General features: G+C 41.6%; 1 protein-coding gene across 2 annotated transcripts; it reads right to left on the reverse strand.

Annotated features, from left to right (window-relative positions):
• Positions 1-14,921: 14,921 nt before the first annotated feature.
• Positions 14,922-43,241, reverse strand: VLDLR (very low density lipoprotein receptor). 2 transcript variants are annotated; one of them, XM_063295091.1, is made up of 19 exons: positions 42,726-43,241; positions 35,565-35,684; positions 33,819-33,941; positions 32,556-32,678; positions 27,252-27,632; positions 25,392-25,514; positions 24,825-24,947; positions 24,452-24,571; positions 24,246-24,371; positions 23,567-23,738; positions 22,144-22,368; positions 21,360-21,478; positions 20,811-20,950; positions 20,146-20,287; positions 19,155-19,304; positions 18,281-18,358; positions 17,052-17,132; positions 16,474-16,643; positions 14,922-15,549 (listed from the first exon to the last, which is right to left on the reverse strand). In XM_063295091.1, the coding sequence occupies exons 1-19, from the start codon at positions 42,829-42,831 to the stop codon at positions 15,514-15,516; spliced, it is 2,658 nt and encodes an 885-aa protein (XP_063151161.1). In that variant the 5' UTR covers positions 42,832-43,241; the 3' UTR covers positions 14,922-15,513. The 2 variants fall into 2 exon arrangements, with proteins under 2 accessions (XP_063151161.1, XP_063151162.1); XM_063295092.1 differs by lacking the exon at positions 18,281-18,358 and having other exon boundaries at positions 42,726-43,238.
• Positions 43,242-72,089: the final 28,848 nt, after the last annotated feature.

Here is a 72,089-nt window from a genome sequence, read left to right on the forward strand (position 1 = left end):
AAGGGTTATCATGTGCCAGAGTCTATAATGCTGAGTCAAGCCTGAGCGATCTCCACTGACCCCGTGTGGCTTCTGCTGCGAGCAAATGCACCAAAGGGGTACAGGACACCCCAGAGTCAAATGGCTACACCGAAAGGCGCCATCGCGAGTGTCTGCAGAAAAACCACCCAACCAGCTTTGGCTGCAGGATTTCCTTTTGCACCTGCAGAGCCGCTGGAGGGAAGAACTCCAGTTGTGAAAAGCGATCGATGCTTTGCTGAGAATTTGGCGAGAATAGTCGTTCAGAGTTAATGGTTGATGGTTTGGGTTTAGTATGGAAAAAGGGGTGTTTATATTGACCTCAAGAACACGGGTGGAATTCTATCTGGATATAAACTTTCCCCTCCAGTGGAGCCCGTTCACCTGTCAGTGGAAAGAACAGGGCCAGAAATTTCTCTCTGCAATCAGCACCCAGAAGAATGCAAGCAGGCGGGGTTGAAGGGAAGAGACCCATGTAGTATCTCCAAGACAATGGGAAGATTGTTGTACTTGCTCAGTAAATCGTTCCATAACATGGCTAGCAAGTAGGTGGAAATTTACAATTAGGAGAAAACATTTTGCTATTGTTAGGTTATGGAACAAGCCCTACAGATGTCAATGGAGTAGAAAATCATACTGTGTTTGTGAACCTTAATCCCCGATAAATGGATATAGAACTGCAGTGAGCTGAGTGGGCATGAGAAAATGATGGAGAACAGGGAAACACATTCAAAAATAGCAAACAGGAAACTACGGATGCTTCCTATCCTCCACCTGATATAAATGATTACAATTCCTATAGTTATCTACCAGCCAGCATTAATTGAAATATTCTAGGAGTTACATTCTAGTCCAGTAATATCCATTCTTAACCTTTTCATTATTTTCCAGTCAAATTTATTCATTTATTACTCCCTAAATTATGGTTTTACTTTCTACCTTTCATTATATTGCTGACTAGATGTTTAGTAGGCCAGTACTGCTCTGTCAGCAGTGAAGATTTGCCCCAGAAATCTCCCAACTTGCTCAAAAAAACCCAAGATGTGCTAGGGCTTAGCAAAGAGGGACTGATGGAACAATTTCTGTATTTCACTCCCCTGGCCACAGATAAACCTCAGAACAGTGGGAGTTTCATTAACACATTTTGTTCTCTGCTGGAAGTGTAATGCCAGGACAAACTGCTGAACCACTCACTCTGCAAAATGTTGTGTGTGTGTGTGTGTATGTATATGTATGTATATGTATGTATGTGTGTGTGTGTATGTATGTATGTATATGTATGTATGTATATATATGTATGCATGTGTATATATATATATATATAAATAAATAAATAAATAAATAAAGCTGGCATTGTCGTAGGTCAACTGATCAATCTGTTAATGAAAAGCTATCACTCCATTTCCTGAAATGGTGTAAAAATGTGTTGATTTACAGGAAAGAAGAATGCTGCCCATATTGCATTTTACCAATAACTTTACACTGGTTTATGGTTTTACAGTACTGGCAGCTAATCATTCTCTGATTCCGCAAGAAAAAAGATAAACGCAATTACTGGCTGTGCGGGGGGGATCCATGGGGGGGGATGTTCAGAAAGTCAAGAGGGCAGCTGTCACTGGGTGATCAAGGCTCCACCCCTTTTTGACTTGCTTCAACTTTGGTCTTTTATCGCAGCAGCTGTGACAGCACCTCATCTTCACCAAATTGCTGAAATGGTTCCTGTCAAACGACATGGTGTAGTTGTCATTTCAGGCCCTGGTGGTCACTCGCCTGGACTACTACAGTCTGTGGCTGGGTCTCCCTTGGTCCTTTCTCCAGCCAATGACCTTAATCCAGAACTTTGCATCACTTGTTTTTCCCACTTTCCTCCCACTGCAGGGCCTTATACTGGCTCCCTGTGATGCCAGAGCCCAATTTGAGCTCTTGGGGCTCAGCTGGTTTTTTAAACAATTTTTATTAGTGATGTATAATAAACAAATAAAAATACATCCATAACTGTAGAGCAAAGAAACTACACTTTGCAGTGATGAAACAGAATATAAAGGGAGGGGGAAAAAGGAAGTAGGAAAGAAAGATAAAAATAAGATCTATGTAATATCAATATTAATTCAATCCTAAAATGTATTATTAAATCTGCACCATACAGAAAACGATTGAGGTTCTGAAGTGTGTTTTTAGAATATATATTGTGCCTGTAAATATATCATGATGTATATTGATTTTATTGCTTTTATGCAGCTTTAACTGCTGTTTGGTATCTGTTAATTTTTTTATTGGGACTGGACTGCTTCCTGAGAGGGGGGCACATTATCAACAAATCATTTTTGTTTGTTGTGCAAAGAGCCCATGCTCCAGGCATCCATCATCCAAGGTTGCACTGAGTCCCATGCAAGATGGTCAGAAGGATTCTTTATAATTAAACAAGACGGAAAGCTTGTGCCGTAAAATTGAACTGACATTTTAACAAGTGACTTTATAATACAAGGGGATGTGCTGTCATTCCATGGACCATGAGGATCTCATCTGCATACTATCACCCTTGTAGAAATTACAGTATTACATGGCCTTTCTATACCCACAAGGTTTTAGGCCATGTGGGGTACCATTATTCCAGAAAGCACACAGTTACAGAAAGGAACTTGGCAAGATTGATTGGAGCTGAGTTGTTTAAATGTCACTATTCGGGAGATCACAACCAACGTTGCTGGAAAAAAGCAAGAGATACATACACAGCATAGACATGCAGTGTATGTCTATAAGAGCAGCAAATAGATGAATGACATGCTAATAGCCATGATGTTAAACAGTGCAGGCTTGCAAGAGGTAAAGATAGTGACTCATCTCCAGAAGCACAAGGGAGTGTCCTTGATCAAGGAGATTGACATAAGATCTAAAACGAAAAAAGAACATGAGTAAAGCATCCAGGCGAGAAGGGAAATATGCAGGGAGGTTAACATTACATAGCACGCTTCCTCCTAGTAAATACATTGTGAAATCCAAAGTCTACAGATAAAGCTGAGCAACCTGTGCCATTCCAGATATTGCTAGTTCCAAGTGCTGTCTAGTCTGACCAATGGCCACGCTGTTTTGCAGTCATGGAGGTGGAATTCAAGCCTGTCTCAAGGCCCACATATACTCGCCTCCCATATTGACAGTTTTAGCAGCTATCTATATCTATCTATCTATCTATCTATCTATCTATCATATCTCTATCTCTTTCTCTATCATCTCTATTTCTATCTGTCATCTATCATTTATAACTGTATTATCCTGCCCCCATCTAGGGACTCCAAGCAGCTCACAATTCATAAAATCATATTAAAACACAACTATAAATCATATTTAAATATATAATATTATATAATAATTAACAGCTACCTAGTGAGAGAGCATTTTAGGCTTCTGGTGGTCAGCAAAAAGGCAATGATGTAGTAGTTTGGCCATTCTATAGATGCAATAGAAGTTAGTAGAAGGGCAAGGAGGCAACTTTTGCCAAATCTTCCTTCCCCTGCAATCCCAACAGTTTCACTCCTTCAATCTTCCAGCTCTCCAGAACAGATTTCAAGAAGAAGAACACAGAATCATATAGATTGCCAGGGACTCTGGTAAGTACCAACTCATCTGAAACCCAGAGTATCAACCAGGTATTTTCTGAAGACCAGTAGAATCACAGAACATGGCTGGTTTGAGAAGCATCCTTAACATTTAGTGAAACTTGTAATAGAAGTCAAAGCAAGAGCAGCCCCTCTATTTCCAGTCCCATTCCCAATCATCTTTAATGCCATGATTGCCATGTCTTTTCAGATTCTGAACTATGGTAACAGATTGCTAGCAAAGATTGTGCCTTCTGTTCTGTGTGTATGAATAATCTTATCCTCTGGCATATAAATTTAAAAATTATATGTAAACTACAGCCTTTAAAATATAGTTCAACTTACAATACCCCTCTTACCAGAAAAATTATCCTTGGTACCAAGCCATTATTCTCTCTCTTCCCATTCAGTGACAGTCAACTAAATTCACTTTTATGTTCTCATAGAATTATAATTGCTTTAATCCCACTCATTCATCTTGCCCTCTTTAAATTTCCAAACCCTCAAACACCATAAAACCCAACCAAGTAACCAACCAATAAAAAAACAAACAAAACTCAGAAGAGTTAATTCTATTAGTTGTCTACTTGGAAATCCTTTTCCCCTGCAAACACAGGACTATTAACTACAACCCACATATTGGGACATCAGGCTTCAAGGAGAAGCGTTCACGGTAAGGCTTATGGGTGATGTGGAAAATCTTGTAACAATGTGAGGATCTCCTCTCCTCTCCCAGATCCCACTTATGCTCTTGAATCAATCTAGGAATAATTTAAACACTCAGAGTGCAGCCAAAGCATGGAATGCAATTAATCTGCATTCAACAGTTCCAGCCTGCTCAGTGCCAGAATGAGTGACAAACTCAGGCCCCACTATTGTGGCTCTGGGAGAGGACTCCTGATGGATGTAACTCTCCCATTGATTTGGGGAATTCTTAAGCTTGGTTGCTTGTGCCATTCCTGTTTAAATGAAGTTTGTACTATATGCAGCCATAGTTTGTTTAAGCATCATTTATTGAATAAACTACAATGGTGGAGGTCACACATCATGATAAGGCAAAACCAAGCAAGACACGCTGTGGCTTAGAGAAACAGGTGAGTCACCTTAAGTCAGGGTTTCTCAACCAGGGTTCCATGGAACCCTCAAGTTCTGTGAGAGGTCACTAGGCATTCCCTGGGAGATCACAATTTATTTTAAAAATTATTTCAAATTTGGGCAACTTCACATTAAAGAGGTAAGTTTCATTCTTTATTTTTAATTTAAGAATACTGTTAATGCATATACTGTATAGAGTTTATTTTAAGAACACTGTTAATGCATATACACAGGCCTATACATGAAACGAATATAATTTTGTAACTTGTGGCATGTATTTGAGCCTGAATATGCTGGGGTTTCCCGGGGCCTGAAAAATATTTCAAGGGTTCCTCCAGGGTCAAAAGGATCCTGAGAAAGGCTACCCTAAGTTAATGGTAGAATATATTCTCTTGCTTGAAATACTTGAAAGGTTCCTCCTTTCCTTAACTAGGGGAGATAGATGGAAAAATAAGCAGAGCTTCAAGGACCTGATAAAAAATGGAGCAGATTCATATCATATCACAGGGCTGCACATTGATCATGCCCTAGATAAAAATGAGAATGCAGATGTGCTACACATATAGAAGGAATGTAAACTATTATTGCACCCGAAGGTTAAAATTTTAGCCCATCTAGCCTTGGATCTTTTTAATTGGAAATGCTGTTCTCTTACCCACACTATTCAATTGCTGGATGTAATTTCCTGCATTAGGCTCCAGACAACGACCCTTTAATATTTCAGCTGTGCCAGTCAACTGGATATCCCACCCTTCCTAAGCCTCTAAGTAATATACCATCTAGGAAATACACTGAAACATTTTATACTAAAAATGTGACATAATTTAATTGAAATAATGGTCAGTGCATTATCTTGATTTGCATAACATACTCCTGCTGAAGTCAGGTCTCAATTTAGTCCTAAATATACTACTGCAATTATGATGTAATCTATAGCTATACAGCAGTCATGCCTAATATGTTAAGTTCCAAACTGAGTGAATGATAAATTGCACTCTAATTACACTGTCAAGAGCATGTCTATTCACTATTAAAACAGTGACTTCAAACAACACTTAACATAATGCAGTATTATCCTGTAATGCATTCCCAAGCCAAGATTTCTTTATAATGGTTATTTACAAATACCATTTATCAAAGGTCCCTTACATTTCTAATTAGTAGCTTCCTGCTTAAAGATTCTGCCTCTTTATTGTTTCCTGTTAAGCACAACTGAGGCATTAATGATTTGTTGTTTATTCGTTTAGTCGCTTCCGACTCTTCGTGACTTCATGGACCAGCCCACGCCAGAGCTTCCTGTCGGTCGTTGACACCCCCAGCTCCCCCAGGGACAAGTCCGTCACCTCTAGAATATCATCCATCCATCTTGCCCTTGGTCGGCCCCTCTTCCTTTTGCCTTCCACTCTCCCTAGCATCAGCATCTTCTCCAGGGTGTCCTGTCTTCTCATTATGTGGCCAAAGTATTTCAGTTTTGCCTTTAATATCATTCCCTCAAGTGAGCAGTCTGGCTTGATTTCCTGGAGGATGGACTGGTTTGATCTTCTTGCAGTCCAAGGCACTCTCAGAATTTTCCTCCAACACCACAGTTCAAAAGCATCGATCTTCCTTCTCTCAGCCTTCCTTATGGTCCAGCTCTCGCAGCCATATGTTACTACGGGGAACACCATTGCTTTAACTATGCGGGCCTTTGTTGTCAGTGTGATGTCTCTGCTCTTAACTATTTTATCAAGATTTGTCATTGCTCTTCTCCCAAGGATTAAGCGTCTTCTGATTTCCTGACTGCAGTCAGCATCTGCAGTAATCTTTGCACCTAGGAATACAAAGTCTTTCACTGCTTCTACATTTTCTCCCTCTATTTGCCAGTTATCAATCAAGCTGGTTGCCATAATCTTGGTTTTTTTTAGCTTTAGCTGCAAGCCAGCTTTTGCACTTTCTTCTTTCACCTTCATCATAAGGCTCCTCAGTTCCTCTTCACTTTCAGCCATCAAAGTGGTATCATCTGCATATCTGAGATTGTTAATGTTTCTTCCAGTGATTTTAACTCCAGCCTTGGATTCCTCAAGCCCAGCTTGTCGCATGATGTGTTCTGCATACAAGTTGAATAGGTAGGGTGAGAGTATACAGCCCTGCCGTACTCCTTTTCCAATCTTAAACCAGTCCGTTGTTCCATGGTCTGTTCTTACTGTTGCTACTTGGTCGTTATACAGATTCTTCAGGAGGCAGACAAGATGACTTGGTATCCCCATACCACTAAGAACTTGCCACAATTTGTTATGGTCCACACAGTCAAAGGCTTTAGAATAGTCAATAAAACAGAAATAGATGGTTTTCTGAAACTCCCTGGCTTTTTCCATTATCCAGCAGATATTGGCAATTTGGTATCTAGTTCCTCTGCCTTTTCTAAAGCCAGCTTGTACATCTGGCAATTCTCGCTCCATGAACTGCTGAAGTCTACCTTGCAGGATCTTGAGCATTACCTTACTGGCATGTGAAATGAGTGCCACTGTTCGATAGTTTGAACATTCTTTAGTGTTCCCCTTTTTTGGTATGGGGATATAAGTTGATTTTTTCCAATCTGATGGCCATTCTTGTGTTTTCCAAATTTGCTGGCATATAGCATGCATTACCTTGACAGCATCATCTTGTAAGATTTTGAACAGTTCAGCTGGGATGCCATCATCTCCTGCTGCCTTATTAGCAATGCTTCTTAAGGCCCACTCAACCTCACTCTTCAGGATCTCTGGCTCTAGCTCACTGACCACACCGTCAAAGCTATCCCCGATATTGTTATCCTTCCTATACAGGTCTTCCATATATTCTTGCCACCTTTTCTTGATCTCTTCTTCTTCTGTTAGGTCCTTGCCATCTTTGTTTTTGATCATACCCATTTTGGCCTGGAATTTATCTCCGATGTTTCTAAGTTTCTGGAAGAGGTCTCTTGTCCTTCCTATTCTATTGTCTTCTTCCACTTCCGCGCATTGCTTGTTTAAAAATAATTCCTTATCTCTTCTGGCTAACCTCTGGAATTTTGCATTTAATTGTGCATATCTCCCCCTATCACTGTTGCCTTTTGCTTTCCTTCTTTCTTGGGCTACTTCTAGAGTCTCAGCAGACAGCCATTTTGCCTTCTTGGTTTTCTCTTTCTTTGGGATGTATTTTGTTGCCGCCTCCTGAACAATGCTGCGAACTTCTGTCCATAGTTCTTCCAGGACCCTATCTACTAAGTCCAGTCCCTTAAATCGATTCTTCACCTCCACTGCATATTCCTTAGGAATATTAGTGAGCTCATATCTAGCTGATCTGTGGGTCTTCCCTAATCTCTTTAGTCTGATCCTAAATTGTGCAAGAAGAAGTTCGTGATCTGAACTACAGTCAGCTCCAGGTCTTGTTTTTACTGACTGCACAGATGTCCGCCACCTTTGGCTGCAAAGGATGTAGTCAATCTGATTTTGGTGTTGTCCATCTGGTGAAGTCCATGTATAAAGCCGTCTCTTAGGTTGTTGGAAGAGAGTGTTTGTTATGCAGAGTGAATTGTCTTGGCAAAATTCTATCAGCCTATGTCCTGCTTCGTTTTGTTCTCCCAGGCCATACTTACCTGTAATTCCAGGTGTCATTTGACTGCCCACCTTAGCATTCCAGTCTCCTGTGATGAAAATAACATCTCTTTTAGGTGTGTTGTCCACTAGGTGCTGCAGATCCTCATAGAACTGCTCTACTTCAGCTTCTTCAGCATTTGTGGTTGGGGCGTATATTTGGATCACTATGATGTTAGATGGCTTGCCCTGAATTCGAATTGAGATCATTCTATCGTTTTTTGGATTGTATCCAAGCACTGCTTTAGCCACTTTACTATTAATTATGAAGGCTACTCCATTTCTTCTGTGGTCCTCTTGTCCACAGTAGTAGATCTGGTGGTCATTTGATGTGAAGTGGCCCATTCCAGTCCATTTCAGTTCACTGACGCCAAAAATGTCTATCTTTAATCTTGACATCTCACCAATAACCACATCCAATTTGCCCTGGCTCATAGATCTAACATTCCAGGTTCCAATGGTGTGTTGATCCTTAGAACATCGGATTTGCCATTCACCACCAGCACCGTCGGCTGCTAGCCGTCCTTTCGGCTTTGAGCTAGCTGCGTCATCACGTCTGGGGCTAGTTGAACTCATCCTCTGTTCCTCCCCAGTAGCATTTTGACCATCTTCCGACCTGGGAGTCTCATCTTCCGATGGTATACCGACATATCTCTGGTTGTACTGATCCATTTAGTTTTCATGGCAAGAATACTGGGGTGGGTTGCCATTACCTTCCCCAGGGATCGCATTTAGTCTGACCTCTCTGTCATGACCTTCCCGTCTTGGGTGGCCCTTCACGGTTTAGCTCATGGCATCACTGAGGTGCTCAAGCTCCAGCACCACAACAAGGTAACGATCCTTTGCTGAAGAGGCATTAATGATAAGTCATCCTTAAGCAGCTTTCATTGCCATAGAGGGGTTAATTACATTTTATGTTCCCCCTCTTTCTGTGTTATAACAAAATAGTGCCTTTTTGCTGTAAAGAGAAAATAAAGAAAGCAGTAACTAATGCATTCAATACTTTCATTATTGATTTTCTTTTGCAAAGAGAATAGACTCCAAGTAAGGGGCAATGAAAAAATAAGTAAAGGGGCTATACTGATGAAAAAGCAATGAATATGGCAAAAGGAAGCTTTTAACTAATTAAATAAAAATACTCCTTTAATTGGCCTTTAAAAACATCAACAAGTACTGATGCTGAAATTAATTTTTCAGTAGGGAAAATAGACACAAATCAGGACTGAAACCAGTATCAAAGGAGGGCTTTAAAAAACCTGTAATACAATAAACAACCACATTCAAAAGTCTCCATCAGTAATACCGAAGCATACTTTTTTTTCATACAGGTGTGTCTAGAATTGCACCTTTAAAACAATAGTTTGTTTATTTTTCAAATTTCTATCACTGCCCATCTCTCCCGAAAAGGGGACTCTCTAACTCTGTATCATTAATAGTTATGAGTTATGGGTTGCAGAAATCAAGAACTCTTTGCTATCCTCTAAAGGTGATTTAGATTTTTGTAGCCTAGTTCTGATTGCCCCAGGTTCAAAATGCAGTTGAAATGTCCACAGATAAAAAATGCAAATATCTAATATTGCATTCTCTCAAAACACTGAAATGACCATCCTTAACCATTTTACTTGATTTGGAGCCTGAGAACAAACAGAAGAGACATTATAGGAGCAGATTTTTATTATTTATTTATTTATTAATCAAATTTATCACCGCCCATCTCCCAAAAGCAGATAATAGCAAAATGTGAATTTATAAACCACAGAGCTATAAAAATAGTAAGATGCAGCAATGAAAAATCGTTTTTCTATCAGCATTAACCACAGGCAAAGGGAGTTTCTATTTCTGCATTTAGCTCCCTATAAACGGTGGTGTTATAGAAACTGAGTGTGCGTGAATAGAAGTGAAGAGACACCTGGGGAAGGGGAGGTTATTCAGAAGAGATAAACTCCATTCATTTTTTTCCTCAAACACTTGTGTATGTTAAAATGCTCTCTTTTGGAGCACACTTGTAGTTTTATATTGGAAAGAAAGAATGTTAGATTCTGCAATGTAGAATGCAAGTAGAATTCTCAACGATTGACCTATAATAGCAATGGTGAAAAGAATGCATGGTACTCAGCCATGACTAGAGCAGGAACCCCAATATCATTTCATTGCAATTCACAGACAATAAAAATGCATTGACATAATAGTGGTCTTTCTGACCTTTTGTTGCATCACTGTTTTGTTGAAATGGAATTAGCCACAAACTAACAAATGAGGTACTTTAGGTATTCCAGGACACACTGCTGACTTAAGTACTAATAACAATAATAAACAGATGGTGAGAAAGATGAAAATCCATTTATGCTGCTACACCACACAGAAACATTGTGGCTGTATTTTAATGTTAGGGCAATGATCTGGCTCCCAGCTTTTTAATCTCATGATTTCCTCCCACATTAAATCCAAAATACTCTTAAATCCAGGCGGATGCATTCACTCTCTATAGTGCCCTTTGCTTTGTTCTGTGTACCCCTGTCTGTGACTGTGTTCTGTGAAACCTAAGAGGGCACAGGGTTGAACAAACATTTGTTGAATCTCCAGTGTTAGCTCTGTAACCCTCAAGCTCACTTTCCTTGGGAAGGACCAATGAAACCATCCATCTATGAAACTCCATCTGGATAGTTCTGTGTTGGCAAATGAATTTGCTGCAGGCATATGTTCACCCAGGGAGAATGATCTATACTGTAGCCTTTACTAGGTATCTTGCTCGCTGTTAGTATTTATTCAACTTACACTCAAGGTAGCTAATAATAAGTAATAAAGCACAAACAGTTAAGATTTGATTAAACCCAGTTAACACAAACATTGATTTAAACTAAAAAGCCAGTTAAAGGGGAAGGTCTGGGCTCTCTTCCTGAAAAGGAGAGAGTGGGAGTTGAGCACAACTCCAGAGGGAGCAGATTCCATAACTATATTTATAAAGCTAGCAAATATATCCCCCCCCCCAACACACACGCCTCAGTCCTTGGCTGCTTTGTGGGGTGCCTCATCTATTTGTGGGGTCCCAGCTGAGTGCTGGGAACAGTTAGCTGCTTCTGCACTGCTCTTAGCAACAGAGGAACAAGCATATTGACCAGGAGTGAAGGGGATGAGATTTAAGACTTTCTCCAACCCAGCAATCTCAAAGCAGAACTGGAGAAGACGATTGTGAATGTGTGTGGGTGATGACTCCCTCTACCACTCCTCCAGATCAGAGAAATCGTGGGATTGATCCCTCTCCCCAAACGTTGTCCACTTCTGTATGAAGAGGATGCAGAATTAAGAATCACCATTTCATGGGCTTCTCTAGTACATTATGCATTTTTCTTCCGGCTTCTGATGTTATCCATTTGCTTCCTACTCTCCCATTCCAAATATCTAACTCAAGCAGTTAGAGGAAGATTCCTGATTTTCAGGAATGGTCAACCTGGTCCGGAAAGCCCTGGAATCTTCCAACAATGGATGTCTGTAATTGTAATATAAGGATGACTATTTAAATATATGGATTTAAATTTTACATGAATTACATGCAAATTACTTTGACTGGACCTGCCTACTTTTTATAGCAAGAAGCCCATCATATTGCTCAAAAGCCCAATGCAGCTTTCTGTCCCAAAATGTTTTGTATCCTTGCTTATTAGAAAGCTCAGGTAGGTGTTGAATCTAATTACTGTATTTCAAGGCCCAAAGCACATGCCAGTCACATCCCATGGACTTTGGAAACATGTTTCTTCCTGCAGCATTTTAGGTTGGCTCAAAGATATGTTTTCTAGATCTGGGATAGTGCTTTTGCACACCTGTTTCTATGGGTATAAATTAGAAGGAATCTGTTGATAAAAAGACTACAAACAATCCAGTTTTAATGCAAGTAATATGTTTCTGTAAGGCACAGAGAATTTCAGTATAATGCTGCACTTTAGAATACTTCCAGCAATTTTTATTTTGGCCAACTGATGCAGGGTTGGACCTGGTGAATACTTGGATGGGAGAGCTGTAGGCTGAAAAAAAAATTCTGAAAGAAGTAAACTTCCACTGTTGACAAAGAAAACTAGATGAGTCCATGCATTCAAAGGAGTTAAACTGGATTTGAGGGAGTCTTTACTTTTACGTACCTCACCATTACTGGTTACTCTTTCAGCAGAGTGAACACCAATACCAGGTGACTGAAAGCTAGCAGCAAAGCGCCCTTATTTCCTGACAGAATAAGAACTTGCCCTATAATCCTGAGCTATGAATGGATGGCAAGAGAGGGCTTTGAAGGCTAAGAATATTGTGCTTACCAACCATCATGGAAGTATATATCCATAACACAGATTATCCCTTTTATGTTCCTATACAGCAAGTTTTAACATCTCTTTCTAAAGGCAGGTTTTGTAGGCTCCAAATGTCACCTTTATAGCCAGGTAAATATGACAATAGCAGTTCTGTAGGTTTACCTGTACAAATGCCCCATTCATGAAGGAATTGGCAGGGGCACCTGGTTCTTAAAAGCAAAAAGGAAATCATTGCCCAGGACCAACAAATCCTTGAGAACTGCTTATGTTCCCAACACTTCTTTTCTCATTCAGCCGTAGCCACTTAATAGCTGAACTCAGCCAAGGAGAAAACCAGAGTGAAAAAAGCAGCAAGGAGTCATCTGTACCCTCTCACCTGTCTTGTGTTCTTCAGATTAGCCTCCTGAGCTGGCAAATCTACCTCCCACCTGGCTGTTCCTGCGGTTAGATGCTGGGCAAGGGTGGCCTGAATTCCGTCATGCACTCGTGTTAATGCCACGCAACATTTGGGAAGACAATTCAAGAATTCAAGCTACAGGGAAGGTCAGCCATATATCATCTGATTCACAACACTGGAATGTTTTGCCCTCCCAAAACACTTTTGATTTTTTTCATAGGCTAAAGCCCGACTAAATAAACCTGCGCTCGCTTCAATTACGGGTGTAAAACGAAAACCAGAGATTTCATTTGAATTAAAACACTGCAGTTTACCAAGGCAGACTTCACTGTGGAATAGCTACCTAGGCACTTTATATTTATCCATACTGAGAGTAACTACTCAATATTTTTGTGAACTAGGGATCCACATTATCCGCTCTAAAAATTAAGGGAAGGTTAAATACCTGTTAATTGGCTCAAAAGTGACCCAACTACCTGAGGAGGAAATAGGTTCAACGTACTCAGGGAATTCCACAGGTACAGTATTTTCCAGTGTAAGTTTTATAAATGAAAAATGCTCAGTAAAAAAAAAAAAGGTAAGAAGCCGTGAGCCCAGAGCAGAGGCTTGCAACCTGAATCCCAAACCACCCCTAGTCTGAAGAGCCTTGGATAAGCCCCAAGGTAGAAATCCTTACAAGTTTTTATCAAATTATAGATTTTATTGCAACTGAAGAACATTATAAACGTATGATTGGAGAATAATAAGATTGCCTATTTTAAATTTTAATTAAACATAAATGAAAGGAAATCAAAATTTATTTTTGTCCTGGGTTATGGTTAGATTTTGGAATGCTGCTCCACAACACACCATCAAAGGAGGAAGAAAAAGCCCTGGAAAGGATATGCAGACCTGGCTTACGGACTATGGGCACCAGCAACCAAGTCCAGCAAGCAAAGTGCAGAGCGCTCTTCAATGGTCTCGCTATTGGCCATTTGGATGGATCTGCCGGTAATTGCCCTTCAGCAGCACCCCCCGAGCCAGTCCCCATTCTGATGTCCACCAGATGCAGTTGCCACCAGTTGTCAGCATGGGACTGTTAGAATGGCTGAAGATCTAGAAAGCGCCAGGTTTGAGAAACAAACTAATTTGAATGTTTGTCAACAGCTTTCTCTCCCCTGCCCACACTTAAACCAATTTATATAAGCATCTGTATAATTTTGCACAATTTCCCAGGATTAACCCCAAACTAATTTGGCTATAAAATACTTATACCATAGCAGGGAAAATAAAATGATTTCTGTCTCTTTTCTACTATCAAGTACCTTATCTTTCCACCTGTTCTGAGCAAGTTAAATCTGTTCATACTGCAGTATTTTATTACAAGAGCTGCTTGCTCTCAGTTATGCTCTTTGTAACTTCATGTAAAAAAACATTAACTGGGCTCAAGCACTCAATGTTTGGTTGTTTGTTTGCCCGCCCTCTGGAAGCATTGTGAGTTTCCTGCTAAGGTTTCCACAAAACATCCTGTAAGTGAATTGTTTTGTGTTAATCTGCCAAAAGGGTTAGCAGGCAGACAACACATACATTAAAAGTCTTCGCATCCTCGAAGTAGCAGAACGTCTTGGCATTTGAAGACAAAGGCAACAGTAGGCAGCCCCCAATGAGCACCTTAAAAACAATGAGATTACTGAAGTTGAATTGCAAGATTTCAAGTGCCCAACTGTTCTCATTATAAATAAGGTTTGGTGATTGGTACACTGGATTACAGTGACATGGAGGCCATTTCTTTCTTTTAGAAGTTAGATATATCTACTCCCTGACTTTTAGGTATCATATCTGAGCCCTCTATGGGAATGGAGTTTAATTCTGCTTTGTTGTTTAGATCTGTTCAAAAGAAGTTCCATCCACGTGCCAAGTGGTCTTAAAAGAAGAATGAGTCAAGTCGTGAACAGAGATTTGCTTCTTTCATTTCAGTGTCGAAATTTACAGTGATTTCTGATACAGAGCAGTTGTCCTCTGCACACCCCTGTAGGTGGTTCAGGGAGGACAAATTCACAATTCATACAAAAGTTAGTTTACAAATTTTTGGCAATTATTCTGAGTAACCCGTTTTCTCCTATTGCCATTTTCCAACCATTGAAAAAAAATTATACAATAATTTACATTGAAATGTTATTCCAAAGTGCTTAATAAACTATTCCACCCCCCTCGGATGATTTACAAATGGGCCTGTACAATTATTTACAGCTAGTACTTCTGAAGCACTTCTTACTATAATATGGCTTCTTGAAAAGTGCTTTATACATAGCCAGTGGTGGGAATACTTATTTTATTCAAGGGTTACAGGTAACTAATAGCTATCAAAAGCTGAGAGTGAACACAGATCTTTACAACTTTGTATGAAAGTGTGGTTTTTGTGAACTTGTTCCACCTGTGCCTTCATTCTTCAAGGATCTCTTCAGCCACTGTCTGGCTACCATGCAAAAGTGTAGAATGCAAGTGTAGAATGCAAGTGTAGACTAGAGGGCGATTGGCAAGATTCATGATAAATCATCCTCTGTGCTTACAACTGATATCTGTGTAGAGAAAAAAAAAGTTTGTTATATCCCAGATTAATCCACCTGTATTTAGCGATCAGCTGTTTGTTGGCAAGGGTAACCTGCAGCCCTGAGACCACCTTCTAGGCTGACCACTACATTTCAGTAATGCACCATCCCTCCATTTTAAGACAAATAGCACATAAAAATTGCACTCTAAACCCAACTGTAGCTTAACAATTTTTTAAAGTGAATATACTATCCAGTGCTGCAACATATCCACAGGGGGGAAAAAAATCCTACCCAGAACAGCATGTTCTGCTCACTTTCTTCCAAATGTAAAATGTGGCCTGTGTCACCAGGAGTCTCTCCCCCACCCCCACACGATATAAACACAAACTTGTATGTGCCATCAGTATTTCTTGATACATACACCACGTACGTCTTTTTACTTTTTCAACCAAGGAGTGGAGCTGAGCAAATAGCTGCTCAAGCTTGAAATCTGATAGTTTTACATCAAGCTGCCCTTTTTAAGCTGCAAACATGTAAATCAGACATGTTAGTTATGTGCCCTAAAGCTTTCAACTGAAGAATAATTCCGTGCAGCAGCTAGTTGGGATTTTGAGACTTATTGGCTGATTATGTACCATCAAGTCAGTGTTGAATCTTAGTGACCACATAGACAGATTTTCTCCATGACAATCTGTCCCTAACCTGGTCCTTCAGGTCTTCTGAGAGATTTAACCAGGTGGCTAATCTTTAAGGTCCATATCCTGGAATAAAGACAGACTATGATAGTTGTTGGGATTCCAATCAGATGCCTTAGGATGTGTGAAAAGTTGTACAACCTTTCATGATTTTCAAAAAACTATTCTTTAAATTTTGGGTATCAAGTAGAATCACTTACTTTAGTTCTATCAGTGACTTTTGGAAAGTAAAAGAAGCCAACAGGAGTCTACTTACTGCTGGATATGTATGCCCAACTGTGCTGCTGTGTCTTCCAATATCTATAGAGAGATCTTCCTCTGTGGTTTTCAGGTACACCGGGTTGTCAAAGTTCATGCTTTTCATGTTCTTCTGTTGCCAGTTGCGCCACATGAAGTAGCCTCCTGCTGCTGCTGTGACTAATAGTACTGCGAGAAATTGTGAGATTTTTAAAATTCAGCTAGAATGCCCTAATTGACCTTATGCAGTCTTGTGCACTAAGAGTTCATTGCTTGCATTATACCTTTTCCTCCAGAATCTCATGGTGACCTCTCCTTCCATCTTGTTTCTTCACAATAATCATGTGAGGCAAATTAGGCTGAGAAACAGAAGTGAGGGGGAGACTATCCGTTGAGCTTTACTATCAAGTCAGGATCTAAATTCATCTTCCAGTGCCATTCAGGCTCCCTGGCCACTATGCCCTTCCTGCTGCCTCTAGCCATTTCTTTTTTCCAAAATAATTTTATATCTCAAAGGAAAAAACAGTGGAGGTGTGAAAGAAGACCATGCTGAAAATGTTGCTTTATCCTGACTTCAGGGCACTACCTCATACTTACATATAGGAAGAATAGCCCATGCTGCTGAAGAACTTCTGGAGGAAGCCAGCTCTTCTGATAGTGGACTGCTCTGATTTTGACCTAAGGAGAGAAAATTACAATGTGTTTACAATGTACTATTTACAATATATTTATCATCATGGATAGCCTGAGCAAGGTTGCTATCTAGAACACAACATTGCCCAGTAAAGAATCTACATAATTCAGGAAGTGGCTTGAATTTATATCAGCTGTTTATCAATAGTTTCTGCTCAGTTCACAATCACTCCATTATCTGTTCTAAAATATTTAAATACTCTTCTGACATGACCACCTTGCTTGCTATAACCAGAACAGATTGGACCAATAGACCAAAAGAGATGGATGACTGTTGCAGGATATCTAAGATCCACACAATGAGCATCAACAAATACTGTTGAACAGAACTGAAAACCCAGACAAGATCAGAGATTCTAGTCCCAGCAGTAAGGAATGAGCCTCTGACATGACTGTAGAATCATCTTAAGGCTTACATTTGCACTCTGGGAGTATTTCTGGACCCAGCCTTATGTTTGGATTGTCAGAACCTGGAGTGTCCACGTAGCTACTGGATGATTTGCTGAATGCTTGAGGCCTTCTAGCAGCTCTACCTGAACTGAGTACAGGTAATTAAGCAGCTTCATTGCTTATTTGTTTCAGGGTTTAAGTTGATTTTTGACTTTTAAATCTGAAGGATCAAATACTTAAGACCAAAAAGCTGCCAACACTTTACAAAAATATAGCAAGCACTGCTCCATGTCCCACTGCGGCAGGAAATCTAGCTAGATGTGACTCTGCTGCTATTTGAACTCATGCTCAAGTCAGTCTGCTTTAGTTAAAAGACTGCTCACTGACTCACAGCTAGGGCCTCTTTCTGCAGGAGCCTGATACTTAATTTTTCCTCCTGCTTTTCGTTCCTTTTTGATTGCTAAAACGGTCTCTTAACTAGCTGCTTTGAATATTTTACCCAGGCAGTTAAGAGCACTGCAAACAAGGCACAAGGTACAACTTTACCAAATGTCTGGCTAGGCATTCTTTAAGAACTTAAGTGCTTTGCCAAATCAAGCCAAGTCAGTCTAGCTCCACATTCCTTGAAATAATTCCAGCAAGACAGACAGTTGCTCGTTCCTGTTTCCGAGGTCAAAGCTCTGTCTTAATTTATCCTGCTTCACCACCAACACGTTTGAGCTGCCTTGGATCAGGACCAATACCTCCAGAAAGTGGTCCAGGTGGTTTGTCTGTTCTGCTGCTCTCTTTTGTCTCAGTGAAAGCCACAGCAGTTCCTGTACCTGAAATTACAGATCAGTAACTTTGAAGCTCACATTGGCTTTTTTCTTTTTTTTTGTGGAAGTGGACTACCCACAGCAGATGAGTATGGTCATGCAGGCCTAGTTAATCCAGCCCTGAACAATGTTAGATTTATTGTGCTATGAAGGTGTAGCCAACAGGCAAGGATATCATTAGGTCAGCTATCATAATGCTAGGAGCCACTTCATAGCTAGTTTGGTATTCGAGTCATCATATGCATTGTGGAAAACAAAGCAAGGATTGCAGTTTGAGTTCAACAAAATGGAAAGGTCCACTCAGTCGAGAGTTACCACAGGCTTGTCTGGATCAAGCTGCAAGTCTATCACCACCAGTACACAAAACAGTGCCACTTAGCATGCCATAGCTGGCTTATATATTATTGTGCTTTTATATTCAAATCAGAATACCATCTGGAATTATGCAATCCAAGACTATGGATTAGTATTTATGTAGAATTTGATTATTCAGAGCATCTTGCCTCTCTCTAGATTAGAACTGCATTGTTCCCAATAGGAGTTTGAGGCAAGGAGCTGGCGGGCTCATGGCAGAGAAGAAGCGTTCTACGGTTTGTATCCATGTACATCATTGCTGATAATTAAATCAGGTTGATGTTCAGGTTTAATGTGTTACACAGCATGCAGTATCCATGAGAACGGAGAAGCCAGGCAGTCAGGATGCTGTTTAATGGCCAAACTTAATACATGAGCAAGAGTGGCACGCATGAGATGACAGAGCGTGAGGGCTTCCAGAACGCCTGCAAAGAGTCCAAGGCTGTACCTCTGCATTTCAAGCCATTGTCTTGCAGTGCATCTCCATCAGGACACGTGCAAGTGTACTTTGGGGAACGGCTGTTTATCTGGGGGGCAGGCAGGCAAAGGTGTTCACAGCCTCCGTTTGTCATATTCTCTTCTTCACACCAGTTTTTCCCTGTGGGTAGAAGTTTTCAAGCACAGGTCACCTAGAATTGAAAACTAGATTTCTAATAAAGCAGTGAAGGCTGTGGCCTATTTACTATTTGAAACCATTACAACATCGTACTTGGCTTTCCACTTTAGATCAGGTACTGAAGGCACTTCAAAGAATGGAGTACCTCCCCCCCACTCCCCAGGACATCCACTGCTCAAGATAGAGCTGCCCCATCTCTGTGTCATAAAGGCCCTATTTCTCTTTTTGATACTAGGCAGCATTTGCAAGGCACTTTGCAGAAACTATACGAAGTCAAAAATACAGGTAGTCCTCACATCATGACTGTTTGTTTAACAACGGTCCAAAGTTAGGACGGTCTCGGGAAAAGTGCTTTATGACCTGTACTTAAACTTACGACTGTTGCAAACCATCACACCACCCCCACAGTCACGTGATCGCAATTTGGGCACTTGGCAGCTGGCTCGCATTTACAACCAGTGGCAGCATTCTGCGGTCACGCAATCGCGATTTACAACCTTTTGCCGGTTTCCAGCAAAAAACGTCAATTGGGGAAGCTGAATTCACTTAACAATCACAGTGATTCACTTGACGACCATTGTAAAAACGGTCGTAAAATTGGATCCTGTCACATGGTGACTTACTTAATGACCACACCACTTAACAACCGATTTCTCAGTCCCTATTGTGGTTAAGTGACAACTACCTTGACAGATTGAAACAGTCCAAGAAATTAGCTCTTCTTCAGGGACAGCCTGAGCAATACTGGCCTTTCTTCCCACCTGTACCTTGAGAACTCAAGAGTTTTCACTTGGAGTCTTACTACTTACACCACTGCTATTACCTGACTGTTGAACAAGTTCATGATATACAATGATGTCTCGAGCATCATACAGATTGTTTACTACTGTTTGCAGCTCAGATCCTGTAAATTTATTGGCGCTGTACACCGCTTCATTTTCCCAATCTGTCCAGTAAACAGTGTCCTAGGAAGAAAACAGTGATTATTTCAAACTGCAGGATTATTTCTTAACTTACTAGAGTACTGGAATGTACACTAAGGAGCATGCACTTCATCACTAAGACTTACAGGTTCAAAAGAAAGCGCTTCCTGATGAGCTTACCTTTCTTCCTCCTCCAGCTTACACATTTGCAACCGTTTTGAGACCAGGAGCATATTTTGTCTCCCCAACCAGCCTCTAAGGCTGGCAGGAGATATGGCAGTAACATTACAAGAGGAGACAGGACAGAAGGTTATCATTTGGGGGGTGGGTGTCAAAAGGAAAATAGCTATACCAAGCTTAGCTTCTCCAACTTATTTTTCTTGGGGTTCTTATGTAAAAAAAATAAAGACTATGATGCCAGAATTTTGCATGTGTCCATTAAATTTTAGCAATGCAATCTCCCCATTCCCCCAAAAGAACTGGTGGCAGCTGATGGATAGCTCACCTCTGTCATATTATCCTGCAACCTCTCAAAATACATGTCTGCAAGTCTTTTGATTCTTACCTCAAATATTGTCAAACTAAGAGGATGAGCAAGAAATTCAAGGGATGCAAACACAATCCTGCGGTCTTGCCCATTCATATCCACACTGGAAAGCTTATGCAGTTTGGAGTCAACCCAGTAAACACGATTTTTTACACGATCTAAACAAAAACACACTTCAGTACTTAGGCCAGAACCATGCTTTAACAAGAACTTCCCTATTTTCTTCAACTCTTTTTAAACCTGGATGTCTAGGGAAGCTTTGAAGTAGCATCCTTGACTACACGATGGGTAGATAAAGGCCATGACAAACAGTGATTGAAAGAACTCTTATCACTGCCAGAAGCTGACAGGCATGGCCATCCAGAGGCCAAGATAAGGTATGTCAGTGCCACCAAACTAGGTATTGGCTTGATTTTGGGTGGGGAGGAAAGAGAATATTTTAACATGGTATTTCAATACAGAAGGTCACTTGCCTTCAACCCCTAATGTACTAGTCTAATTTAACCAGTAACTCCAAGAATTCCTTAAGAAAGGAATTCCAACGTGGTATGAATAACATTAATATACCTAGTGCAATCCCATTGGGCCTCTCAATATCTGTTGTCACAAGTTGCTGCCTGTCAAGTCCATTCATCCCTGCTTTCTCAATTTTGGCTGGTTCACCCCAATCAGACCAATACATGAAGCTGTAAGAGAAACCAGGTAAGAGCTGTCATCAGTCCACTCTTGTGAGACAGTCATTTTACTTCTACTCTCTCCTTTTAAACATGTTTCTTCTTCTGTTGTATGTCCGACCTTAAATCTGGGCTACCTTGCCAGAATAATGGACCTCCCCCTCCAATATATTATTTGTCCTTGGGGCATAAAGTACCACTTATACAATCCGATTGACAAGGTTCACTTCTCTTAGAGCTTTCTATTGTGTCCGTGCATTGTTTTATGTTCTGAAGAAGTACAGTGCTTTCTCAGCAGCCCAGCTATTAATAGGGATGCTCAAGTAAGATGTGTAGACATCACTGGCAAATATCTAATATTACAAACTAGCAATTCTTGCTATGCCACCTCCTGCTATGCCTTTGTCAACACTGCTGCTGGTGTTAGCACAGCTGTGAAAGAGATTCTGAAGTGAAATTACAATCACTTTAGGATTTCTTCTGAGCTACATGGACCCTTCCCAAAAGACCCTCAATTATCACCCCTCAAATTATGTGATTTAAGGCTCCCACGAATGCAAGTGCTGATTTAATTTCAGGGGGCATCTCTGTGCAGGACAGTCTTACTAGAGAGGCTTGAAGTTACTCAGAATTAATGCTCAGATACTTCCATATCAAGGGTGTAAATATGAGCTTACCCAGAAAGTGGATCCACAGCCACACATGCTGGCTCCCTTAAGTCAGTGTTAAATAAGACTTTCCTTTTAGTGCCATCAAGGCTAGCCACTGAAATGGACTTCAGGGAGGAATCAGTCCAATAAATGTTCTTGTAAATCCAATCAACAGCAATTCCTGCAGGACTTGGTACGTTGCCTACAATCCGGCGATGCCGTACTGGTTTGTTACTAGAAGTAATTGAGGCACTAGGGAGAAACATTTCATTAAATGCAGTCTCCAGGGAATGCAGAATCCTATATTTAAGCATACAGCAAAGGCACAAAAAACAGGTCATGTCTGGTTCTAAGTTAATCCTGGATCTGACTCGCCTAGAAGTCTAGCTTCAGCTACTGTTCAATTTTCTCCTACCTTTCTCCTCTTATTTTTTTTACCACCAAGACTGCTCCCTACGAAATTCAGCTAGTTGTGTTCAACAAGACTTTTTAGGATAATTTCTGTCAGGAATACAGTTGGCACTGAGCTCCTAAGGCCCTTCCAAAGTTTACGTAGACAATTATTAGAGCAGTTCTCCTAGATCAGCGTAAAAAGCTCTTCGAACAGAACAGCAGTTGAAACAAGGCAGCGTTACATTTTGTTAATTTTTATTTTAGTGACGGCTGGTTAAACTGACAGCCATTTTGAAGCTGGGTACAAAGCAAGATTCCAGAACAATGCAACAAGAACACTGTGGGTGTCTGTATTTAGATCAACCGGACTGCTAGCAGCTAAGAGCCAATCATGTCATTTTCCAGAGAGCTATTTAGATCATGCCTTACAGTAGCAGCTGCCTTCACTCTACTGCCAAGAAGAAATGTAAAGTGTCACTCTCTCTGCTTGGAACTCTAAAAACCAGAGCTATAAATGAGCTACACAGCCTACTTCAGACTAGTGACCAGCCTAGGTGCAGATTAGATGCTGTACAGTGTCTCTAAGCAAAGCCATATATCTTTAAGCAGGGGCAGGAAGCCCTTTTCATTTGGGGACTGGTCTGTATAAAGACAGACATTCCAAGGCAAACAAGGCACAGCAGTGAGGGTGGAAGAGGGAAGCGTCAATATATTTAGTCCTTTTCTTTTTAATTGTGAGAGGGGCTTTGGCTTTCTCCCTCTGCTCAAAATAGGCATATTAAGCTATTGGAAGTTTGATGTGCTTACTTTTGTGTATGTTATTCCCTTTAAGAAGGAACAGTTTGCTGCAAAGACTGAACATTTGTTGCTAAATTTCAGTGGCCTGATCTTGGGGAGGTCCAAGGGTTATCCAAGGGGAACAAGAAGGTTGTGTGTTAACCATGAATCAGAAGCACTTTTATCTTAAGGGGCTGAACCTCACTGACTGCTTTTTAAGATATGGCAGGTATGTTAAGCTTTTACCCTCACACAGAAACAGCTTACATAGTCGGTTTACCTGAGGATTGCATTTGGCCCAACATCAGCCCAAAAGATTGTATGCTCGGCCACATCGGCATCCAGAGCAACAACATTTCTCAGGTCTCCTATTAGCTGCGTATAGTCCTGCCTTTCGAGGGCAAACTGCCTGATGTTCCAGCGATTAGTAAAAAGCAGACTTGGTTCTCCTCCTGCAAGAGCAGATTTGTATAAAGCTATCAACAAATAGCTAGTATAAAAACTTAAAGCCAGTTGCTGAAGAAACAGCTCTTCCCATAGCTCTTGGAAGAAAGTCAACGGCCTTATCCGGGGTTGGCTTGTTGCTATTGCTGTTAGTTGCCGTTGAGTCATTTATGACTCATGGCGACCCTATGTAAATTATAACAGAACGAAATGCTGTTGGCTTAGCCATCCACATATACAGCTACCCATACCGGAAGTGCTTATTTCAAGAATCCAAATCCTAGCTGATAAAGCTTCAGAGACAGTCACAAATGCAAGATTAACATGTTAGCCCAGATGGGACTCACATCTGACCATGCTAGCTGGGAATTCTAGAGTTGTAATTCCAATACATCTGGAGCCATACCTGATTGGGCAAGGCTGCTACAGCATTTCTCAGTCTGAGAGGTGTTGGTCATGGCTTTCTAACAACCTGTGACAGAAATTGAGTTGGATATTTGCTTCAAGTCACTTACCAATCGCTTTGCATACTCCTGTTTGTGGATCCATTCGGTAGCCACGGCTACATTCACATTTATAGCCCAGTTTGGTATTAATGCAAATCTGACTGCAGATACCTGGATTCTGGCATTCATCAATGTCTAGGGGAAAAAAGACACAGCTGCATCCTAATATGAACAAAGGGTAACTTCAGAAATGTTGTCTTCTGCAGGATTTTTACCTCCACATGTTTTTCTGTCTATCAACTCGAAGCCAGCTGGACAATCACATTCATAACTTAAAACCAGATCTCTGCAGATGTGAGAGCAGCCACCATTGTTCACCAAACATTCATTTATATCTGGAAAGGAGAAGAACTAGTAATACCATTCAAGTCTTAGATTTGTTATTTATTTGGAAGAATCAGTGATGCATGTTTTTCAAGAGGGGGAAACTGTACAGCTGTTTGCAATGGAAGAACTTCTGGATTAGAATGTGACCTAAGTAGGTAGACAGTAGGTGCTGCCTCATTCCTTGGGATGAGAAATAGTTTCACTAGTGACAGCCAGATGAAAACATTATTACTTAGTTGGTTTTCTTAAACTACAACTTACTGCATTCTTCAAGAGGCTCATCACTCCAGTCCCTGCAGTCCTGTTTCTGGTTGCACACTTTGCTGAAATCTATGCACTCACCACTACCACACAAGAATTTTCCCGGTCCAGTGCACTGATTAACTGGAGGATGGAAAGAGAAAGCCACAATTAAATAAATGGCTCTATGCCCAGTTTACTGTCTCCTTGTTGTGCAACTGAGCTACTTGTCAGTTTCAGGGAATCAGTACTAATTAATGGTAAGTCAGGAAAGTTGTAACTCTGAGCAGTAATAATATACAAGCCCCAAAGGGCATGTCCCAGGAAGCAAACCTCTGATGGGAATCACCACGAGATTCTCTACAACAGGGTTCCTCAACCTTGGCAACTTTATGATGCGTAGACTTCGACTCCCAGAATTCCCCAGCCAGCAATGCTGGCTGGGGAATTCTGGGAGTCGAAGTCCATGCATCTTAAAGTTGCCAAGGTTGAGGAACACTGCTCTAGGACACAGCACAAGGAATACGGTTTCTACATATTCAGGTCACATGCTCCCATCTGCATAGCCTTAAAGTCCTAATTGCTTACCAGCACGACAGTTCACTTCATCAGTGCCATCTATGCAATCTCTTACACCATTACACTGTCTGGTCCCATGAATACAGTTGCCATCCTCACATCTGAACTGGTCAGGTCTGCATGTCCGAGAAGCTGCGTGCAGGAGATACTGTTTTAAGGACCACACTTACAACAAGTAAGTATTGATGATCAGCTCTTCATGTCAATATTTTTAACTGAGACCATTCATTAGAAAGTTAAATGATGTCTTATGGGTACAAACTGGGCTAGTATGGTATTCCTTAGATTAGGGTGGCATTTATGTCTGACAGTTAAGAAATTCATCTCTATTATTTCAAGTACTAATTTAAAGTGTTCAACATTCTTTAGAACCTTGGAAATGGTGTAAACAACAATTCCTGGCTCTTTATCTCCTTTTCCCAGGCCTTGATTTTTGAGTACAAGGATAAATACATTCACTACACATAATGGGAAGCAGAATTAGAGACCGGCCAAGAGATGAAAATCTTGTTACTACTAAATATACTTTGCAAAAAGAATGATTATCAATACCAGCTGAGTTCCAAATAAGTTAAGTTCAGTCATTGCTTTGTAAAATATCTATTTCTCATCAATTCAGACCACTAAGAAAATTTGAAGAATGGTATATTTCTACTTCATTTACTAGGAAAGGAACCTTTCATAAAACTAATCATTATTCTAGAGAAATACAAAATATAAGCAGAACACAAAGATACACATGTTGTATATATTTTCTTTTAGCTACCCCCCCACCCCCATGATACAACTATAACGTTTTGATTGATAAACAGTCAAACTCCAAAATTTTGGTATATAATTTAACATCACATTAACATCTTTAACCTTTAAAAGTTCTCCCATAAATCTACTTTATACATTAAAACAAAGGAATCTTATCACCATTATAGAACACTTTTATATGGTGCTTGAAAGTTTTAAAAACTCTTGGAAGATGATTTAGGATTTGAATGTGATGGATCTCATCGGAATTCTATGGCACAGAATTCATTTTAAATGTCTTCTGATCATCAGAACTGATTATGGAGATTACTAATAGGCAACACTCCACCCCCTGAAATTATACAACATTAATTGTAGTATTTCCAGATAGCATGAACCAAATGGCAAGCAAATTGCCATATTTTGCCATCTTTCATGATAATGCCAAATTATCCAATTCTTTTTATTTATTTTTTTAATTGGGAAAATCAACCACCAATAAAGTATAATGCTTCATGCTGTTTATAAACTATACTTCCTAAAGAATATAAATTGATTCTATGTAAGAACTGATTTAATTCCTGGTATTAGCTACCACGTTTGTTATCACAAAATTCTGGAAAATTAAAATGCAGTCAGTAATATTTACAAAGACTTCTGAAAAACTACAGTAAAGTAGTTGAATATTTATTAGCTATGTTAATTTTCATCTGTAGAAATCCATTCTGGACCAAAACAGTGAATACAGATCTTTAAATGTTTGTACTTCTAAAGATCAATGTGTACAAACAATAACACTCTTATTCAGGGGCTTATGTTTTTGTCACTATTTACTTTTCATTTAAATTCTGTTTTAGGATGAAAATAGTATGTAATGGCTAAGGTGTGGATCCAGCTGGAGAGTCCTTGGTTCAAGTTCTGCCTCCATGGAAATTTGGAAGGAAACTTCAGGCAAGTTACTCTCTCAACTCAACTTACCTCACAAGATCATTGTGGGGGAAAATGGAGGCTAGGCACCCTGCCTGAGCTCCTGGAGAAAGAGTGGGATACAAGTCTAACAAATAAATTCAAAAAATCATTTTGGTTTCCAATAAAACCTCTGCTGCCCAGTAACAGCTTCTCACTTACGGCAATTGATTTCATCGCTTCCGTCCTTACAGTCCGTATCCCCATCGCAGCGCCATTTCTTGTGAAAACATTCATCTCCTGAGTCACAAAGCATTTCACTCTCTCCACACTTCACGGTACGGATAGGTTGATGGCCACACTGTTCTGGAGATTCATCTGACCTGTCAGTACAGTCGGCTTCCCCATCGCATACCCAGTTAATTGGGATGCAGATGTCACTTTCACTTGCGCACTGGAAGTCACCTACACCACAGGTAGGAGCGCTGCAGCCCTCCTCATCGCTACCATCACTGCAGTCCTCCTGCCCGTTGCAGGCAAAGTCTTTTGAGATGCACTGCCCATTAGCACATGTGAATTCTTCAGGGCTACATGTTATGTTGGCTAAGGAAAATGTGAAATAATTTAATTTACCAAACAGCACTGCTTCTTGGGAAGCCAGCGAGAAGCATGAACAGAGTATTGCTATTCTGATCAGATTAAATGGCAGTTTTGGCCCAGGCACAGAAGTTAATCTAGCAATCAGAGGCAGCATTCTGAAATGGCAGCAATCAGTATCTAATAAGGTTCAAGCTAAGAGGTACAGGAAGAACTGTACATAATGCAAGACAGGAACTGCAAGACTGATGAAATTGCCTAATTTAGGTTCTCGCTATTCTATACAGCGAAAATGTCTGTTTTTAGGACAGCTTTATTGATATATTGTTTTTCTGCTACAGATTAAGGTTACTGTGGTAACTAATGATTTTGGCTGGGTGAGGAGGTTGAATTTAATTGTCTTCTTTTCAGATGTTAATAGTTGCACTGAGGGGGAGGAACCTTGCCTGGACTTGTTTTAGTGTCAGTTTCCCCTTCTCTCTTAGGCATGTAGAGAGTATGCAGGTGAGGGAGAAATCTCTCCTCTCTGAGAGCCTGTGACAATGCAGAAGCCTGTAAATATGTTTTTGTGCTTTCTGTAAATAAATTTTTATAAAAATGCCTGGTGTGTGGCTTTTCTGATCTCTCCTGGGCCAAAGGCTTTCTAGAACTCTGCCAACAGGTTATGGGCCCAGTAAGCAGCCCAGTAAGCCCACTAAACCCCAGAGAGAATAGAGAGATCAGCTCCACACCTCATGCACAATTTAAAGGCAGGTAGCAAAGACCTGTGAAGATTGTCTTTGGAGCCACCTGGAGATTTTCCAGCAACTGCCAGTCTACAGGACAAAGAAGCCAGCTGAGATGACTTGCAAAAGAAGGAAGAAGCCATGGCTACCTCCCAGCCCTCAGCAATGCCTCTGGAGCACCTATCAGAGACCAACTATATGAATTGGGCCCTGAAGATGGAGATGTATCTTCACAGAGAGAATCTTTGGCTGCCAATTGGTGAGCAACCCCCCCCAAATCCCAGTGCTGAATGGCTTAGACAGGATGAGCAGGCTAGAGCCACCATTATCCTGGGAGTGAGACAATCAGCTAGTCCACATGCGAGGTATACAGTCTGCAAAGCAACTTTGGGATGCTTTGAGAGACTTGTATGTAAAGGCAACAGCAGGGAGTAAAGTTACCCTGACAAAAAAGCTGTACAAAGCCTACCTTGCAGAAGGAGATAGCCTTCCTGAGTACCTGCATTATATTCAGCAGTTGTTTGTTGAGTTGCAGGAGAGAGGAATGGAATTTACACCTCTCACAAAATCATATATCCTCCTGTCATCACTGAATGAAACGTGGGACACGCTGATTTGTACCCTGGAGGCTATGCCTGAAGCAGACCTCACCCCATCGTATGTTACACAGTGCTTACTCACTGAATGGGAGAAGAGAGAGGAAAGATCCCCCCACATCTCTTCTGGAAAGCTGCAGTACCAGAAAACAAGGGAAAAGAAGCTGAGGCCACAGCACTAGCCAGCCAGCGATGCTTCACTTGTGGTTCAGCTGGACATTTGCAGAAAGACTGTGCCTTGAGACCCAAGAGTAGAAAGACCGAGAAGAAGAACACAAGGGCAACACAGAAGAAGGCTCTTCAGACAACCCAAATTGCACAGGTTGCTGAGAAGGGTAATTCTGATGTATGGGTGTTAGATTCTGGGGCCAGTTGTCATTTATGTAATTGTAAAAGCTCTTTTGTGTCACTGTCTAAAACTGAAAGACAAAGTGTATCTTTGGCTGATGGGTCTGTGACCAAAATTATGGGACAAGGTGACTTGTATTTATCCTGCTTGGGAGAAACTGTAAAAGGTGTGTTGTATGTGCCAAATTTACAATCAAACCTTTTATCTGTGGCACAATTGGCTGCAACAGAGTATGTCATAACATTTAAGAAAAATGGTTGTGAGGTACGTAAAAATGGAAAATTGTGTGCTACTGGTATATTAAAAGACTTCTTGTACATTGCGCAAAATGCAAGGAAGCCAAGCTGCAAGACTGCAGTTGGCAACACGCCGTATCATGACCAATGTGGTACACCTGATGCACAAGAGATTTGGTCATGCTAATTTCAAGTATATAGCACAAATGCCACAGCTGTGTGCTGACCTAAAGATAAAACCCTGTGACAAATACTTAGATTGTGTAGCTTGCAAAAAATGCAAAACACTAAAAGCTCCTGTGAGTAAGCACAGTGACAGAGTTACAACTAGACCTTTGGAAATTGTACACTCTGACATTATTGGTCCTTTTGCTCCAAGTCCTGGACAAGCTAGGTATGCAATGAGCATAATTGATGATTTCTCAAGATACAGATTTATCTACATCTTAAAACACAAAGATGAAGCATTTGAGAAATTTAAAGGTTTTGTGACATGGGCAAATAGAAAATTCCCTAGGCCTGTACCTGCACTCCAATGTGATAGAGAGGGAGAGTACCTTTCTCACAAATTCAAAAGGTTCCTAGCGGAAAAGGGGATAGAACAAATTCTTTCTAACCCTTACACCCCTCCGCAAAATGGTGTTGCTGAAAGAAAGGGCAGAGCCTTGCAAAATGCGATGGAATGCATGCTTAAAGATTCACATTTATCGTTTAAGTATTGGGGAGAGGCAATATCTACTGCCTGTTATGTGCAAAACAGATTGTATAACTCTGATTCAGGACACTCCATTCCATTTGTTTTATGGTGTGAAACCAAAGGTAAGCCATCTGAGAGTGTTTGGTAGCACTGCATGGGTTCCTATTCCAAAACAGCAGAGAGGGAAAGGAGGCCCCACAACAAAGAAAGCCATCTTTGTTGGCTATGAACAAAGCCAAAGGAGCTACAGGTTCATAATGGGAGAGAAAGTGATAATTAGCAAAAGCACTTCTTTTGCTGAACAAAACTGGGGGAGATTAAATTCTAGCTCTCCAATTGATCTGAACACAAGAGAACAGCAAGGACTTGCTGATGGTGATCTTTTGCCTTATGAGGACATTAAACCAGAAAAGCAAACTGAAGATCTGTCTGATGAGACAGATGCTTCTCAGGAAAGTGATAGGAGTCAAAATTTAAGCCCTGTATTACCTCGCAGATCTCAGAGAAGCAATAAAGGCGTTCCTTTCATCACGTTTTCAGGCTGAAACAGTAAAGACTTTTCACATATTCACAGAACCTGAGTCTTTAGAACAAGTGAATGCTTTACCACCTGAGATTGCACAAAATTGGCATTCTGCCATGCAACAGGAATTAGCATCCTTGAAAGAAAATAAAACATGGAAACTGGTAAATCTACCTCCCAATGAATGCTGTCTAGGTTGTAGGTGGGTTTTCAAACTGAAAAGGGATGCTGATGGCAAAATCCAAAAATATAAAGCAAGGTTAGTTGCAAAAGGGTTCACTCAAAGGAAAGATTTAGACTTTGACAAGACTTTTGCACCAGTTACTAAAGGTGAATCAATTAGATTACTGTTAAAAATTGCTGCACTCAAAGGATTATCAGTTCACCACTATGACATTCAAACTGCATTTCTCTATAGTGACCACAAATTATACATGTAGCAACCCCCTGGCTATGAAAAAGGGGAGAATCTGGTCTGTGAACCGCAGAAGTCAATCTATGGATTAAAACAGGCTGCTAGATCCTGGAACCAAAAATTAGATGAAAAACTGCAGAATTTTGGTTTTGAAAAAGGAAAAGCAGATCCATGTGTATATGTGAAGAAAGACAAACAAGGCTGTATGTATCTGTGCATTTATGTTGATGATTTGCTGCTGTTCACATCAACACACAAAAAAAGGCTTGATTTTGAAGCCTGCATGAAAAGCCATTTCACATTAAAAAAAAGCCTTGGAACAGTAACAAATTACCTAGGTTTGGAAATACACAGGGAGAAGGATGGTAGCTTTCTGTTGAACCAAAGGGGAGATATTAAAATATTGTGAATGGAAAGACATACAGAGTTGACAAAGAAAATTGGTTTGCATCTCATTCTGTATCATAAAAAGAGTATTGGTGTATTGTTTTTCTGCTACAGATTAAGGTTACTGTGGTAACTAATGATTTTAGCTGGGTGAGGTTGAATTTAATTGTCTTCTTTTCAGATGTTAATAGTTGCACTGAGGGGGAGGAACCTTGCCTGGACTTGTTTTAGTGTCAGTTTCCCCTTCTCTCTTAGGCATGTAGAGAGTATGCAGGTGAGGGAGAAATCTCTCCTCTTTGAGAGCCTGTGACAATGCAGAAGCCTATAAATACGTTTTTGTGCTTTCTGTAAATAAATTTATTTTTATAAAAATGCCTGGTGTGTGACTTTTCTGATCTCTCCTGGGCCAAATGCTTTCTAGAACTCTGCCAACAAGCTTAACCTACTATAAAATAGCATTTTGAAAGAAGAGCTACTTCTAATGGATATAGCATTGTGTTTTATTTTTCTTTCAAGTGGTCTAGGTTTTATAACGAAGGCCCATTTTTTACTTGCTGTTTAAGCCAACATGCTTACTATATTAGGCACTGATGTTTAAAATTAGCCAGTTTGGTGAGGTGGCTAAGGCACCAGGCTAGAAGCCAGGAGACCATGAGTTCTAGTCCCACCTCAGGCACGAAGCCAGCTGGGTGACCCTGGGCCACTCACTCTCTCTCAGCCCTAGGAAGGAGGCAATGGCAAACCACTTCTGAAATCTTGCCAAGAAAACTGCAGGGACTAGTCCAGGCAGTTGCCAGGAGGCAACATTGACTCAAGGGCACCAAAACAACATTCACTGTTAGGAATTATAGAAACTAAAAGGGGGCAGTATCTATTAAAGTTCTGCTAGTTATGCCCAATATGTATTAGTGTAACTAAAGACTTTCTAATTTTCATGGGGGAGTTATGGCACAGCCTAGCTAGCTAAAGCAGCCCCTTCATCCCCAGTAACTATGGCTTACCACAGCCGTCTTCATCTGTACCATCACCACAGTCATTTTCTCCATCACATTTCCAGGATGCAGGGATGCACTGACTCGATAGAGGACCACAGCTGACTTCACCTATCGTACATCTTCTTTTATCTATTGAGAAGTGATTTAAGAGTTTGCTTAGGTGCTTTTTGAAGACTGTAAGGTCTGAAGACTCAGGGCAGTTGTTCAAATCAAGAGTGACCTAAATGCAGGCCCACAAACCCTTTTCCCTGACTCCCTAGAGCCCCATCTGCCCCAACTGTAGCAGCATCTCAGAATTCTGGGGCCAAACGTGCAAAAACTGTATCCTAAAGTACACCTAAAATAGTTTAGGAAAGTCCCCAAACTTAACCCAAACTCTGCGTATTCCAGCCCCATACACTTTGTCCCATTATTCTGTCTCCAAAGTATTAAATGTGACCTTCAATCACCAAAAGGATTCCACTCCTTCATTTAGATGGTGGAGTTTGTTTTACATGAATTCTTTACAGCTCCAAAGCATGAAAGCAAAGCTACACGATGCTATGCTTATTATCTGCTACACAATTGTAGGAATTGTTCATCCAGAGGAGAATAAGCCATGTAGCATTGTATTAGCTATTTCAGGATAGTTTGGGATAATCTCTATGGTGAGAACATCTGTTCATTTACTATGATATGAATCTACTTGAAATTTGTGATGCTATGCAGACATTTAAAACAATAAGCTATTAGAACTAATAATAACAAGTAGAAATTCTCTTCAGGAGCTGTCAGTTTCTGTTGGGTTATTAAGGTATATATACAATCATTTACGGGTTGATCGTTTATCTATCATAAAACAAGCCATCATATTACTATGGCCTCTCCCATGAAGTCAAAAGTTCTCAAATGCTTTTCTCAGCCTGGTACCTTCCAATCTGCATAACCAGCTAATCTGAAGAACACTACAATGGTGAAGCTGGACTTTCAATTGAAAGAAGGGGTTTTGATTGAATAATGCCACTGACATTTGAAACTGAATTTATTCCCATCCTATCTTCTGCCTTTGGGCCAGCCCAATCTAAACAGTAATCTTATAGGGGTGGAGAAAATTTAGAGGAGGGGGTGCTTGAATTTCTGAAGGAAAGGAGGGACTATCTGACAATAAATCTTTACTGACAGTATATACAGTCTATAACATACAAATTATCTATCAATGCATAGGCATTTTTAATTTTTAAAAGGGAAGATGGAACAGTTGACTTGCAGCATAGATGTCAGCCTACTCACGGCATAACTCAGAACCTTCATCAGAGCCATCTTCACAATCAGCATCTCCATCACACTGCCACCTGTTTGGTATACACTGTCCATTCTGGCAAACAAAATCTACTGCAGAACATGTCTTCTTCACTGCACAAGAGTAATATTTTGTTAAATTTGCCCAAAATATAGGAAGAACTCTGCTGCACTGTTTCAAATGCTCTGCTTAAAAGTTATTTCAAAAGTTTCCTCCCAGAACTACTAAAGTACCCATGACTATTTGATAGCATAGCTGATCCAGGTGTCTGAAAACAAGTAAAACTCATATTTTTTGTATTAATTGCTGAGACAGCTTCCATTTCTCAGAAAGTCACCAAAGCCAACTTTATTCTAGTTAGTACAAAGGAGTCTGGTAGTACCTTTTTTTTTTAAATAATTTTAAAAGACAGAAGCTTTCATGAGCTATAGATTATTTCATCAGATGCACAGAACAGCTAAACTGATGTAGAGTTTAAATTGGGATGAGGAATGGGGGAAGAAAGGGAACACAAGACTGGTTATGTAGATGCAGGTTACATTTAAGACAGATTGCAAGTGCCTATTCAATTAACAATTGTATTCAAAACCCATTGTGTTTGTTGAGACCTTTAGTGATAACCTGAAACCTTTTGATGCATATGAGTTCAGCAATCTCTCACTCAATATTGCTGTTAAACTTTTTTATCCACACAAAACGGCTCATGAAAGGTTATACGTTTTAATAATATTTGTAAGTTGGAAAAGGCATTATCAGACTCTTTCTAATTTTTGGCTACTATAGACTAACACAATTCTCCTCCTACAATGCCTAGATAACACAGAAACAGTTATGTACGCTAAATATCAGCTCATATTAAAACAAGGAAGGAAAAAACATACTAGTATGATTTCAACAGCATCATGGGAAAACAAATGTTGCAGGATAGATACTTCTATGAGCCTTTTTTTTTTTTTTTTTAAGGTGATGCACGTTCAGTTCCTCCCTATCTACAGGGAGAAGGAAATCATACACTTTCAATATCCTGCACTTCCAGGCACATCCTGGGGAATGGTAAGGGCAGAGCTAAGCCTCAACTTTCCACACTGAACACTCTTCTGTTGTGTCTGACATCTGAGAAGCAAAGACGCTGAAGTTTTTGTAGCAATTGTAAGCAGGTTTATAGAGATGTCTACAATTTCTGTCTAGCTCAAGTCAAACAAATGGCATTGCAAGAAGCCCAGTTCTGCTTGTGGGCTTTAATACCAAGGTCAATGTGAAACTCATGGCAGAACTAGCAGACCTATCTTAAGGTATTCAGATTATGGCTACTATTCCCATAGTCGCTTTACATGGTTAGATGCGTTGATAACCCTCCTTAAAGCTGGAACTATTGTAATTATTGCCATTCCTGGTTCACTGTCAGAGCCATACAGAAATATTTATAAGACTACCCTACTACTAGGTTAGAACCAGTTTGGTGTAGTGGTTAAGGCACCAGGCTAGAAACCAGGAGACTGTGAGCTCTAGTCCCACCTTAGGCACAAAGCCAGCTGGGTGACCTTGGGCCAGTCGCTATGAACCCCATGGAGGAGGAAGCAATGGCAAGCCACTTCTGAAATCTTGCGAAGAAAACCACAGCGACGTGTCCAGGCAGCTGCCAGAAGTCAAGACTGAGTCAGAAACACACACAAAAAAAAACCACGCCAAAAATCCTACTACTAAGAGACTGGATCAGTGGCCATGTTAAGCCTTACCGCATGCTAGTTCATCACTGCCATCAGAGCAGTCTTCATCCCCATCACACCGCCACACCAGAGTTATGCAGCGGCCATTATGACACTGAAATTGTGATTCATCACATGTTACTCTTGTACCTTGAATTAAGAAATAAATTAGTTAGATCCAATAGACTTTGAAGCAGCAGAACATATCAAGCATAGAGTTTAAGAATGACAATTCCAGTCCTCCAGGAACTAAAGTAGACATAGAATGTTTTTTCAGGCGATTATGAAGTGATGATGCAATCGTTGCTCCTAAAATGCAATTATTCATACATCTCAGTAGATACAGCAGTTTTGAAAAAGGAGCAGCTTTGATTTATTCAGTATTTATTATTATTCATTAGATGTGATTTAGGCCAACACTGGCATGGTTATTTCTAAAAGTTAGCAGAATCACTATGTTCGGCAAGTAATGCACATGAGGTAATATGAAATTTGTACAACCTTACTTCACTGAGACTATATCACTTTTTTTTAAAGCAGTTTTATAAAACATTGTACCACGTGTAGATGGAAGTATATGTACATCAATTTATTGACCTATATAGCAATTCTAGATCACTCCACTCCCAAGAGACTACTAGAAGATACCTCACCTAATTCATTTTTAAGCATTCAGATATCAGTCTATTAAGGAATCTTGGATGGAACACTGGGGAAAAATTCTATGGAATATTTGGAGAACCCAGAAGGCTAATCTTTTGCCAAATCACCAAAATAAATACAACTTCCTTTCTAAACTGTAAACTTGCATATACAGTACAAGGAATGCTTAGCACCCAGTCTCTTTATATGACAACTAAAAACTTGATTACCCACAGCTGAGACAGTGGCAGTGACAACTAAGGGGCAAGGTCATAAGTGCCCTGGAGGAACTCTGCAAAACCTATTTGTATTTTTGCTAGTCATGGACTGAATAATCATTACGATTATATATTTGTAGAAAATGCAGAGAACATTTGAAAACAATACTGGAAAAGACATGCAGGTAAGAGTAGAAGGCAGTGACTGGAGTCAATTAGAATGAATCATTAAGCTTCTGTGAATCAAGCAAAATCTCATTCAAACAATCTGTTCAATTCTGAGAATCGATCTTATTCAGAAAATCAATCTGATTGAGATGTTCAAATTCAGTCGTTCAGATTTCCACATCAATTATGAAAAAGCTATTTCTGAGCATACACAGAAGCATCATCCAAAAAGCAAATAGCAAATCTAAATATATCTTCTGTCTACCCCTGGGTTGTAAGAAGATCTATATTCTATAAAGCACCCCGTTCACCCTGGAATGAAAGATAAGAAATTATAGGTGGATAAGAAAACTATTATTTTTTTATTTCCTCAATGAAGGGGAAGAAAATTGAGCCAAGTCAGGAATCTAGTAACATGATTTGTCAACGACTACTACAGAAATGGAGAAGCTGTTAAACAAAATTGCACTTCAAAAAATTTGGCAGAAGTGTACTCTATTTAACTGGAAGTACTGAAAACCAAGAGGTCATTTCAAAAAGCTAAGTAGAATAGAAAGGTGTTTAAGAACTTATCTTTTGATGCTGAAAGCAAACTGCCTCCAAGGAAGAAATACACCTACAACACTGTTGTGATTGGACTTGAAATACATCGTCTTGGTACACTGTAAGAACTTGCAGGCAGTGCTTTTTTTTCCTTTTTCAGACTTATTACAGGAGGTATCTACAGCCCATCTGACCTTAGACCTGGAAGCTCATGAAAATTCAAAGGAAGCAGATGCATCCTCCATACAGGTCTAGAACACTGCATTTATGAGAGGTATCAGCAACTTGCCTATTTTGGCATTATGTTTTAGGGGCTGATATAACTTACCTGACATGCTGGATATTATACAAATTGATCAGGAAACTTTGCTCTACTGTTAAGTATTATTAGCTCCCTCCTCCCCCCAAAAAACCTTGGATGCAAACTCTGGGGTAATTTGAACAAAAATCAACCTCATGTTCTCTCCATAAAACTGAACTAAATCAGATGTGCATGTAAGATATTGGCTAAAATGGATATTGTCCTTTCTACTTCGCCACTTTCTAGGAAAACAGAGTCTCTGCTACAGAAAGGTACAGAAGAGGGCTGTAATAGGAAGCATGGGGAATTACTGTTAGAGGAAAAAAAAACAACCGCTATGATTTATAAGACTGTGACAGAACAACTAAGACTGATAAAGTTTATCAAGGACACAACTTCCTATCCCACAGAAACTTGGTATCTGCCACAACACCAGTTTGTCTCTTTCATCATACACAGAAATAGAGAAAATTGTCTTATGCCACGTATGATCCTAAGTCCTTCTAACTCATGATCTCAAAGTAAACTGGCAGCAGATTTACAGAATCTCCTATGAGAAAACTTCCCAGTTCCATATGAAGATACCAGAGATTAAACTTGGGACCTCTCACAGATAAAGCTAAAGCATGTATACCACCACTGAGCAACGTTCCTTCCAATATAGCAACATATCAGTGAGTTCCATTTCCTTGGGGTGGAAGAGCTGCTTCTTGCTCAGATCTTACCTATGCAGCACTGGCAGAGAAAGAGCCATCTAGTGTGTGATCCAAACAAAGTGAAAATGAAAATAATATTTAATACAATGAAACTTAGGGTGGACTTGCATTTAGACTTTCTATGCACAGGGCATAATTAAGCACCACTGTACCGTACTTCATCCCCTATTAAGTTGATCTGAATGAAGTACAATAAGACATACTTTTCATGTCTAGAACACCCTGAAATTCAGTATTTTAAAGGCCAAGGAAGTACAGCATGATGCAACCCTTTCCTAATTTGTTGCATCATTTAGATATTTACTTTTGTCACCTCAAGGTTAACAGTGTATTTATTTTTAGCTCTCACTAAAACAGCAAGTGCTCTTTCAGTTGATTTCTGCCAAGGTACAGCTTAAGATTCTACTTTTCTTACACAACAAATACTTAGGAAAAGGTCTTGGCCAGAAGTCAACACTACACTGTAGTATTTCCTGATACTGAGGGATGGAGATCTGGGAAAGGTTACAATGGACAAAATCCCACCTCAAGAGGCCCCAAAGGTGAGGAGCTTTTAAACACTGGCAACTTCTCCATTGCAGAGAGCATTAGGTAGATGTGGGTAATATTTCAAGTTAAGGCATTCTTACAAACATAGGCATCTATTGTCATAATACATAAGTTTGTCTCAGAATTGATGATTGTTAAAGCTGTGACCCAGAATTCTACTTTTCCCTGAAAAGAAAACCAACAAATGCATTAATCTCCACAATTTAAATAGCTTTCCTCAAATGCCAGTCTTGTGGAATGTGCTTCTCAACACCAAATTTAAATTACAAAAACTGCTAGAAGAGAGAAAGTCAATAGGTGTTTATATATGCTGAGTAGCACATATAAGGACCTATTCTTGATCTTCCTTCTCCTGAGGAGGGAAGCTCTGAATGTGTAATTAATTTGAATAATCCCAACAACTAGAGGGATGGTTTTACTAACTGCACAATCCTTATATTAACTTTATGTGCTTCAGAGTACAGAGCTATGAATACACTGTGCAAGATGAGATGAAAAGTATCCGGTGGCTTTAATTTCTCCCACTGAAGAGCTCCCGTCAAACAGTTTGTGTTTGACAAGAAAAAAGAGTGAATAATTGAAGTTCAATTCAATGGTGAAAAGGAAAGGGAAATCGATGGATTTGTATACCTTTAGAGAGTAAGGAGGGAAAGATTCTAAAGCAGCGTTTTTCAAACTTGGCAACTTTAAGATGTGTGGTCTTCAACTCCCAGAATTCCTCAGCCAGCATGCTGGGGAATTCTGGGAAACTCCCAGAACAAATCTTAAAGTTGCCAAGTTTGAAAAACACTGTTCTAAAGCATGAAAAGTCTGGGAAAAGGGTACTGGTAGTATGTGGTTTGTTGTGAGGAATGAATTAAACTTGAAAGATCTGAAAACATGTTGCCACATAAAAAAGCATATTTATGTCCACTTTGTTAGATGAAAATGAGAGTTGGCTAAGTTAAGAGAAACACAGAATTTGAATTCAGTTGCATAAAAAGTATGTATGATAAAACAAGCAGAGATAGAATCAAGAACGAATAGACACTCAATGAATGTGGACCAAATACAAAGAAGAATGACTAGTATATAATAAATACACCAAGGTAATTTGGTCATATAGAGCTAATGTACGAGGATTGAATTGGATAACAAATATATGAAGGAAGAGAAATGGCTTGCAAGGAAAGGGAAGACCAAAAAAGTCACGATTGGATAAAGTTGATGATCCTCAAAAAAGAGAAGGATAAGTTTAAAGGAGGCAGAAAGCAATGAATTGATTCACATAGTGAAAGCAAGAATAGTCATACATGGCAAGGTAAACAGAATGGAGTTGGTGTAAACTTAGTTTAGTAAGATTTTTTTTCTTCTGCCTTTAGTTTCTTTTACTTATTTACTCTCTCTGCACTTTATACGATATCATTTACTTCGTAAGGAAATAATATGGATATGTAGCATGTATGAAAAGTTTCTACATTTCACATGGTTTTGGACAGCACAAAAAATGAAGATGGCTGATTCCCAATGCAAATGGTTATGACAAATCCAATGCCCAAATTAAATTGAGACTTTACTTCATGATATTTATTGCTACAAAGGGCAACCAACTCCTGTATTCCAAATTTAATCTACAAGCAGGTAAAAGCATATTTAAAAGATAACTTTCCTATTTGCTGTATCTCAGTTCAATAACTCACTCTGATTGGTGGTGTGTCTTGTTGAAATGGCTGTGCTGAACTTACCAGAAGAGTGCCAAAGCTATTTTGATTCTACCATAAATATTCCAAGTTCAGAACACCCCTTTGGAGGTCATGAACATTTCCAGTATGATTGAGATACCATCACAACAGTTCTGGAAACATTGGAACAACCCATTTTGTATGCAGAGTTTTTCACATCCCTAACCAGGATTTTCACATCCAATGTTTTCTTTTACATTGACAAATATACTACTGGCTAAAAACAAAGGTGAAGAACTATAATTCCTATGATCTTCTGATCACTATCCACGCTTAGTAGAATCCTGTGGATTCTCCACTTTTGGGCTAGAACTACATTAAAAGTTGGATACCCTACATGTCTTCCCCCACATGACACTGGTGGCAGTGCAGCACATATGGACACATACATGTTTATCTTCCAGAGGCATTAATGTAACTTGGTATTGGGGACTACTTGGCCTTGAAACTTAGTTTCTTTGGCAAATTACTGATGTTTGGAAAAGCAAGTTCTTAAGTGACATGGGCAGGAGAGCTTGCTACAGTGGGAATCTGCACTGAACTAAAGATATTTAAAAACCAACACAATGCAAGGAAACGTATCAATTTATATTTGAAATCTTCTAGGCCTTAAATAATGATTTCCAGTGAAGCAGGCATTAAATACTAAGAAAACAAATGCAGTGTAAGATTCCAGTCCTTTCCATATCTGATGAAGGTAGACTATAGTCTAGAAAAGGTTCTACCACAGCCAAGTAAGTTTTAACACAGCATGTTTACAATGGAATATTTGACAGTGAAGAAGAGTTACTGTTTTGGTAGATTGGCATTTTGCTTCTCAAGTGCTAAAGTTAAAAGGCCACACAAGTAAGACTTATAGAAAAGAAACAATTGACATATGTACTGCAAATCCATCTGCAATATTAGTCATAAGGTATTTGACTCCAAAGAATTTGTTTTAGTAAACAAAATTATCTCACCTATCATTCTTATTAAGACATACCAGAATTTTAGCTTTGCTTTTAATGGCCTATGCAGCCATAAAAAGAAAGTTAACATTTGCCACCAAATATTGCAAGTCACCATCCTACTAGCAATGCAGTCCTATTCATGATAGTGAGAGTCGCCTTGTGTATACTTATTAGGAACTATCTGTAGGTTGAGTCATGGCAACTAGGAACTAGTAGAAACATGAATTGAAAGTTCTTACTTGTTGTATGGTGAACTCTCAAGTTTCTCCTAGTTTTTATCTTCAGTTACACAGTTCAGGTAAGGGAGGCCAGCTTAGAAAAATAGTCTATTATTTAAGGGAGTAGCTGTTTCATGATTAAACAACTCAAACACTTGTATCTCAAAGCATTAATTAAAAACATTGTTGGCCTTCAAAATCAGATCCATATGCCAACTAAAATACTGCTGAGAACAATGCATTCTGTATCTGGCCCCCGCAGGCCACGTAACATTGCCCAAACCATGTCCCTTGGACCTACCATTTTTCATTTGGAGTAGCCCCCTTATCTCTTTTCAGGGACCGAACTCTCAGCATCTGCCAATATAGCAGTTACCTTCTCTGTAGCTCCTTCTCCACTGATCTCCCTCACTTGGAGCCACAGCTCTCTGCCACAGGTGTGCTATTAAGCCAGAGGGAGCCCATAAGCATTTACACTATAGTGTTATTTGTCTTGAGATCACCAACAGTATGGTGCTGCAGCTATATACAACTCTTCAAGGGCCACCCCCTCCCCAGGAGACAGAAGGAAAGTTCTGTAATCAACGCTAAGCGTTGCTTCAGATATACCAAACAGCGGGGAGGGACGTGGGGGGGGGAGGGAAGAGCAGGGGAGCGCTCGAAGAGCTCCCCTTTGAGCGAACGGCTCAACTTTCGGGTCCAGGCAGCAGCGTAGCCAACAACAGCTGTCAGAACAAAGGAAGGCCGGGACACCCTCCGCAGGAGGCCGGTCGCTCTTCTCTCCACGCGCGGGTCTTCAGCAGCATCGGGGCTCCCCTGGACTGCCGCCCAAGGCCAGCTGGAAAGCAGCACCCCGCCTTTCTATCCTGCATGCCGGCAAGGCGGACGGCCAGGAAAAAAATGGATCTTGATTACCGACGCAACAGCACGTAGCCGTTCGTTGGGAAAAAAAAGAACTACTGCTCCATTGGGGGAGAAGCGAGGGAGTCCACGGCTCCCCCCTCGACCCCGCTACGGGGCCGCAGGCAAAGCGACCGCGCTCGCCCGCGTCCTGCCTGCCCGCCTGCCGCCCTCGCCGCCTACACGGTTGCCAGGCGCCCCCGGGGAGGGCTTGAGCCGCGGCAGCCTCCGAGCTAACGGAACCCCCTTCCTCTTTCTTACTCACCGCGCGCTCCTCGCAGGCAAGCCAGCGCCAGCAAGAGGCAGAGCCCCAGCCGCCAGAACGTGTCCATCGTGCAGCGCCCGCGGCGCCTCGCACAAGTTCGCAGCATTCAGCGCGAACGAAAACGTGAGGACGGGGGGAGCCCTTCCTCACTCCCCCCCTTCTTAGAAAGGTAAATATTGTTCACGGGCAAGGGTGCCAAGCGCAGCTTGCGGGGTCCAGGTAGGGTGGAGAGAGGGCAGACAATGCAGGCGGCAATTCCAGTCGGAGGCAAAAGCCCGCGGGGGGGCGGGGGTAGAAATCCAGGAGGCGCCGTGCCGGGCAGGGCGGCGCGCGTGCATCCGCGCACGCACACACCGGTTGTGCCGGTGAGGAAGAGCCGAAGAACGTACACAAAGGGGAGGGCAGCTTCGCGACGCTCTTATACGAACCACCCCGCTCCGGTCTCCTTGCGCGCCGCTGTCGGTGACTCACGGGCGCCTGGGCGGCCTCTGGTTGGCTCTCGAGCGCCTCCAATCCTAGCCGCCTGCCCTAATTTCCCGATCCACGGAACCTGCCGCCGCAGCTGTGAGCGGTTCAAACGGCAACCAGGCGCTGCGTAGTTGCCTTCCTCCGCGCGGTCGGCTAAACGAGCAGCCGCACCGCCGCCGTCCCTCTGGACCAGCTGGTGATGATGAGGCGCGCAGGTGAATCTCCTCTTTGACCTGCCGCCGCCTGCGCGCTCGTAGCAGCTCGCGACTGTCCAGATGGGTGCGCGCGCGCGCATGATTCCCCCCCAAAGAGACCGTGTGTGCATGGTGATACTCAAGGCGTGATCCCACTGTACGTGCCGCTGGTGTTAATTTTCGCACGCACGCCAATTCTGGAGGGTCCAAAGCGCGTTTACAGGGAAGCGATTTCCAATCCGTCATGTTTTACTTCCTGGTAAGTATTGCACAGGATTGCTGCTACGCAGTAGCGCGCTGCCGCGGGCGTTTTCCCTAATGAAAATCTTGGCGGTTTCAGTGGGGCGTAATCACCCCCCAAAAATATGGCTGCGACCTTACTGCGAATCTTAGGTGTTTATTTTCTACCGTTTAATGGAGGCTTACTCAGAAGTTGTCTACTCAAAAGGCAGTCTCATTTAGTTTGCTATTGCAGCGTTAAAAGTAGACGGCAGCCTTTACTAGTAACCCCTGGTAGTAAACCTCTTGAACTCAGCTTAAATCTGAATAAAAGTCCATAGGATTGTTCTATTTTAGAAAGGTGATGGTATTCACAACTCCGTAGTAAGATTCTGGAGCTTGATAAGCCATTGACTGTCACCTATGAACTGTAGCAATTCAGGTCCTTATGGATTAAGCACGGCCATGAAATTCAGGAATAAATGCTATGATATTTGCAGAATATGAAGTGCAGAAACCCCCACACCCCACTCCTTTTGGTTGATTTCTTATAGCTGCCTGTTTCCTTGCAGATGGAGAATGGTACAGCTCTGTACTGTATCCCACTGGCTGAGTTTACACAAGACACTATGCCAAATTGTGGTTTGTTTGTCAGTCAGCAACTTGTGTGAACCCAGCCAGTCTGAAAACCATGGTTTGTTTTAGTGAACTGTGTGAATGTAATTATGGCTTATGCAGTAAACCATAGCTAAGCCAACTATACTTTAGTGTATCATTTGAACACAGCCACTGTATTCTGTGTTAGCAGATTCTGAACTTATTGAGTGGTTGTGTAAAGTATACAAAGCATGTGCCTTACCCCTGAATTATTAATCCTACTCCCAAGGCATAAAATAGGAGAATCATTGGGTTTTATTAAGGCACAGAAAAAAAGAACAGTAATAAAGTTGGAAGTGATTTTGCTAAGTTACATCGAACAATTCTGGCCTTTGCACATTAGGTGGAATTAAATCCCACTATACTCTGAATTAGAGGCACGCTGAACTTGAACACATTTACATTTTAAGCTAGAGCTCTGGTGCCAGTGCACTTCAATAAACATGTAATATGTGAAAGACAGAACTAAAAATCTTTGAAGATTCAAGAATAAACAGTTACCTCCCCTGCTGTGTCTTAACTGCATGTTTATAGATATCTTTAGACTATTTGTTTAAAGCCAATAATTAAATAAGATCAGTAAAGCAGTTATTGGCACAATGATGCATAAAGTGCAAAATTCCTTTTCATTGAATTTCCCCCAAGTGGCATCTGGTGGTAGAATAAACACAACTAGTAAAACAATGTTCCATGCATAGTATACTTTTGGAATTCAGAATTTCTAAAAATGACTTGAACCCTGAGGTCAGGATTAGCACATATTTGCTTTCCTATCTACCTTGCTTCATTAACCTGCTTATTTTGGTACTGTATGTGAAAGTAATTTGGGTAAAAGCAGGAAAAACCTTGACCAAATTCTAAAAGAGTGAGGAAAGGAACATTGGGGAAGGAGGGTTTGGGGGGCAGTGACAACATGATACAAACTCTGCCCCTTGTACTTGATTGCAACCTTGTGACAATAGGTTTTACATTGCTACATTTTGTGAGCTGCCCAGGGTTGTAACAAATAAATAAATGAGCAAAACTTGCACTGTGATGTCATGAGGCTTGTCATTTTGGTAACATCATGGATAAGTACAGATGTCTGGAAAGAAACTTTTTCCTTCAATTCCCATAGGATTAAACGCTGGAGATTATGGAATCTGTGGTCCAAAAATCCAGAGTCCCCTGGTTTATTCAGTTCTGATGTTTTCAATCTTCCAAAAGTACTGAGGCTGCTAACCCATGATCAAGATATGGCAAAGGAGTAATGCAATGTGCAGAGAAAACTTTCAGTTCTTTGGGTTCTTCTGTGTGGCAGTACTAAAGTGCTGTCATCCCGTGTAGGAACTGGCACAAAGGTGGGCCAGCTCAAAGAAGTGCTGACCGCTTTGGGCAGTGAAGCAAAAAAGGGGTCCTACCTACACTGAAACCCCAAGAGATGACTGGATTGGAATGAGGAACACCTCCTTTGATGTCAGTTACTAGTAGCAGAAGTCCTGTGGTGAAATGTAAGAATGGGCACCAAAGGAGCCATTATCTGCTCTTTCTCCTGCCATCCATGGAAGAGCAGGGGAAGTGGGTTTTCTCACCCTTTCCCACAGAGCTGCTTCTCCAAGCTTAACATGCAGTGTGCTCACAGCCGCCTCAGGTGGCCAAGAGCAGCAGGCTGACCACGTGTTCCTGAACTTTCTGCAGAGTAAATTGCAGCAGACTGACCCCTTGACATGACTTGTGCTGGTAGTTCTGGAAAAAGTCTCTTTTCTCAAATGCATGGGAATGTGGTCATAGAGTGCCACTGTGGTGGCCTAGAATAGTTTGAGGACACCCTCCTTTGTTCACAACTTCACCCAGTGGACAGTGGAACATTTTGGTGCCATAGCAAACAGGAAGTCTGGATGAAGCTTTAATTAACATACACCTGCCTGCTAGGGCCAGTCCAAAACAAATTGTTGCTTGACAGCATCCCCTCCGAGTTTCAAAAGCCAATGAAGTAGCAGTTAAACTTTCCTTCAGCATTAACGGTGGGACAGCCCTGGCATGCTGCTGCATTTGAAGGCAGGAGGCTAACCCAGATTCAGGGAAGGCCTGTGCTACAGAACTCTCTTCTCTCACACTACTCTGATAATGGGACTCCTTATCACTTTGCCTGAGACATTTTTTTCACTTTGCCTAACCTTGGGGACGCGGTGGCGCTGCGGGTTAAACCGCTGAGCTGCCGATCGGAAGGTCGGCGGTTCGAAACCGCGTGGCAGGGTGAGCTCCCGTTACTCGTCCCAGCTCCTGCTCACCTAGCAGTTCGAAAACATGCAAATGTGAGTAGATCAATAGGTACCGCTTCGGCGGGAAGGTAACGGCGTTCCGAGTCGTCATGCTGGCCACATGACCCGGAAGTGTCTATGACAACGCCGGCTCCATGGCTTAGAAACGGAGATGAGCACCGCCCCCTAGAGTCGGATTCGACTGGACTTTACGTCAAGGGAAACCTTTACCTTTTTAACCTTGAGAAGATGCTGATGCTGGGGAGAGTAGAAGGCAAAAGGAAGAGGGGCCGACCAAGGGCAAGGTGGATGGATGATATTCTAGAGGTGACAGACTCATCCCTGGGTGAGGTGGGGTTGTTGACCGACAGGAAGCTCTGGCGTGGGCTGGTCCATGAAGTTACAAAGAGTCAGAAGCAATAAACAAAATAACACCAACCCTGCCTTCTGCTGGCAGTAGGTTTTTAAGCCTAGATTTTTACATTTCATGGGATGGTACAACAGCGTCCCTACAAAATTGTACATGATAGGTAGATGGAAAAAAAGGGTGTCATCTTGTGGCTTGTTTAGAGTTTTGTTCCAACTCTGTGAAGACACAATTTCTTTTTGGAATGACTACAGAGAAAACAAAAGCTTCCATTTGCAGAATAATGGTAACAATTAGATGTACAAGCAAAATATTTTTTTAATGAACACATTATGGGTATGCAGTTGGGGCATTTGCAAGATGGGTGGAAAACATTGCATAGCTCGTAAGTATTTTAAGCAAAACAACCTGTGTCCATCATCTAGCCCAGTGCGTTCCTTCCACAAAACAATTGTTCAGTTGGATGTGAAGTATGTGATATTAGCTGTTGGTATGCTTTTCACCCTAGCAGAGATAACCTGTGTATATGTGTATGTGAAAGAGTTGTAAGCATGTATCATGCAAAATCTCTGATCTGACGTGCCATATCGTCAGGGTTCAAAAATCTCCCTCTTCCTTGTCTACAGAGGTTGATGGATTTTTTAAAATACAATTTGACATTATGAATGATCATTTTTTCCTTTTCCTTTCATTTAATGAAACCTTCTTGCAGATCATAAGAGATGAGGAAGTTGCCAAAGAACAAGATGGGTCAGTTGGGCAGAGGAAATATTTTGGAAACTAATGGGGAAAAAGTGTTGCATCCTCTGAAAAATGCATAATTGTTTTTCACTTTGCTTTCTGAAGCTGCAATGGACACCCAGCTATAGAAAGATGGTGAGGCATAAAGTTACAGAAATAAAATCTTAATTATAAACAGAATTTTCCATGTCCAAAAGAGGCAAATACTGCAACAACTGTTAGGGAAATATCACTTAAAATGAATTAAGCAAACACACAAGCCAAATCAGATGACATTTTCCAGTGGGGAAAAAAACTGGACCCAAAGTACAACATGAGTGGCTACTTAATTAAGAGTTTTTAGGTTTAAAGAAGGGCTTTTTTTAAACAAGCATCACTCCAACTCTTAGCTTGATGCCAGTGTACAATTTTTTTATCACCAAAGCTTTCTGCAGGTATTTTGGTTTCCCAAAACAGAATGAATATTGAATACCAATGTGTGAATAGTAAACGGTCTATATGTCATTAATGATGATCTCCAGCAACTTCAATTATTCTCCTAAAGGAAGCAAGTGTTTTAATAGTGGTTTGAAAGTTCTAAAATAGAATGCATTATAATTGCTACATTTGTGCAGCATTTTTCATTATGGGTCCGTAGAAGTACTACATTAGACATTTGATATATAGCTGTAGCTTCATTAAGTAACTGCATATGTAATATATTTTTGTTGCCATATTTTGTATCTTGCTGCTAGGAGCGCATACGGTTGTACTGTCTGTTTCTGCTTAATTTTATCTTATATCCACCACCGAATGCCCCTTGTGCAAAGGCTTTTTGAAAGGCCTTAGAACAGGAGTAAGAAAGTTGTGACTTTTCAGAAGTTGCTGAACTTCAACGGCATCTCTCACCATTAGCAATGCTAGCTAGGTCTGATGTGAGTTGTACTTTAGCAATAACTGGAAGACTTTCGCCTTCCCACTCAGTAGTAGAATGACTCCATGGCAAGGAATTGTAGGAAATGTTTGTATGGCAGGAGGTTCACAGCTGCTTACAGCCTCACTGAATTACCAGCACTGCTGCTTCCTGTTGTTCACAGCAAAAAGTTCCCTCAGCGTTTGATAAACCAAGACACAGTATTTTGGAGAAGGGAAGGTTAGAGAAATGTAAGGAAAGCAGTTTGTTTCCTTAAAATTTATTCTGAGGATAACTTAAGTGGATCACATAGTTCCACTTAAACAAAACATTGCAGCAGATTATGAGGATGTATTGCTGCTTCTGCTTCTCCTGCATCTTAAATTGTACATTCAGTTTCCACTCTTGTTCAGAAGCTCTGTGTTCAAGAGTGCTTAAGCTGAGTCTATGGCCTATCTTTTGTAAATAGAAAGCACCTAAAACTTCAGTTTATTTTAGTCCAAATCTAAAATATAGTAGTACTGTATGGAAGTATGTACTCACTTCCAATGATAATTACATAGTTCAGGCATAATCTACATGGAAATGAGAAAATGCAGATTACCCAGAAGACAATCTCCAACATAGCCCAGGTAAAACATGTAAATTCCACTGAGGTCAGGGCTATTCATAAACCAATTTGTATCAAAATTGAGCTATTCATGAGACATCTTTCTAAACAGTCTGCTGCACAGGCTACATATATTCAGTTAATGTTGACAAGAAAGGTGGACATCCATTAAATTTAATGCAAACTCCTGCCTACTGTATCCTCACAAAGGATATGGAATTACTGTGAGAAAAGCTTTTCAGAATGGTTTTTCTATTTTTTTTCCCTCCCACATAGAGATTACTTCAAAATGTTTGTTTTCACACATAGCTTCCATTTACATGAATCTCCCCATAACTTCAACGAGAAAAAAATTGTGCATACAAATATATGTACAAAACAGGTTCCTCTTTTCTATATACTACACTATGCATTATTTCTTTCACTGTCTCTAATCCAGAAAGATGGTTGACTCACCAAGTGGTTTTCTCTTATCCTGCCAATCAGAAGATCTATCTTTAACTTTAAATTTATTATATCCAATAGTGATTAAGAAAGTGAGGCTTTTGCAAACTTTGTGTCCATTACAGGCTGCATTACAGTTATGAGCATAATTGAAATCCTTCAGTTCCCAGCAGCTCAACTCACAAGTTGACCACAAAAACCATGATTCCTTTAGTCTCCTCATGAGGAGCAGCTGTCCTTAGTGCAAGTGGGTGATCTCATGGCCTCTCCCTGTCCAGAGAGATTCCGCTGACCAGAATTCGCCATCTGGCCACGAATCTCCACTACAATGCTTCCTCGCTCCTTCAGGGGTATCTAGCTTGCCATTAGACCTTACCCGGAAGCCAAGATTTGTAGGCATCTTAGATCAGACTTTGGATTTGGTGTTAAAAGAGACTTGTTAAAAGTAGGGTCAGCACCATTGAGGGGAATGCAAGGAGTCAGACTGATTAAAGCAATGCCGCAATGCAATCCTTCCCTTTTCTATATGTGTAGTAACATTGTACACATGTTCCAAAGGGGCAGAGCTTGCAGTCCAATGCTTTCATTATTCTGATGAAAGTGGCAAGATCTTCCAGATGCTGCTGCATGCTTAATCATTTATCAGTTTGATCAATAGATCAAAGCTTTGTCGCATATTAAATAATATGTGGCCAAGCAGCCATAAGTATTTAATCTGTTTATTTGTTTCCTGCATAATGTGAAAAGTAGGGACTTGGACATCTCCCTCTACATTTGAGCTGTGGGAGACTTGTCTCTCATTGCCAGAGTGAAACACAAATCCTTGTTTTACATATTCAGTAGCAAACAGTTGTTATGGCTTACAGAAAGTTCAGCATCATTCTTATATGTTGCCTCAAAAGAAGCAATCTGACCCCAAATCTCCCTGTTGAGTACATTTTTATTTCATGCTATGTCTTTAGCTTTATTTTCAAGATCAGCATCCTTCCAGGGCAGGTAAGAGCATAAAACTAGTTCAGTTATATTAATTGTAAACAATTTCAAGTGCAGCCTATTGCAATAAAACACAACCTTGGAATGCCTGTCATCAGCAAATACCATAAATTTTTTCAATTAAAACCCAGTGAGAACAGATGAGTTTTTAAAACCTCCTTTAAAGCAGTCACAGATGTGGCCAGCCATATATCTCTCAGGAGGAAGTTTTAAAGAATCATAGGCCATTCTTCATACTTGCTATGACTTACTAAAGCTATCCTATTTTTCAAGAGCACAAAAATAATTCTAGGTTGTGTGAATATTCAGGAGGAAAAGGAGTTTAAAGGGCAGTTCATAAATTATTTTGTCTGTCTAGAGAAATGTTCTAGAAGTGGTTACCATAAATGGAAACAAAGGAAAGCAACAGGGCCACATGGATGAGTTCAGCTTAGACTCCTGGGTACAACTCCTAGAAACATTTTGAGATTCATACCATGAAACTGAATAGAACTGCTAAGATGTAATGCAATCATCTGACAGAAGAGAGCTAATCTGGGACACACAATCCTCCGTATGCACAAAGGTGATCTAGCTTTCCCACCATTCAGTCTTCATGTGTCATACTTCAACATCCAGTATTAAAACAATGACTTCATTTCCCCCAGACCAGATTGATTCAGTGTCACAGAAATTGCTTAGCATATGCCCATCTTATATGCTCTTGAACATAAGAAACTCCCATCTCCTCTCACATGCTTTGGGTCATTGGACTTTATTGGACTGACATCAGAAATACATATACTGCACTCTTCCCATCCCTTGTAAAAAAAAAAAACATGGAGAAAGAGTGACCCCAAGACATTAGCAATGCCTATGATGGGTTGAGTCCAGCTCTGATAGTATATTTTTACATGCAGAAGGTCCTAAATTCAGTCTTTGCAATCCCTAATTAAATCAAAGGGGAAACTTCTTTCCATCAATGGCTGCACAGAGTAATTACTGGAGGGTTGTGTGATAGATGGAGTTGATGTATGGGTGTCCAAAGGGGAGTAAATGATGACATGTGTCTTTTAACATGCAAATACTTCATGTACTTGTGCCATACTTCATAAGACATATAATATGACATCAGGATATAGGCCATCATTTTGATTTTGTCATGGCTTGTTAATAGATGACAATAGTCTAATGCAAATGGTGGGAAAATCCTTTCATACGTCTTGCTCTTTCTTACACAAGCAGCAAGAGGTATGAAAGAAACAGGTCTTACAAAAGGTCTAAATTGAGCTCTTGCATGATTGTGTATGTGTTTCATGTTAGGACTACATGAAATAGTGCAACCATTGCTTGTAGCCCAAGGGTCCAGAGGTTACCACCTCTGGAGTTAAATGCTGAGATGTAGATGATGTAAGAAGTCCCTACTGGAAAGCATATAGAGCTGTTGCCAGTCAGAGTAGAAGATACGGACTACATAGACCACTGGCCGAGTTCCATCTTCAGTTGTTTGTATGAGTAGCACTTGAATTTATGAGATAACTAAAATATCAGATAGGAACACAACATAAGGCATTTAATTTATAAACAAAGCTTTGACAAATACGGTTCTAGTACTTACTCTTCTCTGGCTAAACTTCAATCTTTTAGGTTTTAGGTTGAATTACAGATAACAAATTAGTATGTGTTGAGGCGGAATACCAGAATTCTACAAAGAGGAGATATATAATTATATGTTCAAAATCTGTTGCTTGCAGCCACTGTAATGATGCCTTTTTCTCTTTTGTAACACGTTTTCATTAAGAACCTGTGTTGGAAGACTAGGGAGACCAGATTCAAATCGACACCCTGTCACAAAACTCACCTGATTATTTGCACCAATAATGCGTTGTTTACATGATACACTCTACTAAAAACCCTGATTAATGGGCTGTATCTTTGTCATCTTACTCTCACCTCTGTTGTCCTTAATATTTCACCATTCAATTTTCTGGAATGTTACCAGTGGCTAATCTGGTCACATGAACCCAAAATGATTGCCATTTGTGATTTGCAAGAACTAAAATTTAAATTTAAAGCAGTGTTAAAGCCAACATCGCAGGAAGAACAATGGCACTTTGATCTGCATGGAAAAAAGATAAGCCATTAATAAATTAAACAAATAGACATATAATATATTTACATCCTTTTAAATAAGTGCCTTTCAGGCTGAAGAGCCTTATTTCCAGCAAAGTATATAGAATTATAGTTGCAGTTTTACACTAAGAGGACAGAATATATGTATTTCTCTCAGTTAACTTTGCCATGAATGTCTTCCACAAGTATAGTTCAGTTTATGGAGGTCACACTATGCACATTTGTCAAGTGGTGATTGGTGAAAGGAAAATAATACTGCTCAAGAGAAGCTTACAACTTGAAATACTCTGCTACAATTAAACACTGAATGATTGAAATTTGTAATGATGTCAGTCCTGTTCCCAAGTGGGGAATTCTCAGTCATTACAATGACTGGAAAATTATTTCCCACTAAGCAAAAATGTTTCTATTTTCAGAAGGTTAATTAGCAGATTACTAATGAGAAATGACTTAATAATAGCAGCTGTTCCAGCCTTGACATCTCCAGTACTCCCAATGTGTCCTGGAGTCTTTATCCCTTTTTATTGGCAAGGATTTGTGGAACAGATTCATTGCTTAGCACCAGGGATGTCATTGACTGCTAACCACCATTAAGCATGAAGCTACAATTTTGCCAGCATTGAGTGCAGCAGCTTCAAGCGAGCTGAACTAAAGGGAAGACCACCATCAGAAAAGGCTGTTCTATTACCACCACCCTCAAATAATGGGAATGCAGAAAGTAACATAAAAGGTTGCAGCATGGAGGTGTAAAGATACAAAACTTCCCAACAACTATTGAAACTTATAAAGGTTCACTCAACAGTCTAAAAAAAAAATGGTTTGATTAATTTAAGTACTTCTAGCTCAGCTTTGTAAAAAAAAAAAAAAAAGCTGACAAAACAAAATACTTAAAAAAAAACAATAAATAGAAGGAACAGTAAGAAGGATCCACTGCAGACAGTACTAAAATGTAACTCCATAACTGCAGCTAAAAGCCAAGAACCCTGTAAGAAAAGAACCTACAAAAGAGACCTTGAGATGGTTACCTAAAGCCTGTAACAATGGAGTCTGTCTGACCCCAGACAACAGCCCACACCAGCAGTGTGGGGCAGGTGTGGAACAGGCTACCTCTGTTACATTTGCCAATCTGTCCTGCCCTCAGCAGTGAACAAAGGAAAAGAGGCTGATCTTAAAATCTGGGCAGGTGAAGGTGTTATTTCAAGAGCCAGATTGGTCTAGTGGTTAAGGTGCTAGGCTAGAAACCAGGAGTCTGTAAGTTCTAGTCCTGCCTTACGCGTGAAAGCTAGCTGGGTGACCTTGGGCCAGTCCCTCATTCTCAGCCCAACTTACCTCACAGGGTGGTTGTTGTGGGGAAAATAGGAGGAGGAAGGAGTATTAGGTATGTTCGCCACCTTGAGTTATTTATAAAAATAATAAAGGGATAAAATAAAATACATAAATAAACTTAGTTGTAATCTGTTTGAGGCTTTGAAGTTTAAAGTCAATACCTTGGGCCTGAAAACACTTGGTAAGAAATGCAGCTGTTACAATGCTTGGTGTCCTATAAACTGAATGCTTTGCCTCCAACACTCAGTTGGCCCTGTTCTGAAGTGTCATTAAAGGCAGGCCCACATGGAACACGTTACACTCATCTTGCCTGGACCTCACCAGTGCAAGGATGAAGTAATCAAGGCAAGCTGTATTCTCTGGATTGACTCTGGTTTCCAAACCTGCTTAAAGTGGTAGCTGAGAGACTTAAAACCAGTCTAGAATCTGGGATGAACTGAGGAAGTATTAGGCTCTGGAAGCCTCAGGGTGTCTTGATGGAGGAAGCTTCTCTTTCCTCCTAACAACAGTTGAAACTAGTCTACCAACTTTTGGCACATCAGGCAGGAAAATCTGGCCGAGATGACTGAGAAAGTTTTCTCCTAATTAGTATCAAGTAACAATATTGGAGAATGACCTTGCAGAGGAATTGGTCCATCAAGAATCCTGGTGAGTGATTACCTTTTGCTTGTGATACAACACACCCTCTTCTCACACGGAGTTGCTAATGTGTTTGCTTTTTCTATGTTTGCGTGCCAGATGAAAGCCATGCCTGGATAAGCAGATATCGGGCATCCTGGCTGGCTCCCAAAGATAACTTGGGAAATATTAATTGGGGTTTTCCAAGAAGCATATTTCTTGCCAGTTTTTGGGAAGGAAACAGATAGAAAAAGCACTCCTCCCCTCCCTTACTTTCTTCCAGCAACAAGGTGAACCTCCTGCCCAAGAATCTGCCCAATCACTGGTAATGGACAGCCACACTATGCAGCAATGCTCTTCCAATTCATCAGGATTTCCTCCAGAATTATCTTATCCATGAAATATACAAGCCTCTTTTGAGCCCCAACCCATCCTCATACAGTAAAAGCAACCTTATTGTTCATGTGTATTAATCATTTAGCCATTTCTGAACTGGAAAAATGCCATTTTTAACATGTATATTTCTGCATGGTTGAATATGTATTGTGTCTACATCCATTCTACCATATACAGAACTGTGTTACATGATCGGTAGTAACAATACCTCTGAAACTACCTTCCATATCAGCTTTCTTCATCTACCAGGAATTCACTAGAGCTGCAACAGAAGATGCAGCTATGAGGACAACTTCAGTAGTCTTCTCCTACTTTAACCAAATTACAGCAGATGACAACCAGCTCCATCAGAGTGGGAAAGTGTGGCATCTAATATTTCTGGGGAAGGCTAGGTTTGCAGAAAGTAAGGTCATGATGAAAAGTAAATAGAGCATATGATAGAGGCAGGATTTTCAGTCTATGTTTCCTGTTGGAGAGTTCTTTAATTTGTAAACTATATTAAGGCAATTTTAGGGAGCTTTTGTATTTTCTTGCTTCAAAATGGCTCCATGAGAAAGCTCTGTGGGCCAAAGGTGGTCCATCCAAGTTCATTCATTTGTTCTGTTTGGTCATTTTTGTGTGAAAACAGTTTGTATGACTCATGCTTGCCCTATATATATATATACATATACATACATACTATATATATACAGTGTGTGTATGTATATATATTAAATGTAGTGTTGCATTCATTTATTTAATCAATTTATATACCATTTGCTGCATCTCAAAGCAGTGTTATACACAGAAATGTTAAAGATGGATCAGGGGATGGAACAAAAAATTCTGCCTAGAACCCTGAGTGAGAATATAAGGCTAGGAAAAAGAGAATTATGAACATTGTTCAGAGTAAAATTAGCATGTACTGCTAGGAAAGGAGACCAAACTTAAATGCCCTTCCAAGTCCACAATTCTGTGGTTGCCCATTTATTGTGATCTTAGCTGACAGATCCCAGCTTCCTGAGGCACCATTACATACTGTATGTTCACTGGGGTTACATATTCCTGAAGCAAAAAGTCTTTCTATAAACATACTTGTTCGATGCCAAAATATTGGGCCTTTCTAGCAGAGCTAAATCCTGGGCATCAGATGGGAAGTCATCATTTGGCATCCTTAATCAGCGAAAACCCAAATGGAGGGAACCTGGGCAATATATACAGTGACAGCAGAAGGCCAGTACATGCCTCTGCTCTACTGGAATGAATCATTGGATTAAAAAAAAAAAACAGGAAGTGAAACTTGCTTATGTAGCAAGCACAGATGAATCCCTCAAAAGATAATGTGGTAGTGGTGCATCTTTCCACTGAAGAAGCTAAAATACGGCAGCTGAAGAAATACTCTGTCTGACCCTAGCAGGATAGAATGGCAGACAATAGAGAGAAGAAAAAGGAAGTGAAAATGTAAGTTAGAGGGCTAAGTAAATGACTGAGTAAGTAAATGACCCACATGGCCAGGAACCAAAGTGATAGGAATTACCCCACAGATTCTTCAGCAGACAGTTGAATCGCTGGCCACGGGATTCATACAGAAAAGCCTGATTCATGTTCAGTGTGGTTTTATACTCATGACTAGAAGAGACATTATAAGAGGAGAAGCCCACCATTTCCAGCAAACAAGCTGGTGTGCAAATCAAAAGGCATCACAAGGGGCGCCCAGATGGCCTTGAAAGAGCTGCCTTGTGTTGGGAATGCTCCAGAATGTCATGGTATTTCCCATCAAGGAATGGAATGGACAATTTACAGATATCCCCTAGGTTAGCTGGCAGAGTGATGTCCTAATTATCACTTTTTAAATGAATATATAGTTCTATGTGGGGAAATGTTTTAGTCAATGGAGAACATAATTAACACACAATTGAATCCTGCATCCGGGAGGAAATGGATTATCTGGACTCCTTTCAGTCTTGGTTCAGCCTAGGCTATAGTACTGAGATGGCATTGGTCCCACTTGTTGATGGCCTATGGTTGGCTTGAGATGGGGTAGTGCACCCATCCTGGTCTTCCTCGATCTCTCAGTGACCTTTGATACCATCAGTCATAGCATCCTTCTGGACCAACTCGGGTTTGGAATGGGAGGCACAGTGTTTCTCCTCTGGAATTGGTTCCAGCTGGTGTTGGCAGATAGATCTAGCCTAGACCCCTGTTTTTTGGGATGCCACAGGGCTCTAGTCTTCTCCCACTTTTTGTTTGTTTCCATCTACATGAAGTCACTGGTGAGGTCATTCAGCATGTGTTGAAATATCAGTTAATTCTTGGTTGTACATCTTTGCCCCTTGCCAACCAAGTGATGCCATCAAGGCCCTTTTCCAGTGTCTGGAGGCTATGAGGGCCTGGATGGGAAAAAGCAGGCTTCAGCTGCAGTTGATCCAGTGTCACGATCACCATTCCGATGCTTGTGACATCACAACGGCTCGCATGACAATGCAGGGAAATGGGTCCTGGGCGGATTAAGGGAAAAGGCAACTAGGTAACAAAAGAGAGCAACAGGTGCTGGCAACAAAGTATCAACTCTAGCTGGAGGCAGGAAGAGAAAGATACAATGTTGCAAAGAAAGCAATTGACAAGACCAGACCACGAGACGCGCCCAAGCTGTCAAAAAGATTACGAACCTGATCGCCCGGCAATGAGCCATCACCGGCCAGGGAAGCAATCAAGGAAATGCCCGGAGCACAGGAGGGGCTCCACAACCCCTCACCTACCAAAGACGGAACTGACGGGGCTCGGGGGCACACCCAGAGTAAGAAGGGGTGGAGCGCTGACCGGTGCGGGCTATTTAAATCCCGTTCCGGCGCACTCCACTCACTCTCAGCTTTCTTAAAGGGCACACATACTGTTACTCAAATAAAACCAGAACCTAAGCCTACGCTAGTGTCTGTGTTTTTACTGGGTAGCAGGCAGAGCCTGACATAAAGCTGAGAGTCACCAAACCAAAGTCGCCAAGCTCCACTGGACGAAAATTTTCCACGGGAGAGATCAACTGGCAAAAACGGAACTGGGGACAGCAATGGAGCCAGCACTTCACACCAGAGGCGTGAAGGACGGCCCGCAAGAAGCAGAGGTGACCTGACAGCTGCTGGAGGCGGCGCACCCGGAATGGGACATGGACACCCTCCCTGCCCACACCGCACCCCAGTTCCAGACCTGGAGCTCCAACCCAGACGGGAGAGCCCCGACGGAAGACGAAGTCGGGGACCAGCAACTCCTCACATGGGCCGGCGGAGCAGGACCCTGGACGGGAACACCCTACTCCACCTGGAGGCTCCGCTACCCCCAAACGCCCGAGCAGGAAGGCGCAAGACTACAGACCGGACAGCATCTGGCAGCACCGACGTCGGCAGACCAGGGCATGCCAGACAGGGTCACGGCCCTGGAAGCCAAGGTACGAGACCTGGAACACATGCTCCAGTCCCTGGCAACGATTGTAGGCGAGCGCTCCAAGACTGAGGCGGCACAGGGGGCAAGAGGGGATCGGGGCACCCTACCCACCCCACCAACAACCCCGAGTGGAAGGGGCCAAGCACGAGACTCTGTCACAGGGCTTTGTGGCCCCAGGCCAGTGGGAGCCATCCCTCACCACCCACAGGTAAGAGTCCCGCAAATTGGGTTCGCCAAAGACTTCCCCGTACAATTTGATGGGGACCCCATGAAACTGTCCTTCTTTCTCATGAATGTGAGGGACTACATGGCCCAATACAGCCATTACTTCAGCACGGAAGCAGCCAAAATCTCGGCAGTGGCCACCAAGCTCCAAGGCAGGGCTGCGGACTGGTACGTGCAGATGTCCGAGTCCGAAGCTCCAGCCTTGGCCAATTTCCACGACTTCCTAACCGAGCTGAAGCATTACTTTGAGGACCCCCTGGCAAAAGAAAGGGCCAAGTGCACACTTCAAGCACTTCAACCAGGAGGTACTACAATGGGCACTCTGCAGGGACGACCCAGTCTCCCTTCACGGGTGGATCTGCCTAGCCGGAAAAGCGGAGCACGCTCAGCGCACGTTCCTGCTCGCAACTGCAGATGACAAAGTCCCTCCCAGCACAAGAGGACCAGTCCCACAGTCGGGCCCAACCTGGCACACAGATCAACAACGGAGGCTTGCCCGCGGGCAATGTACCAGGTGTGGGAAGACGGGCCACCAAGCGGCGGACTGTTTCAAGAACGGGACAATGGATCGCCTGCCCAGACCAGCGAAGACGCCGCACAAGCCATCCAACCCCCCCCCCCGATGTCTGACAGGAGTGCTAGCAATCCCGGACGAGGACGCGGACGCCTACCCTGCAGGGGAGGCGATCAACGCCCAAGAACAGCCGGCGGAAAACGCCCTCCACCTGCTCTAAGCAGCGCCGCTGGGCAGGTGGTGAAGAAGGGGCGCAACAACCCCAGGGTGAGTGATGATTGCTCCATCCTGGCAGGGACAATTGAACTCTCGTACGGCCCTAGAGCCATCGCGGTCGAGGTTCTGGTGGACTCTGGATGCTCCAGAAATCTGATCCACCCAGACATTGTCGCCACATTAAAACTGCCCTGCTCCTCCCTCCCTAAACCACTGGCGTTCCAACAACTCGATGGCTCTACAGCGGGGGTGGGGGGGACCGGCCACCCAGAGGACCGGAAAGGTCACCCTGACAATGGGCACCCACAAGGAATCCATAGACTTTTCCGGCGCGCTCCACTCACTCTCAGCTTTCTTAAAGGGCACGCATACTGTTACTCAAAACCAGAACCTAAGCCTACACTAGCGTCTGTGTTTTTACTGGGTAGCAGGCAGAGCCTGACATCCAGAATGTGGCAATGCAGATAGTCATGAGTGCACCAGGTTATGACCATGTAACACCACTACTTTGCAAACTTCTAAAAGGCTTTTAAGTGCAGTTCAATGTGCTGGTTGTAACCTACAAAGCCCTACATGGCACAGGGACAGGTTATTTGCAGGACTGCCTATCTATGACTATTTCTGCCTATTCCACAGGATGGACACACTCCAGATTCCCACTTTGACACAATGTCATCGGAAAGCATTCCTTTTCTGTGGCAGCTCCTGCCCTTTAAAGCAGTCTCCTCCCCACCCATCCCCAATACTTGGATGGTGCCAACTGAGCCTTCCTGAAAGTTTTAAAAACTTAATTGTTTCCCCCCAAGCATTAGGCCAGGATGATAGATGAGCCTATCTCTGAAAGTGGAACATGTGTTTGGTTGACTTCGTTTTATACACTGCTTATGGATTTTGGTTTTTTAAATGTTGTATGGTCTTTTACTTGCAATTATAGTCTTCTGTTTATTTACCTGATATATGTTGCCTAGAGTCAGAGTTTCAAAAGCTGGTCCATTATATAAATCTAAACAAAGTTGCCAAGATTCTAATTTTGCTACCTTTTGTAACACAGGAAGATTTCTTCAGCCACAGCACCACAGTGAGGTCAATAAAAAGACTAGATGCAAACTCCAGGCTGCACTCCTCTGTCACTGGGAAGCCTGTTGTATTCCACTGTCAGTGAGGATTTTCAATACAAAAGCTAGATTAGTATCTTGCAGCATAGCTGAGGATTCTGTAGCACTTTAAGGTTAGCAGATTGTGGCATGCAGACTTGCTTAGTAGTTGGACGCATTCTGCAGTATAAAGGAGCAAAAAGATCTTTCAGTTTCTTGAGGAAGAGAAGCACTGCATGCTGCCTTCATCATCATAAGGGACAATTTAGATAGGCAAATAGATGTCTTCTATGATAAACCACAACGTACGTGGGCTGTCATATATAAAACACAGCACTGTTCAACAATGTATGTAGACATAGGACATTCCACTGTTTTCACATAAACACTGACGCTCAACTGGACAAGGTCATTTCAGTACTAATCCACTTGTGCTGGAGTGGACAAACTGCGCATTGAGCTTTTGCTCTTTGTTCTAGTTCTTGGCTTACTACAGTCCTTGGAACATGTTCAAAATTGTTGGGCACGATAACGAATGAATGCAATACAGTAGATTTTTTCTCAGACTGGATAGTTGAATTTCTTTCCAGTGGGACAGGATGCAAGATACTGACCAAGAGTGGCAGGTTCAAGCTAGATTATGATGTCCACGTCCAAAATGGACAACGATGTAACTGAGCTCTGAACCAGAACATAAAAAGCAGCTTTGAAAAAAAAAAAACCAGGGTGGTAACTAATCCCAGATGTCTTTGGTCTACACCAGTGTTTCTCAATCTTGGCAACTTTAAGATGTATGGACTTCAACTCCCAGAATTATGCTGGCTAGGGAATTCTGGGAGTTGAAGTCCACACATCTTAAAGTTGCCAAGGTTGAGAAACACTGGTCTACACTGTGTCTGATGCACCATCTTCCCATTTGAACTAAAATGTCTAAGCAGCACAGGGATTGCAAGTGTGATAGTTAAAGTATCAGGCAAAAAGAAAACAATGTTATCACTACCTGGGAATGAAAGAATGGGGTCTGTGGCTGGGCAAATATTTGTTATGCACTCATGCAAAACATGATCAGACAGAGATCAGAGAATAACCAGAGATAAGAATGTAAACAGTTAACTGCCATGCAGCAAGTCATATTTAACCTAACAGGTAAAAAAAAAAAAAGCTGAAGTGTAATATAACACTGCTTGCTGCATAAGATTGGGCTGCCTTTCCTAAGAGGCTGCAACTACATCAGCAAGGTGCAAGCCATTAACTCCACTGTAAGAGAAAACAAGGCCCATCTCCTTGGAGCGAAATTTCCATGTAATACCTGTCTACCTGTCCAAAGGTTACCTCTCAGGTGGTAGAGTTCATTCTACCGAGAATCAGTCATTATTAAGCTTACACCTCCATAAGACGAGACTACTGCAATTCAGATCTATTTTATCCTAGTTTCACAAATACATAACACATGTACATTCCTTTCATTTTATCCATTAATTTGTGCTCTTCACCATTTGTTCACACTTGAAGGCACAATTTTTCATATGACATAGTCCTCATCAAGGAGGCCCATAAATATTGACCTCTGCTGCCCAGTATGGCTTTGCTCAATCAAGACTTTCATGTCTTGCTTCTTAGTAGGGCAGAGACGGCCTAAACTAGGTGACCAGGCTTAATCATGTCCCTGCCACATAGAAAATTCCTTGATGACAATAAAGAAGGTACCAATCAGTTTTGGCTAGTATCCAAGTTTGTTCCGTATGCCACAAGTGCAAACAAAGCCCAGTTTTAGCACAAGCATGCTCACATTATGCAAGCTATGGCCTGCATCCCACTCACTAGGAGCTTTATGCAGTATACTGACATATACTTAGGATGCAAATCAGACTTGTGGAATAGAAGCAAATAACTGATTTGGATAAGTAGGTCCACTCTGTCTGCAGTAATCATAATGCCCCTAAATTTCCAGGAATTTGTTCTAGTAAACAAAACAATCCAGCTATAGTTCTTATTAAGACAGACTAGAATTTAGCTTAGAGTTAAGAGCAATATTACTTTAAAGGGCCTGCTCAGGCATAAAGGGAAAGTTACTGTTGTTGCCAATTGGCCAAGAGGTCAGATGGATGTCATCATCCTAACTGCATATGCAGTCCAAATATTACTGACACAATTGTTTTATGGAATAATAATTTATTAAACTTGTACATCATCTGGCTCCCAACACTCTGGGTGATTCACAACAATCAAAGAAAGATAAAAGATATCAAGAATGACAGACGGGATGGAATGAAGTGACAGGTCTCACTCTCCTTTGCCCAAAGCCTGAGTGAAGAGTCAGGTCTTCATGGCTCTTCTAAACAACAGTAGAGTGGAGGCCATCCGGATCTCTGGGAACCTCATTCCAGAAGATAGGTGCTACGACAGAGAAGGTGCACTTCCAAGGCTCCAATATATTGACATGACATGGTCTAATCAAAGCAACCCGGAACACACCAACCCTGCAAGATTGAATTGGTCAGGTAGATACAATGGAAGACAGGCAGCCCCTCAAGTAACTAGGCCCTATGCCAGTGTTTCTCAACCAGGGTTCCATGGAACCTTATGGTTCTATGAGAGGTTACTAGGGGTTCCCTAGCAGATCACGGTTTATTTTAAGAACGATTTCAAATTTGGGCAACTTCACTTAAAGAGGTAAGGTTCATTCTTTGAGTCGCTTTGGCGGGATGGGTGGTGAAGAAATGAGAGGAATAAATTCATTATTTTTAATTTAACACTGCTAATACATATATACAGGCCTAAACATGAAACAAATGTAATAGTTTTGTAACTTCTGGCCTATGTTTCAGCCTGAATGTGCAGGGGTTCCCAAAGACCTGAAAAATATTACAAGGATTCCTCCAGGGTCAAAAGGTTGAGAAAGGCTGGCCTATGCCATGTAGGATGTTCTAGGTAACAATCAGCACCTTGAATTGCACCATGAAGCAAACTTACTAGGAACTAGCAGAAACATGAAGGATTGGAAGTTCTTACTTAATTGTATGGTGAACTCTTGATTTTCTCCTAGTTTTTATCTTCAGCTACACAGTTCGGGTAAGTGAGACAAGCTTGGAAAAAGTAGTACACAATAATTTTAAGGGAATACCTGCTTCACGATTAAACAACTCAAACACTTCCATCCCAAGGATTAATTAAAAACATTGATGGCCTTCAAAATTAGCTGTGTCCTGGTAGTCCTGTCATTTATTGTGGTCTCCCATCTCCCTAGGGATTGAACTCTCAGCATCTGTTAATTCAGCAGTTATCTTCTCTGTAGCTCCTTCTCTGCTAGCATGCTCACTTAGAACCATTGCTCTCTGCCACAGGTGTATGCTTTTAAATCTGCAGAGCTTGGATTTCTCCCGTTTACTGTTTAGCATCTACTTGAATGGCATAGGGTGAGGTAACACTAATATGCTGATAATCCTCAGTCAATTATCTCCAACTCAGGCTGGGTAAGAGATGTATGGGGGTCCTGATACAGTGCCTGGAAGCTGTTAGGACATGGAGAAAAACAGGCTTATACTGAATCCTACAAGGCACAGATGCTGTGGATTTGGAGGCTGGCTGATTCCACAGATAGTCATCTTTAACTCTGATTGGGGAATCCTCCTCCAGATGGAGTTGACCCCCATCTATGGAGTCCTTTTGGACTCCTAGTTCTACTTTCAGCAAATTGAGGCTGTAGTCAGGTGAGCTTTTGCATAATTGCATCAGTTGCTACTTTCCCAGGATCGAGAGACTTTACTCAGTCGACTCATGACCTTGTCACATGGCAACACACTCTGCATGAGGATACCCTTGAAGACCACTTGGAAGCTTTAACTGCTATAACATGCACCAGCCTGAGTGGTTATGAGTGTATTAATGTTCATCCACTAACATCCCTACTTTAGATGCTGGCTGTTGTCTTTAAAGCCCTATAGGACTTGGGGCCCGGATACTTGCCCACTACGTTCTGCAAGCTGAATCTGCCCATCCAGTGAAATCTGGGAGAGAAGGTTTGCTGAGGAAATTCATTGTCAAGGAACCAGAACTCAAGGCTTCTTGGTAATGGCTGTCCTCCTTTGGAGCAGTTTATTCCCCCAAATATCCAGAGCACCCCCCTCGTTACTACATTTTCAGAGAACCAAAACTGTAGAAATAGGACTCTTCAGAAAGGCATTTTACCCCAAATGGTGCATCAGATTGATTGAATACAGTTGTTTTCAATTTCTGTTTTTAATCTTATATTAATAATGTAAGCTGATCCAAGCTGCCATAAGTGGAATATATAATTTATTGTAGAAAGAAATGTCAGTTAAAATTCACAGATCCAGCTATGTGGAAGGGGCCTGTGACTCCTTATACCATGTTTCCCACCCCATCAGCAGCAGAAGTCAACCCAGTTCTGCCTATATACAATTCCTCAAAAGCTGCCCATTTCTCTCTTCCAGAAGATAAATGGAAAATTCTACAATCAGCTTGGCTGCGGTGGAGGGCCACGAGCAGTCCGTCAGATGTACCAGTCAAACAACCGGAGTTTGGGGGGCGGGGGAGAGAGAGGGCAGAGGAGCGCTCAAAGAGCTCCCCTTTGAGCGAACGGCTCAACTTTCGGGTCCAGGCAGCAGCGTAGCCAACAACAGCTGTCAGAACAAAGGAAGGCCGGGACACCCTCCGCAGGAGGCCGGTCGCTCCTCTCTCCACGCGCGGGTCTTCAGCAGCATCGGGGCTCCCCTGGACTGCCGCCCAAGGCCAGCTGGAAAGCAGCACCCCGCCTTTCTATCCTGCATGCCGGCAAGGCGGACGGCCAGGAAAAAAATGGATCTTGATTACCGACGCAACAGCACGTAGCCGTTCGTTGGAAGAAAGAAATCCTACTGGGATGTCTAGAGGAACGAGGGAGTCCACAACTCCTACGCCCTGCCAGGCGTAAGACAGCCGCTAGCACAGTCGCCGGGCGCCCCCGGGGAGGGCTTGGAGCCTCGGCAGCCGCCGAGCTAACGGAACCCCCTTCTTCTTACTGCGCCCGCAGGACCCGGAGCCCCCGCCGCCCGTGCGTGTCCTCGTGCAGCGCCTCGCACCAATTCGCAACCGCAGCATTCAGCAGGAAAATGTGAAATCGGGCGGGGAGGAGTCGCTCATCTCTCCCTTAATAGAGTAATAATTTTGTTCATCGACAAGCATGCAAAGCCAGGCAAGGCGGAGAAGGCAGACGGCAAAAGCAACAGCCGTGAGGAGAGAAATCCAGGAGGCGCCGTGCAGCGGGGCGCGGGGGTCCGCGCGCACGCCTACCCGACGCGATGGCCCCCAGCGATGTGCAGGCGAGACGAAGACGAAAAAAAAAGCCGAAGAGGGCAGGCTGCGGGCAGCTCCGCGACGTTCTTATCGCTTTTATACTATTCTCCGCACTCGCGTCTTCTTGCGCGCCGACTCCGGGGATTCACCCGAGACCAGGTGGCCGCTGGTTGGCTCCGACCGCCTCCAATCTCAGTTGCCTGCCCCAATTTTTGGCCTGGATGGCGGTTTCACGCTGGGCTAAGAGCTGCGCGAAATTATTGCCAAGGTCGCAAGTTGCCCATTTTGAAGTTAAATGCTCCGATTTCTACTGGAAACCATATGAAAATATACTGGGCTAGATATTTTAATGGCGAGCTCCGTATAAGGCATTCTCAGTTGTCCCTATGAGTAGCATTTTTTTTTAATCCGTTCAATCATTTCCGATTCTCGGAGACTGCCTGAACAAGTCCCTGCAGTTTTCTTGGCAAGATTTCAGAAGCGGTTTGCCATTGCCTCCTTCCTAGGGCTGAGAGACAGTGACTGGCCCAAGGTCACCCAGCTGGGTTTGTGCCCAAGGCGGGACTAGAGCTCACCGTCTCCCAGTTTCTAGACAGGTGCCTTAACCGCTACACCAAACTGGCTCGGTATGAATAGCATTAGAGATAGTAAAATTACTGGAATAGCAATTGTGAACATAGTATAACAACATAATGCAAATCTGATTTATAAATAAGTTTGTGGCGTAGAACTCTAGAGCCTGCTGTTGCTAAACCGTACTGACTGTTTAATTACAAATATCCAACAGCCTTGTGCAACATCTCTACAAAGAGAAAATGTATATACATAACCAAATGTGTTGTAACCCCAGCATTGATGACTTTTTCTCATTTGCAGCTTCCTCTCGTTAACAGCCATGTTAAGAGCATGGGGGGGCCAAGGAGACCAGGTTCAGATTGCCACCCAGTCACAAAACTTGCTTGATTTGGACCATTTAGGTGTTTGTTAATACGATACACTATACTGAAAAGCCTGGTTGGGGGCTACAGACTTCGTTTCCTTTTTTTCTTTTCTTCCCACCTCCATAGTGTGTGGCCTTTAACCAGGCTTGGAATGTTACCAATGGCTAACTGGGTCATGTGGACTTAGATGACTCCCATTTTTGGTTTGCTGGAACACATTTAAAATGTGCTAAAGCCGTCATGGCAGGAAGACTGTGCACGATGTTTTTAGTTCTACAGAGAAAATTAAAGGTATGTGCTTTTCTTGGTAAAAGTGCAAGAGTAGTTTACCGTTGCCTTCTCCCACGCAGTATGCATTGAGGCTTTTGCCATTGTCTCTGAGGTGATCATCCCTTTGGTGTTGGAGAAGATTCCTGGGAATACCATGAACAGCCAAGAAAACAAACACATGGATCATTGAACAAATCAATCCGGAGTGATTCAACCCTACGATCAATAACATTCCGACCATTAATACAATTCATATTCTGAACACTAGTAGCAACATTTACGGTTATCACCTGAGCTGCCACAAAACCCATAGAACCACCATTTACCACCATCAGCCAAGTGGCATCAAGGCACAAATGGCCAGGCTCAAATTATCCTACTTTGGACACATCATGCAAAGAGTAAGCTTTTTTGAGAAGGGTCTAATGCTGGGAAGTGTGGAAGGAAAGAGAAGAAGAAGACGACCAGCAGCGAGGTAGAAAGACCAGGTTACGGACAGATCGTCGTGGACAAAATCTATCTGTGTGGTTGCTAAGAGTTGACACCACCCTGATGGCACATAATTAAATGTGCATAAAGCAAAATGGCATGTTGTCTCCTTATAGCTGAGTGCCATTTTGATTGATGGGACCTATCCCCAGCAAAGTTTATAGAACTGTATTTTGTTGCAGTAAGTGACAGAATATATTCTCTCAGCTAACTTTGCCTTAAATATCTTCCCCACGTGTAGATGTATGAATGGAGGTCATGCTATGCACATTTGTCAGGTGGGCTGGATTAGCAAAGGAAAAACAGTATTGCTCTGAAGGAGCCTACAATTTGAAAAATAAGGTAAAACTCTGAGCACAGATGGTTAGAAGTCCTATTAATAGTTTAAAAAGAGAGATACAGAATACTAAATTGGAATGAAGTAATCCATTATCACAAAGATCTGGATTTGTTTTAATGTTTATGCTAGATGTATTGGGAAAATGATGGAGGATCAGGCCAGATCGTGGCAAATTGCTTAAAGAAGAAAAAGATGAAAAAATTACAGCTATTAAATTATTAGGGTTAGGAAAGAGTAAGTTATGTAGTTCATCTTTTTGTTGTTTATTCATTTAGTCGCTTCCGACTCTTCGTGACTTCATGGACCAGCCCACGCCAGAGCTTCCTGTCAGTTGTCAACACCCCCAGCTCCCCCAGGGATGAGTCCATCACCCCTAGAATATCATCCATCCACCTTGCCCTTGGTCGGCCCCTCTTCCTTTTGCCTTCCACTCTCCCTACCATCAGCATCTTCTCCAGGGTGTCCTGTCTTCTCATTATGTGGCCAAAGTATTTCAGTTTTGCCTTTAATATCATTCCCTCAAGTGAGCAGTCTGGCCTGATTTCCTGGAGGATGGACTAGTTTGATTGTCTTGCAGTCCAAGGCACTCTCAGGATTTTCCTCCAACACCACAGTTCAAAAGCATTGATCTTCCTTCTCTCAGCCTTCCTTATGGTCCAGCTCTCGCAGCCATATGTTACTACGGGGAACACCATTGCTTTAACTATGCGGACCTTTGTTGTCAGTATGATGTCTCTGCTCTTAACTATTTTATCGAGATTTGTCATTGCTCTTCTCCCAAGGATTAAGCGTCTTCTGATTTCCTGACTGCAGTCAGCATCCGCAGTAATCTTTGCACCTAGAAATACAAAGTCTTTTACTGCTTTTACATTTTCTCCCTCTATTTGCCAGTTATCAATCAAGCTGGTTGCCATAATCTTGGTTTTTTTGAGGTTTAGCTGCAAGCCAGCTTTTGCACTTTCTTCTTTCACCTTGATCATAAGGCTCCTCAGTTCCTCTTCGCTTTCAGCCATCAAAGTGGTACCATCTGCATATCTGAGATTGTTAATGTTTCTTCCAGCGATTTTAATTCCAGCCTTGGATTCCTCAAGCCCAGCATGTCGCATGATGTGTTCTGCGTACAAGTTGAATAGGTAGGGTGAGAGGATACAGCCCTGCCGTACTCCTTTCCCAATCTTAAACCAGTCCGTTGTTCCGTGGTCTGTTCTTACTGTTGCTACTTGGTCGTTATACAGATTCTTCAGGAGGCATACAAGATGACTTGGTATCCCCATACCACTAAGAACTTGCCACAATTTGTTATGGTCCACACAGCCAAAGGCTTTAGAATAGTCAATAAAACAGAAATAGATGTTTTTCTGAAACTCCCTGGCTTTTTCCATTATCCAGCGGATATTGGCAATTTGGTCTCTAGTTCCTCTGCCTTTTCTAAACCCAGCTTGTACATCTGGCAATTCTCGCTCCATGAATTGTTGAAGTCTACCTTGCAGGATCTTGAGCATTACCTTACTGGCATGTGAAATGAGTGCCACTGTTCGATAGTTTGAACATTCTTTAGTGTTTCCCTTTTTTGGTATGGGGATATAAGTTGATTTTTTCCAGTCTGATGGCCATTCTTGTGTTTTCCAAATTTGCTGGCATATAGCATGCATTACCTTGACAGCATCATCTTGCAAGATTTTGAACAGTTCAGCTGGGATGCCATCATCTCCTGCTGCCTTATTAGCAATGCTTCTTAAGGCCCACTCAACCTCACTCTTCAGGATGTCTGGCTCTAGCTCACTGACCACACCGTCAAAGCTATCCCCGATATTGTTATCCTTCCTATACAGTATATTCTTGCCACTTTTTCTTGATCTCCTCTTCTTCTGTTAGGTCCTTGCCATCTTTGTTTTTGATCATACCCATTTTGGCCTGGAATTTACCTCCGATGTTTCTAATTTTCTGGAAGAGGTCTCTTGTCCATCCTATTCTATTGTCTTCTTCCACTTCCGCGCATTGCTTGTTTAAAAATGATTCCTTATCTCTTCTGGCTAACCTCTGGAATTTTGCATTTAATTGGGCATATCTCCCCCTATCCCTGTTGCCTTTTGCTTTCCTTCTTTCTTGGGCTACTTCTAGTGTCTCAGCAGACAGCCATTTTGCCTTCTTGGTTTTCTCTTTCTTTGGGATGTATTTTGTTGCCGCCTCCTGAACAATGCTGCGAATTTCTGTCCATAGTTCTTCCGGGACCCTATCTACTAAGTCCAGTCCCTTAAATCGATTCTTCACCTCCACTGCATATTCCTTAGGAATATTAGTGAGCTCATATCTAGCTGATCTGTGGGTCTTCCTTAATCTCTTTAGTCTGATCCTAAATTGTGTAAGAAGAAGTTCGTGATCTGAACTACAGTCAGCTCCAGGTCTTGTTTTTACCGACTGTATAGATGTCCGCCACCTTTTGCTGCAAAGGATGTAGTCAATCTGATTTCGGTGTTCTCCATCTGGTGAAGTCCATGTATAAAGCCGTCTCTTAGGCTGTTGGAAGAGAGTGTTTGTTATGCAGAGTGAATTGTCTTGACAAAATTCTATCAGCCTATGTCCTGCTTCGTTTTGTTCTCCCAGGCCATACTTACCTGTAATTCCAGGTGTCATTTGACTGCCCACCTTAGCATTCCAGTCTCCTGTGATGAAAATAACATCTCTTTTAGGCGTGTTGTCCAGTAGGTGCTGCAGATCCTCATAGAACTGCTCTACTTCAGCTTCTTCAGCATTTGTGGTTGGGGCGTATATTTGGATCACTGTGATGTTAGATGGCTTGCCCTGAAATCGAATTGAGATCATTCTATCATTTTTTGGATTGTATCCAAGCACTGCTTTCGCCACTTTACTATTAATTATGAAGGCTACTCCATTTCTTCTGTGGTCCTCTTGTCCACAGTAGTAGATCTGGTGGTCATTTGATGTGAAGTGGCCCATTCCAGTCCATTTCAGTTCACTGACGCCCAAAATGTCTATCTTTAATCTTGACATCTCACCAATAACCACATCCAATTTGCCCTGGCTCATAGATCTAACATTCCAGGTTCCAATGGTGTGTTGATCCTTAGAACATCAGATTTGCCGTTCACCACCAGCACCGTCGGCCGCTAGCCGTCCTTTCGGCTTTGAGCTAGCTGTGTCATCACGTCTGGGGCTAGTTGAACTCATCCTCTGTTCCTCCCCAGTAGCATTTTGACCATCTTCCGACTGGGGGGTCTCATCTTCCGATGGTATACCGACATATCTCTGGTTGTACTGATCCATTTAGTTTTCATGGCAAGAATACTGGGGTGGGTTGCCATTACCTTCCCCAGGGATCGCATTTAGTCTGACCTCTCTGTCATGACCTTCCCGTCTTGGGTGGCCCTTCACGGTTTAGCTCATGGCATCACTGAGGTGCTCAAGCTCCAGCACCACAACAAGGTAACAATGCTTTGCTGAAGGTAGTTCATCTAGAGAGATAAATTCTACTAAAATCTGTATAGTTAACCTGAGAATCTATCTCATGAGGATATAGAGGCCTTTTTTGCCAAAATTGATCACCCCACAATGAGATGCTTTACGATAACAAATACTAGTGGCCACTTTGACTACTGATGAAATAAAAAATGGGATCCTAACTTTGGGTGCTGGTTAAGTATCAGTACTTGATGGATTTCATGTGGAATGTTTTGATTCATTCCTAATTTTTTCCTAAATTTTATAATTCATATATTAATATTTTGGAAGAAGCTATTTTACTGTTATCATTTAATAAGCTTATATTACAGTTATACCAAACCAACTAACCAACTTCCAATTATCACCCTATCTCTTGATTAATATAGATATTAAAATCCAAATTGTTATTTTAGCAAATAGATTGCAAAAAGTTATACCTTTGGCGGTTAGGAACAGTTAAGTTGGCTTTTTTTAAAAAACAGACACGGATCAGACTATATTAAACTTATGGTAGATTTGCTTGATTTGAATAAAAATAGGGAGGATCAAGCAGCAGTTTCATTCCTGGAACCCGGAAAAGGCCTTTGGCAAGAGGAAAAGGTATTAACATCAATACCAAAAAACCTTCAATAAAGCTTAGATTACATCTTTCGCAACAAAAATAATATTTCAGACTTATTGCTCAATGTCTGAGTAAATCATGCAATGTCTAAGTAAATAACATCATGCTCAGACTTATTGTTCAATGAGTAAATCATGCAATGTCTAAGTAAATAACATCATGCTCAATGTCATGCTCAGACTTATTGCTCAATGTCTGAGTAAAT

This window comes from Candoia aspera, chromosome 2, assembly GCF_035149785.1.
Source record: "Candoia aspera isolate rCanAsp1 chromosome 2, rCanAsp1.hap2, whole genome shotgun sequence".
In the NCBI taxonomy this organism is placed as follows: Eukaryota; Metazoa; Chordata; class Lepidosauria; order Squamata; family Boidae; genus Candoia; species Candoia aspera.

Excerpts from the sequence above, each read along its gene's own strand:
- VLDLR (XM_063295091.1), bottom strand. The coding sequence starts at position 42,831 with ATGCTGCGAACTTGTGCGAGGCGCCGCGGGCGCTGCACGATGGACACG. Across the intron at positions 35,685-42,725 it reads TTGCCTGCGAGGAGCGCGCG|GTACAAGAGTAACATGTGAT; the intron begins GTGAGTAAGAAA and ends TCTTAATTCAAG. Across the intron at positions 18,359-19,154 it reads CAATGGCTTGAAATGCAGAG|GTACAGGAACTGCTGTGGCT; the intron begins GTACAGCCTTGG and ends CTGTAATTTCAG.